At 36.3% G+C, this 62,053-nt stretch overlaps 10 protein-coding genes, 1 long non-coding RNA gene and 1 pseudogene across 11 annotated transcripts; 6 read left to right on the top strand and 6 right to left on the bottom strand.

Moving 5' to 3' along the window:
• On the top strand, positions 1,685-2,827 carry LOC109947631. The gene is made up of 3 exons (XR_002270408.1): positions 1,685-1,730; positions 2,043-2,163; positions 2,561-2,827. It is a non-coding gene; the product is annotated as an uncharacterized LOC109947631 (long non-coding RNA).
• LOC18784969 (elicitor-responsive protein 3) lies at positions 3,279-20,683 on the bottom strand. Its single transcript, XM_007220024.2, has 6 exons — positions 20,141-20,683; positions 5,336-5,389; positions 4,309-4,340; positions 4,043-4,169; positions 3,747-3,870; positions 3,279-3,628 (listed from the first exon to the last, which is right to left on the bottom strand). The coding sequence occupies exons 2-6, from the start codon at positions 5,362-5,364 to the stop codon at positions 3,485-3,487; spliced, it is 456 nt and encodes a 151-aa protein (XP_007220086.2). The 5' UTR covers positions 5,365-5,389; positions 20,141-20,683; the 3' UTR covers positions 3,279-3,484.
• LOC109947425 (peroxisomal (S)-2-hydroxy-acid oxidase GLO3-like) lies at positions 8,998-9,998 on the top strand. Its single transcript, XM_020557397.1, has 5 exons — positions 8,998-9,072; positions 9,146-9,176; positions 9,319-9,419; positions 9,613-9,717; positions 9,822-9,998. The coding sequence occupies exons 1-5, from the start codon at positions 8,998-9,000 to the stop codon at positions 9,996-9,998; spliced, it is 489 nt and encodes a 162-aa protein (XP_020412986.1).
• Positions 14,400-18,751, top strand: LOC109947209. Its single transcript, XM_020557026.1, has 5 exons — positions 14,400-14,689; positions 15,960-16,241; positions 17,406-17,507; positions 17,820-17,940; positions 18,336-18,751. The coding sequence occupies exons 2-5, from the start codon at positions 16,158-16,160 to the stop codon at positions 18,461-18,463; spliced, it is 435 nt and encodes a 144-aa protein (XP_020412615.1). The 5' UTR covers positions 14,400-14,689; positions 15,960-16,157; the 3' UTR covers positions 18,464-18,751.
• LOC18786047 (elicitor-responsive protein 3) lies at positions 18,895-20,860 on the bottom strand. Its single transcript, XM_007218313.2, has 5 exons — positions 20,690-20,860; positions 20,055-20,120; positions 19,789-19,915; positions 19,489-19,612; positions 18,895-19,350 (listed from the first exon to the last, which is right to left on the bottom strand). The coding sequence occupies exons 1-5, from the start codon at positions 20,754-20,756 to the stop codon at positions 19,207-19,209; spliced, it is 528 nt and encodes a 175-aa protein (XP_007218375.1). The 5' UTR covers positions 20,757-20,860; the 3' UTR covers positions 18,895-19,206.
• Positions 21,634-23,445, bottom strand: LOC109946235 (elicitor-responsive protein 3-like). The gene is made up of 5 exons (XM_020557025.1): positions 23,267-23,445; positions 22,649-22,714; positions 22,380-22,506; positions 22,100-22,223; positions 21,634-21,949 (listed from the first exon to the last, which is right to left on the bottom strand). The coding sequence occupies exons 1-5, from the start codon at positions 23,331-23,333 to the stop codon at positions 21,866-21,868; spliced, it is 468 nt and encodes a 155-aa protein (XP_020412614.1). The 5' UTR covers positions 23,334-23,445; the 3' UTR covers positions 21,634-21,865.
• On the bottom strand, positions 24,450-26,954 carry LOC18785128 (glycine-rich cell wall structural protein 2). The gene is made up of 5 exons (XM_007219436.2): positions 26,785-26,954; positions 25,822-25,887; positions 25,565-25,691; positions 25,108-25,225; positions 24,450-24,989 (listed from the first exon to the last, which is right to left on the bottom strand). The coding sequence occupies exons 1-5, from the start codon at positions 26,849-26,851 to the stop codon at positions 24,450-24,452; spliced, it is 918 nt and encodes a 305-aa protein (XP_007219498.2). The 5' UTR covers positions 26,852-26,954.
• LOC18786040 (C2 domain-containing protein At1g63220) lies at positions 29,283-31,384 on the bottom strand. The gene is made up of 5 exons (XM_007218490.2): positions 31,173-31,384; positions 30,307-30,372; positions 30,042-30,168; positions 29,777-29,900; positions 29,283-29,587 (listed from the first exon to the last, which is right to left on the bottom strand). Exons 1-5 carry the CDS (start codon positions 31,237-31,239, stop codon positions 29,516-29,518), a joined length of 456 nt encoding a protein of 151 aa, XP_007218552.1. The 5' UTR covers positions 31,240-31,384; the 3' UTR covers positions 29,283-29,515.
• LOC18786687 lies at positions 33,603-37,508 on the top strand. The gene is made up of 8 exons (XM_020557396.1): positions 33,603-33,715; positions 34,126-34,177; positions 34,539-34,596; positions 34,892-34,986; positions 35,073-35,176; positions 35,540-35,668; positions 36,212-36,870; positions 36,952-37,508. Exons 1-8 carry the CDS (start codon positions 33,603-33,605, stop codon positions 37,506-37,508), a joined length of 1,767 nt encoding a protein of 588 aa, XP_020412985.1.
• LOC18786913 lies at positions 39,072-41,343 on the top strand. The gene is made up of 3 exons (XM_007220076.2): positions 39,072-39,406; positions 39,925-40,071; positions 41,010-41,343. Exons 1-3 carry the CDS (start codon positions 39,158-39,160, stop codon positions 41,151-41,153), a joined length of 540 nt encoding a protein of 179 aa, XP_007220138.2. The 5' UTR covers positions 39,072-39,157; the 3' UTR covers positions 41,154-41,343.
• On the bottom strand, positions 42,367-45,909 carry LOC18787606 (annotated as a pseudogene).
• On the top strand, positions 54,796-57,756 carry LOC18784778 (40S ribosomal protein S10-2). The gene is made up of 4 exons (XM_007220911.2): positions 54,796-54,884; positions 55,005-55,281; positions 56,536-56,682; positions 57,616-57,756. The coding sequence occupies exons 2-3, from the start codon at positions 55,088-55,090 to the stop codon at positions 56,594-56,596; spliced, it is 255 nt and encodes an 84-aa protein (XP_007220973.2). The 5' UTR covers positions 54,796-54,884; positions 55,005-55,087; the 3' UTR covers positions 56,597-56,682; positions 57,616-57,756.

Raw genomic sequence — 62,053 nt, 5'->3', positions numbered from 1 at the left:
TCTACTGATGTGCTCACAAGATTTTTGTGTTCTACCTTATCTAGTGCTGTCTCACAAGGTTTATGTGTTCTTCCTTACCAACTGCCGTGCTCACAGGGTTTTTGTGTTCTGCCTTATCTATTGTCATGCTCACAGGGTTTCTGTGTTCTGCCTTATCTATTGTCGTGCTCATCGTGCTCATATGGTTTCTGTGTTCTGCCATACCTATTGCCGTGTTCACAGGGTTTGTGTTCTGCCTTACCTACTACCGTGCTCATAGGGGTTCTGTGTTCTACCTTCATGTGTTCTTCTATGTGCCCTATTTGTTAGGGTTTTTTAGTTGTTTAACTTGTGGTTTATGACAAGGCATTCTCTGTAGTTGTTCGATTGGACAATATCGAGTATGGTGTTCTATGACTTGCTTGTCAACTTGGGCGTACGAAATATCTTTACCCCAACTTGAGGGAGAGTGTTGGCGAGTCCTTACTTAGTTAGGATTTTAGTTCCTTATTTAGTTAGAATTTTAGTTACTTACTTACTATTATTTAGTCCTATATGTAATAGAGATTTATTTCCTATTGTAATTTAGATATATTTTCTATTTTATTTAGGGTCCATATTGGAGAAGAATAAAATATGAGCATAATTAAATATTTGCCATACTTTATTTGACATTGTAGTATACATCTCCAGAAGTGCTCTTAGGGGAGGAAAATTACACTACGGCTATGGACATCTGGAGCGTTGGATGTGTGTTTGGTGGGTTAGTTTTCTTGGTTATATTGTTTTTTGCTTTGTTAGTTCTTAGATTTCTTTCTTAGTTCTTAGATTGGAGTTCTGTTCTGGGGTTGTGAATTCATTAACGGTGCCGGGGTGGGTCAGTGGGTTAGTTGTCTTGCTTACTGACATTTTTGGGCTTTGTTTTGTATCCCAAGGCTGTTATCAAGTCTGTGATTAGGTAAGTAATGTTTTATTTTTATTTTTATGATTTCTTTATTTATTGTCTTATTGAATGTAAACTTGCCTTTCTGGATTGAAAAGGAATGTAGTAGTGTAGCTTTAGCCTTATATTTTCTTTTTCTTTTTTTACTAATATCACTCTTCAAGATAGCCTTAAGTGGAGTTTTAAGTAATGTATCCTGTAGTCACAGGAGGCTAGGCTTCCAAGTCACCAATTGTTGACAGTTAACGAACAGAAGCTTTCCCTTATTGTTTTGTAATAACTATAGGAAGATCTTTTTATCCATGTTAAAGGAATCTTTAGTCAGGCATTTTCCATAAGTATGCATAAATGTATGTCATCTTCTGCTCATGTGCTTGTTAATGTGTAAGCGCTTATGTACCTTGTGCCCAGTTCTTAACTTTGATGGTAAAAGATTAAATATTGTTTGTCAAGTTATTTGGGTTTTCCTTACAGTTTATGGATTGAATATTTGATATGGCATGTTTAGCCTAATCAGTACTTTTGACTATGGCATGTTTACCTGAGATCAAACGGCAGTATACAATTTGCCCGTTATTTGGCTTAAAAGATGAAAACTAATTCTACTTGGAAAGAAATACTATTTTTGTGAAAACTAAAAGATGAGTCTTAAATGTTTGTATTCATCCTGATGTTTCAACTGGTTTGGGAACTGAGTGATTTCTTGATTTAATGTTTGGCTGTTACAGTGCTACTGGTTTCCAAAGAGGCCAAGCTTTCAATATATGTGAACTATGCCAAAGAGGCCAAGCTTTCAATATATGCCCCGGTGAGTTTGATCTTTCTTGCTTTCCTTCTCTAATTTATTTAGATTCGTTGTCTTCTGCAAATTTTCATGTCTCTCATATATTTTACATATACATTGCTACCTTGAAAAGTTCCGTTTACTGTTAAAATATATTTTTAAAGGGAACCTCCTTCATATTACCACTCATAATACATCTGGAAAAGAGACTTGCTGGCTTGCTCTTCTTTTGGTATTTATGGATACCTTCCTCCAATTGAATTACATAATCCCTTTTATATGTAGAAGGCCCTGCTGTACTATCAGACATTGATTTACTTATACATCCTCCTGTAGGATTTTAATAGCAATAAGACTCGGAAGAAAGCTGGCTTCATACCAAGGAGGACCCGACCTAGCTCTGGAGCTAGAAGAAAGCTTTTGGGTCAGAGCTCTAGGCCACTGCCGTTGGATCAGGGTAAATATCTGAACTGGAAAATGTTTGAAACCTTTGTCTCTCATTTTAGTAAGTTTTTAAGAAATAGTTTATTTTGAATAGCATATTAATCATACATTGCTGTTTATAGTTGGGCAAGGACCCTTTAATTTGTTCTGAAGGTTTTGCATATATCGTAAAAATTGACTTGCAATCAAACTTGAAGATATCTGAGTTAAATATCACGTGATACAATAAGAAGAAAAAAAAATTGTTGGTGTTCACTTTTCTATAACTCGCATTATAATGATGCCTTTTGATTGCTGCAGAAGAAACTAAACTCTTTCAGTTAAAATGCATTGTTGTTGAACCATTTGTTCCTTGGTAGTGATTGTGTCGGATCTTACTTGTGTTTTATCAATTGCATCGTCTCCTCCAGGTGAGGATAGCGGTAGCTTGGAGGGAAGCACTGACCCAGTAGAGAGCACTGATACAGGCAAGAACATCGAAGCTGGCCTCCACGAAGCATTGGAAGACCCGATTAGGCAAGAAGCCTTCAACGAATAACTGTTTCTCTTTCTGACTCAAAACTCTGTTCATTTTTCATGGATTTTAACTTTTTAGTATAACTCTTTTGGCACCGTAATTTTTTTTTTTTTTTGGGAAGACTCCTTTGGCACTGTAATGCTATTTGCTGGTTTCTTAATGCATTTTCCAGTTTTGTTAATTCCCGAGTATTTTTGTGGTTTGGTTTGATTATTTTAACTCTTTTTTTTCATTGAAACCAAAAGAGAGGTCATTTTTTCAATCCAATCCAATCCAAGTTTTTGGATTATATTTTAAATGTGTCACAGCAATTCAATTGAGTAGTATAGTTTTAGGTTTTTCAACATCGAACTGAACAGATCCAATGATAATATGTAGAATAAAACTATTTTCTAATCATTAAATCATGTGTGTTTTTCAAAACTTATTTATTAAGAATTCTAGGTTGAGTATCAATACTGGATAGAAAAACAAGAAAGTCATTATCCAATATGAGGTTAAAGCAAATACAAAAGCAATCTACTTTTTATTTTTAGATTAGGTTGAACCAGATGATGCATTATCCTACTTAATAGATTGGGGATAATTATGAGGTAAAGCAAATTCAAAGCAATCAAAAACAGTAAACTTGACTGATTATTTCAATCCATCAAACAAGTTGAGGCACACAAAAGCACACCAAAAAGAAACCTACCACATGACTGAAGCTCCTCCTCTTTTCTCAAGCCAACACCAGGCAGCTAAATGAACATCATATGTTACACTGTAAATCACAAGGTCATTCCGGATAAGATCATTCTTCCGATCCAAATTAGCCCTACTCCTCCGCGTAAGATGATTGTTTCCATCCACCATAGCCCTCCTCTGAACCACCATATTCCCCAGATGGACCATCGTTTCTTCCATATCCCCCAGATGGACTGTCGTTTCTTCCATATTCCCCAGATGGACCATCATTTTGCTGCAACAACAAATGCAGTCAGAGTAAAGACACTAACAATGTAGGTGCAAATAGAACATAAAATAGAACATTGACTAAAAATTTAGTTCCAAAAAAGGAAAAAAAAAATTGAAAGCACCTGAGGCTCAGGAGTAAATCTGAGTCCAACTTTAATCTCTCCACGGTATTCCTTGTCCTGATTGACAACATTATATGCAGTTGGTGGAATGCTACCTTCAGTGAAAATGGGCTCTAATGAAATGCTGCATGCAGACATGAATAAGTTAGTCATACAAGTATAAATTACACTCTTTTCACCAGAGAATATATCACAGGTTGAACTGTTAAAACTCCAAACCTAGTTTCTGAGGGCTGCAAGGTACTTTCGAGTGACCGTATACAAATTAAAGGACCCAAAAAAAGAAAAATACTCACGTTGCTTCTCCAACAAAATCATCTGCGCTGAAATTATCCTTCTCCATTATTTTCAAATGAAGTTCGGAGACATCATCAGAGACTGTAAATACAAAGGTTTCATTCCATTCTGGTGCAGATCCTTGTCCTGCATGTACAATTTCTTTAACACAATTCATTGAAAACTGCAGGCATCAATTTAAGCCATTGTTCTTCCAAAAGTTACACAATTTTATTGCAGGGGAGATGTGCACAAAAGATGAAGATGGCTAGAAGTAGAAATGTACCTGAGACCACATTGCTTTTCTTCTCTTGGGTCCTTAGGGTATGTTTGGTACGCTGGACTAGCCAGGACAGTGTTAAATAACACTTTGAAACCAGCGTTTGGTGAAAGAGGGACTAAAATAAATGGGATTGTATAGTCCGTTGGTTAAAAAAACATCGGACTCGCTCGTTTAATATTGCGAGGATGAAATGCGGTTCACAAAATAGAGAGTGTGCTATTTTGAACGCACGAGTCCAACCAACGCAGCCTTCACTCTCATTCTCTTCCTCTCGAGCGACTGGAAGACCTCCATGGCGGTGACTTGGAGCTGGTAGCTGGTGGACTTGACGCCAAGAGACCAGAGCAAGTCAGCGAGCTCGAGCTGGGTGAGGCTGCCATCAGAGTCCATGTCGAATCGCATGAAGATGTTTTTCAGCTGCTTCTGCTGATTGGAGCCGTGCAGCCATCGTTCTGGTAATGGCCAAAGAAGAAGAAAGGGATTAGAACGGCCAAAGAAGAAGAAATGGATGAGATAAGATCCCAATTGTGTTCTGGACACTTGGGCCTTTTAAAAAAAATTAAAAAAAATTAATTTTGTGGTGTGGTCTGGTTTGTGAAAAGTTATGGTGTGGGGCTAATTGGCTTCTTTTTTAGGTTTTTCCCTTTGAAAATTTGGAAAGAAAGACAGACATCCAGTATGAAGATGGGAAAGGGCAAAGGTATAGGAAGATAATATAATTTTTTAAAAAAATAAATTTATAAATTCTAAATTATTTTTTTCACACATCAGCCCCAATTAAATATTTCTAATTAAATATAAATATTTTTCAAGTCAAAATTCTTAATTAAATTTAAATATTATAATAATGAATTTTTAGTCCGACACAGTCCCAAACATAGGTCTTCACTATTTTTACAATCCAGCTTCTTAGTCCGACGCAGCACCAAACGTAGGTCAGCACTTAATCCAGCTTAGTCCAATCCGAGCTAATCCAAGACAGTCCCAGGATTTAGTCCAGTCCATGACAGTCCGCCGTACCAAACGACCCCTTAGAGTCAAAAGGACATAGGGATCCATGTCAGCTGCTCATAAAGCATTCAACCTATGTCACACGTACATAATGTTCTCAGGTAGTTGATGTTGTTGGAGGAAAAGTTCCTGTTCTGCTTGATGGAGGAGTAAAGCGAGGAACAGGTGTGTTCAATCCTTGTAAGATATCTATATCTATACAAGCTGCCCTTCTGATATGAACCCTTAAACTGCTTGTATTGTTTTGGATTTTCTTATTGAAATACAGGCTAATGTTGCTGCAGGTTGGAAGGCCTGTAATCTATGGCCTTGCAGCAAACGGAGAACGCGGCATGAGACGGGTTATCGAAATGCTGAAAGATGAGTTTGAGCTCACTATGGCCCTCTGTGGCTGCCCTGGTGTTATGGATAATACCAGGAGCCATGTGAGGACAGAATGTGATAAACTCCACTCCATGCTTTAATTTGTTTTAGAAGCATCAAAATGAAATTATGCAGAGAGATGGATGAAATGAGAATGAGGCCATCAATTTATTTGGGAAACTGCTTCAATTAACAGCTATTGGAATTCAACTTGTTTTTTCTTCTCTCTCATATTGTAATTCAACTTCATTAAACGACAGGTTAAATTTATATTTACTATGGAAGTGATAGAATAACATGTGTTTACGTGTCACCGGAGAGAACCATCTTTCGGAAGTCAATTTCCTATGCAAGGTGCATAGCTTTGATCAGCCTTTCACACCGATACATTCAAGGTGCTAGGCGGGACGACACCGCCGCAATTTCATCCTAATCGTAAGGAGTAGCCGCCAGGGAGTAGGGCGCCGCCTAGGCCGCCTAGCGCCCGCCTAGCACCCGCCTAGGCCGCCTGGGCTGGTCTGGGCTGGCGTTTTGCCGTTGAGGAGTCGACGCTTAAGGTGGCACTGAGGCGCTGCATGAAGAAAGACCGAGAGAGAGAGAGATGAAGTTGAAACAGCGAGAGGGTGTAGGCTACGCTGGGAAGAAGAAGACATCTAACCTAATTTTTAATATTACTAACGGGTTGGGTTTTGTAAAATGGGCTTAACATTGTATTAAAATGGCCCTATATTAAAAAAAGTAAACTTTTTTTAGCAGTTTTTTTTTTAAAAAAAAAAAATCAAGGTTGCAGAAAATACAAAAGTAAAAGTCGTATAATATCAAGGTTCGAAAATGTTAAATTTATAAACCACCGTAATAATTACGGCTACTTGAATCTTATTGAATATTCAAATAATATTTACTGTCAAAGTATTTATATATATAATGCAGTTTGTACCATTCAGATGATATTATTTTACAAAGGACTGAACACGTTCCATTTAATAGGGCAACCTCATAGTAGTGGGAAAAATAAAAACAAAGAAAAGGTTTCAATGTCCATGCAAAGATTATATATGTTACCTCCATTCTGAAACTAGAACCTGCATGAAGAAGATCAATGGGTGCCACTATTGCGCTCAACTTTTCTTCAATGCTTAAATCTGAATATTCTTCGCCATCCATCAGTCCTAACAACTATACTTCTCCTGGATGGCTCTCATCAATTTCGGTGTTATACTATCACCATGTTATCTTTACATTTGTCATGGTTCATATAAGCCACCTTTTTAATTTTGGAATTTCCTGAATTGCACCCAGAATCATCATCACTACCATAGTCTGAAATATCGAGGATATTTCAGTTTTTTCGAATCACGGATATTTCGGAACATATCCATGTACATATCGTATAAATATTGACAATATCGACGATAATATCTGAAAATATCGATGTCGATAATTTCGCTCACATTTCAGCAATATTTTGTCAAAATATCGGTGTAATATCGCTAAAATATCGATGTAAAGGAAAAAAAAAAGTTTTTTTTTTAAAAAAAAAAAAGGGAAAAGGGGAGAAAAAAGCACAAAGGGGATATGAACCCCTCCCATTTTACTCCTTCAACACCTTAAACACCATATCACTTATGTTTTTGTGATAATATGCTAAAATATTTATATTTATATGGGTGGTATGTTAACAATTACATGCAAAACTATTTTGGGGATTTATCATTTGATGACTACTCTTCACAATACACTTACTCTACACATAGAAATGATGAAGATAGTGAAAAATTTAAACCGCGTAGGAACTCTATATGGTACTAAGTCATTCATGTATCTTACCATGCAATGTATAAAGTGTAAAATATTATAGTAAATCATTATATATAAATGATTACGGTGTATTTAATCTTTTTTCATTAATTATTACATATTTTTTACACTCATAGTGTTTGCCCGCTTGCTGTGTAATCAACTTAAATTAGTTAAATTCATCATACAATGCATTTCCTTCTAATTTTTTGTGATAAACTCATAGAAAATTGACTAAATAAACATTCTCCAAAGTTTCAATAAAAATTTCCAAGTTTTTCTCACAATTTCCGTGGTTTTTATTCAATTTTTATCGATATCGATAATATCCCGATATTTCCATCGAAATTTCCATATTTTTGGACTACCGATATTTCCGATATCATCGATATTTTAGACCTTGATCACTACTACATGTACCACTGTCACCAAGGTCATCATCAACTGCTCCAGAGTCTTCGGTATCTGATTGGGATTCCTCAACTTTCTTTTCAGAAGAATTAAATGCACACGATATGTGGATGATGAAATCTTTTTAAATAATGTAATATCACTTGAAATAGTTGAACCAATTAAAGACTCTCGTTCCTCTATTCCAGTGGAAAGGTTCAATTCAGAAATCTGTAAAACAAAAACAAGGTCCATCAGTAATTCAAGTGTAATATCACATGAGAGATTATGATAACAATATTTTCAAGAAAATTACCTGCAATGACTTCGCCAACTCAGAAACTTTCAACCCATGAATTCCTTGCTCTAGCAGAACTCTAAACAATTCACCCTTCAATGTATCAGGACGTAAACCATACTTCACCATAAGGCTCATTTCCTAGATAACAGAAGATTCAATTTGAAAAACCAAATTTCCCATTTATAGAGAGGTTTATGCAACAACAGATAAAGCTTATTAATTGTAGAACATAAATAAAACCACCATAAGAAAGTAAATAAAGGCTCCTGCGCATGGCTACAGATCTTTTTACTCTAAGGCTATTTTATTTTATTTTATTTTATTATTTCTGTTTTTGGGATTACACTATGAAGATGCATGATTTATACAGACTTTACTCAGTTGTAAGTTTGTAACTTTCTGCAGAGATTGAGGCTATAAGACATCCATTAAAGTGAAGTTTTATACTCATTTCTGTGCCTGTGTGCTACCTGGTTTCTTTGTTGAATTATAAGTTCTTAAGCTGACTTATTAGTTAGTTAAAACAGTTTTTCGTTTCCTTTAATTTTACAAGCCAAGTGTAAAGATCCTATTGAATGTCTAAATGAATAGCTGAGATCACCTTGTGATGTAAGGGATCCAGCTTCTGTGCCTAATGGTTATATTCCCTCACTCCAAGTGTGTGAGGCTGAGAGACTGAATAGAAATGAAAATTCCTCTGCTACACGTATAGCAGAGCAGTTTTTGCCAATCTTTCTCTTCTCGTTCCTTCTCTCCTTCGTCACTCTCCATTCACAAACTCAAAACACTAACATTCTTTTCTTCTTAAATTTTTAGTTATTGCATCGCGTATGGACATAGAGTGGTTGAAATCTATTACAAACTTGCCAATTCTGATCAAGGGAGTACTCACTCATGAAGTTATGGTAAGATGAACTGATCAAGGCTCCAAATAATCGTATCTTTATCTTTACGTCTTGTAAGTATTAACTCATAAAGGGAAAGATCAATTTGTGTAAAAAGGAAAAAGGTCTCGTAAATGTTAACTTCTCCCGGTATTCAAGGCATGATGATCAGTCAAAATAATCGACTCGGTGAAATACATTTTATTGACACTTGAAGTCAAATTTGGCATTAGCCCTTCTGAATAGGTGTTCTTTCTACCATTTCAGCAAGAAAGGCTGTGGAAGTAGGTGTTGCTGGGATTGTTGTCTCCAACCATGGAGGCCGCCAACTAGATTATACTCCCACCACCATTTCTGTCCTGGAAGAGGTAGAATTCTATTTCTAATTCATTGTTTTCTGGTGTAACCTGTACTGTAAGCACAAACATGGCCTAACTTACGCATGGCTAAGCATGGATAAAACCGAAATAGGATCTCGAGGAAAAAGGAGTCTTTAAAAGAAACTCTCCCATTGGAAAAGTTGTAAGAATGTTCAATCATATATATCTATAATGTTCTCAGGTAGTTGATGCTGTTGGAGGAAAAGTTCCTGTTCTGCTTAATGGAGGAGTAAGGCGAGGAACAGATGTGTTCAAGGCATTAGCCTTGGGTGCACAAGCTGTCCTTGTAAGATATCTATATCTACACAAGCTGCCCTTCTGATATGAACCCTTACACTGCTTGTATTGTTTTGGATTTTCTTATTGAAATACAGGCTAACGTTGCTGCAGGTTGGAAGGCCTGTAATCTATGGCCTTGCAGCAAACGGAGAACGCGGCGTGAGACGGGTTATCGAAATGCTGAAAGATGAGTTTGAGCTCACTATGGCCCTCTGTGGCTTCCCTGGTGTTATGGATGTTACCAGGAGCCATGTGAGAAACTCCACTCCATGCTTTAATTTGTTTTAGAAGCATCAACATGAAATTATGCAGAGAGATGAATGAAATGAGAATGAGGCCATCAATTATTTGGGAAACTTCTTCAATTAACAGCTATTGGAATTCAACTTGTTTTTTCTTCTCTCTCATATTGTAATTCAACTTCATTAAACGACAGGTTAAATTTATATTTACTATGGAAGTGATAGCATAACACGTGTTTACGTGTCACCGGAGAGAATCTTTCGGAAGTCAATTTCCTATGCAAGGTGCATAGCTTTGATCAGCCTTTCACACCGATACATTCAAGGTGCTAGGCGGGACGACACCGCCGCAATTTCATCCTAATCGTAAGGAGTAGCCGCCAGGGAGTAGGGCGCCCCCTAGGCCGCCTAGGCCGCCTAGCCCCGCCTAGGCCGCCTAGCGCCCGCCTAGGCCGCCTAGCGCCCGCCTAGCACCCGCCTAGGCCGCCTGGGCTGGTCTGGGCTGGCGTTTTGCCGTTGAGGCGTCGACGCTTAAGGTGGCACTGAGGCGCTGCATGAAGAAAGACCGAGAGAGAGAGAGAGAGATGAAGTTGAAACAGCGAGAGGGTGTAGGCTACGCTGGGAAGAAGAAGACATCTAACCTAATTTTTAATATTACTAACGGGTTGGGTTTTGTAAAATGGGCTTAAACATTGTATTAAAATGGCCCTATACTAAAAAAAAAGTAACTTTTTTTAGCAGTTTTTTTATTAAAAAAAAAAAAAAAATCAAGGATGCAGAAAATACAAAAGTAAAAGTCGTATAATATCAAGGTTCGAAAATGTTAAACTTATAAACCACCGTAATAATTACGGCTACTTGAATCTCATTGAATATTCAAATAATATTTACTGTCAAAGTATTTTTATATATAATGTAGTTTACACAATTCAGATGATATTATCTTACAAAGGACTGAATATGTTCCATTTAATAGGGCAACCTCATAGTAGTGGGAAAAATAAAAACAAAGAAAAGGTTTTAATGTCCATGCAAAGATTCTATATGTTACCTCCATTCTGAAACTAGAACCTGCATGAAGAAGATCAATGGGTGCCACTATTGCGCTCAACTTTTCTTCAATGCTTAAATTTAAATATTCTTCGCCTTCCATCAGTGCTAACAACTATACTTCTCCTGGATGGCTCTCATCAATTTCGGTGTTATACTATCACCATGTTATCTTTAAGTTTGCCATGGTACATATAAGTCAGCTTTTTAATTTTGGAATTTCCTGAATTGCACCCATAATCATCATCACTGCTACATGTACCACTGTCACCGAGGTCATCATCAACTGCTCCAGAGTCTTCGGTATCTGATTGGGATTCCTCCACTTTCTTTTCAGAAGAATTAATACGCACACGATATGTGGATGATGAAATCTTTTCAAATAATGTAATATCACTTGAAAGAGAACCAATTAAAGACTCTAGTTACTTTATTCCAATGGAGGTTCAATTCAGAAACCTGCAAAACAAAAACAAAGTCCAGCACTAATTCAAGTGTAATATCACATGAGAGATTATGATAACAATATTTTCAAGAAAATTATCTGCAATGACTTCGCCAACTCAGAAACTTTCAACCCATATGAATTCCTTGCTCTAGCAGAACTCCAAACAATTCAACCTTTAAAGTACCAGGACGTAAACCATACTTCACCATAAGGCTCATTTCCTAGATAACAGAAGATTCAATTGGAAAAACCAAATTTCACATTTATAGATAGGTTTATGCAACAATAGATAAAGCTTATTAATTGTAGAACGTAAATAAAACCACAATAAAGGCTCTTGCGCATGTCTAGTCATTAAAGCAAATAAACATATGCTCAACAGATGTTATTTAGGAATGCACGATAATGCCAACAAACAAAACTGAAGAAACTATTTCCTTTAACATTCAATCACTACATGTTATATGTAAAACCTAAAATTTCTGATTTGGTCCTTAAGTATGGAAAATGAACCTATCCAACTGGGGCTTTGCCTTAAGGTAGAAACAGATTATTCGGGGTAATGACAGATCTTAAATGACTATTGCCAATAAGGCTTTGAATGCTCAAGGTTTTGGGTGATGAACACATATTATTGGGCATCTATAGCACTTAACTTGCAGAATACAGATGTGTTGATAATTAAATACATTTACTAGAAAGGAAATGGAGCTTAGAAAAATCAATTGCAACCATGGGAGTTGAATTAGAAGACCTTGCTAAGGGCATCCCTTCGCCTTGCACCTTGCTTTGAACCAAAACCAGCGGCAACCAGTACTTGACACAGTATTTCTGTCCATGTTAAAGGGTTTAGCGATCTCTTCCAGAATTCCAGAGTGGGTTCTTGATTTTCAACCTGCCAAATCATTTGATAAAGATGTTTAGTTGTTGAGTACTGCCATTCAAATTTTTCATAAAAATATGAAAGAACAATTGATTTAAGAGATGAGCAAAAAAGTCTCCATTGTTTGACAACAATAAGCATCTCTAATCAACTATACCACAAAAAGCCAGTGGATCTTCTAAAAGTGCATATGGATGGACTACTAATAGTCTGATTATGATTTTGTTCAGAAAATTTCTTGTCGCCTAAGCGTATCTATCAGATATTTTGGAATGGACACCTTTCTGCGGTCACACCAAACTTTTGATTATTAGTTGATATCCTCTTTCCTATATTCTTTAAATTTATCTGATGTCATATTGCTACTTTCAGTGGTATTTAACTTCCCTGTAATGAAACATGGCAACAGTCTTATAGATTGCATTACTATTTATAAAAAACAATAAATAAAAAATCGGGTATAGCTGACCGTGTATACTATTTATACAATAAAATTAGAGGACCCCCCTTTCCATTAGGTGCCACGTGTCAAAAACAGTATAGCCGAGCGGCTATACTATTTTTTAAAAATAAAGAAAAACAGGGTTGTAAAAAAAAACCCCTATGCGATTAGGTGCGCACATGTAAAAAAAAAAAAATGTAAACAAAATTTTAAAAAATGGCGTATAGCCGCACGGATATACTATTTTTAAAACAAATAAAAAAGGGCGTATAGCTGAGCGGCTATACTATTGATACATAAACAAAAACTCTTGAGATATAGCCGTGCGGCTATACTATTTTTACCAAAAAATTAGGAAAAAATCGGGTATACTATTTTTAAAAGGAAAAATAAGAAAAACCGAAGGCGGCTATACTATTTATACATGTAAAAATGGAGGAGCCCAGTGCGATTAGGTGCCCGCGTGTAAAAACGGTATAGCCGTACGGCTATACTATTTTCACAAAACAAATCAGAATAAGGGTTATAACCGATCGGCTATACGATTTATATATATAAAAAATGAGTCCAATTTTTCTGTTACCCAATCCCATGTGCCTCCCTATTTCCTTCTTATATTTTTGACATGTGTTCCATGACTTAACAGAAATTTAACACTGTTTATTTCAATATAATAAAATTTATTTAAAAAAAGAAACCCCATTTCCTCGCCTCATCTATTTCATTCAGCAAAAAGGGAGCATTGTCTTTGTTCTTTCTCCTCCAAACCCCAAGTTCATCAGATCCGCCATGGGTTTGTTTATGCCTCCATAGGATGATGGGACACCCAATTTATATCTAATCTCCACCACCACGCCCATTCATCAGACTCGCCACCTCACCGGGTGCATTTGCTTCAAGACACCCTCAAACACACATAGAGAAAGTGCTTCCATATTAAAGATTTGGCTCAAGGAAACATCACTCGAGCACTGCAAAGACCAAGAATTGATCAATCAGAAAAACCCACAAGGTAAAGCTTGGAAATTTCATATGGCTCAAGGAAACATCACTCGAGTGTTGAAATATTGTTAACAGTTTTAAATTTATGTTTGTCATATGACACATGTCAAAAGATATATGGGAGGAAACAGGGTTAGGCGCTAGCGTGTCAAAATAAATCTAGCCGCATGGCTATACTATTTTTTAAAAAAAATTTAAAAAAACCAAGTATAGCCACCTGTCTATACTATTACGTAAGCACAAAATTTTCAAAATATTAGTGTGTATATTGCAATATTTTCTTAACCCTTTATATCAGAATTACTAATCAACGATGGTTAGAACATAATCCAAACTCAAATTGACAAGGTAAAGGTTACAATCATACACACTAACTAGTTATTAGTCTAGTTATTATTCGTGTAAAGAATTGAATACTTTCACATTTAATACTTGTATTATATATGTGTTGTATGTATACAGTCTCGATCTTTTGGACCACAGGAGTCCAAGAAATTGTGGTCACCCACCATTGAATATTAATCCAATAATTCAAAAAAATTTATTAAAAGAAGTGCAAGAGTGAGTGAACCGTTAAATTTGCATATTATTAAATAAACAGGAAATTTGCCACTGGTGTGGGAGTTGAGTCCCAAATACGAGCGTATACGACACTTTTCTTTCTACGACGATCGTTCTATTAAAATGCCAATGCAACAGACACCATCGTTTCCTGGCTTTAATTTTCCACCGAGCCAAACAGGAAATAGCCCTTTACTTTATTTTCCGGGAAAATCGTCTTCGGCCGGAAAGTCTTTTACTCGGTTTCGTAAAACGACGCCGCGGGACTGGCATCACAGCAAAGCTACGGAGCAATCTCTCTGAGCTCGCAGTACATGATGATGATGAAGAAGCAGGAGAAGAAATTCGAAGGTAGAACTGAACGCTTTGCTTTAAAATCAGGCAGAGTCAGAATATGAAGTTATTTACCTTTGTTGTTGTTGCTTGTTTCTGTTTGGTTGCTGAGAAATGGTGAGCGACGGTTCCTAATTGTTTGAGAAAGGAAAAAAAATAGAGTTTTTAGTTCAATAAAGGAAATAGTTTAAATTTTTAAACATTCTCCGCTTGTGGCTCCAAAATGTAAATTTTTTGGGAAGAATATTATTTTCTAATTTGGTGTTTATTGTAAGATATTGCATTGTTTTCATTCTGTTAGATTGTATGATTGTATATTTTTTGTCAAGTTGGGTCTATTTGTTGCCACTTATGGTAGAGTTATATTAATCCAATTGGGGGAAAATGGTATTGATCTTAGGCTTTTTAACATCCAGTATTTAGTTCTTAATTCTTATCTTCTTTATGATGCCATGTTCAACTCATTTTTATTTCTTGGGACAAGGAATTTTATTTTGTGTGTGTATGTTGTGGAAATTCAAATCAATACAGCAATTATGAAAGTGATTGTATATTTTGGATTGGTTTTATATAATATTGGGCTGTTAAGAGTGACAGTAATTACTATTCAGAACTTCATAAATGTTAAAGGATTTTGTATCTCATTCAATAGGTTACTAGCTAGCTTGAAAGCAAAGAGATGGGAAGGTCTGAATTCAAGTGTGTGTAAGGAATGCTATTAAACAAGTGTGTGTAAGAACTCAAATGTGTTCTGACATTGATGGATTCTATTGTTGTTGTGTATCATTAAGCTACTCATATGTTATCCCTATTGTTTTCATTATATGCTTGTTTGGTGTTGCAGCACATAGTTCTTGAAATTTTAAAATCAAATGTCAAAAAGGCAAAACACGTGACAGTTTCAAAGTTATAATTATTGGTTTACCTTGAGGGAGAATAGGAAAATAGAGATTAAGAACTTTAGATTCCCTGGAACTAATTTCCTTGTTCTTGATTATAAAGGGGAACATTGAGGATCTAATCAAGATGATCTTGATCTCTGATCTTATCCCAAAAGTTAAAAATTAAAAATTAAAATTGAAGATTAGCTCTGAAATGCTAAGGCGATTTGTTTTTGTTAATACTTTGCTTTTATCTGGCATTCATCCTGCCTTTGAGCGTTTCTATTGTCTTGTTAATGGTGCGCTGTTTTCTTGTTTTCTTGATACATGAATGTGCGCTGTCCGGTTTGTCATTTCCAGTTGTTCTTTTATATTCGTAGGGAAGAATTAATTCTCTTTATTTGCAGTTACGTTTTGGCTCCTTGACAGAACACACTGGTGGATGGAAACACGTGGACTTGGAGGCATCTTTTCCTTTTCTAGAATTATCCCTTTAATGCCTCGTTTGCATCGAAGTTTTAGGGTTAAAAGGACCCTCAAGCAGGGTGGAGGTAGAAGGGAGAGATTTTTTAGACCATTGTTGAAGGAGATAATCATTCTCAACCATGGGAGATAAGCCTTCCGACACTCCAATTCCTGATGGGTGGAAGTTCAAGAGTGAGGTCCGAAAGGACGGATCCACATCCTCGGTAAATACACACATGATTCCCAGGCTCTGTTCTTTATCTATTGATTTTCTTGTTCTGTTCTAGTTCTGAAGTGTTTTAATCAATATTCTCTACACATGCATGATTTGCATTACTGCTGTAATGGGTTTCAGTTTTGATGGTAGATTGCCTTAGCTGATGTAATTCTCATTTTGCACATTATTCATATCAACTCCGAGTAGTTGAAATCTCATTTATTTTATATTTAACCGAAATCTCATTTATTTCATTACTTAACACAAATCTCATTAATTTCTCTAATAATGATCTTATTGTGTTTTATCAGTGGAAAATTGATGTAATCTCATGTATTAGAATCAAAGTTTTCACCTGCATAAGCTTAATCAATTGGGAAGTGGATATTATCTTTGGTGTTAGATTGACTTAGTTGATTTGGTTTTAAATCTATTGTGCAATAATTTATCCTTCTAATTGAAACATCCATGTTGGATTGCTTCTTGAATGTTCGGTGGCACTGTGTTTGATTGTATTCTTATTGAATGTAAACTTGCCTTTCTGGATTGAAAAGGAATGTAATAGTGCAGCTTTAGCCTTATATTTTCTGTTTTTTTTTTTATTAATCACTCTTCAAGGTAGCCGTAAGTGGAGTTTTAAGTAATGTATCCTGTAGTGTAGTCACAGGAGGCTAGGCTTCCAAGTCACCAATTGTTGACAGTTAATGAACAGAAGCTTTTCCTTATTGTTTTATAACAAATATAGGAAGATCTTTTTATCCATGTTAAAGGAATCTTTAGTCCGGCATTTTCCATAAGTATGCATAAATGTATGTCATCTTCTGCTCATGTGCTTGCTAATGCGTGAGCGCTTTATACCTTTTGATGGTAAAAGATTAAATATTGTTTGTCAAGTTATTTGGGTTTTCCTTACCAGTTTATGGATTGAATATTTGATATGGCATGTTTAGCCTAATCAGTACTTTTGACTATGGCATGTTTACCTGAGATCAAACAGCAGTATACAGTTTGCCCATTACTTGGCTTAAAAGATGAAAACTAATTCTATTTGGAAAGAAATACTATTTTTGTGAAAACTAAAATGATGAGTCTTAAATGTTTGTATTCATCCTGATGTTTCAACTGGTTTGGGAACTGAGTGATTTCTTGATTTAATGTTTGGCTGTTACAGTGCTACTGGTGTCCAGCAACTGGACAGCACTTTTTCACTTACGAAGATCTTATGCGATATGTGAACTATGCCAAGGAGGCCAAGCTTTCAATATATGCCCCAGTGAGTTTGATCTTTCTTGCTTTCCTTCTCTAATTTATTTAGATTCGTTGTCTTCTGCAATTTTTCATGTCTCTCATATATTTTACATATACATTGCTACCTTGAAAAGTTCCATTTACTGTTAAAATATATTTGGAAAGGGAACCTCCTTCATATTACCACTCATAATACATCTGGAAAAGAGACTTGCTGGCTTTCTCTTCTTTTGTTATTTATGGATACCTTTCTCCAATTGAATTACATAATCCCTTTTATATGTAGAAGGCCCTGCTATACTATCAGACATTGATTTACTCATACATCCTCTTGTAGGATTTTAATAGCAATAAGACTCGGAAGAAAGCTGGCTTCATACCAAGGAGGACCCGACCTAGCTCTGGAGCTAGAAGAAAGCTTTTGGGTCAGAGCTCTAGGCCACTGCCTTTGGATCAGGGTAAATATCTGAACTGGAAAATGTTTGAAACCTTTGTCTCTCACTTTAGTAAGTTTTTAAGAAATAGTTTATTTTGAATAGCATATTAATCATACACTGCTGTTTATAGTTGGGCAAGGACCCTTTAATTTGTTCTGAAGGTTTTGCATATATCGTAAAAATTGACTTGCAATCAAACTTGAAGATACCTGAGTTAAATATCACGTGATACATTAAGAAAAAAACTATGTTGGTTTTCACTTTTATATAACTAGCATTATAATGGTGCCCTTTGATTGCTGCAGAAGAAACAAAACTCTTTCAGTTAAAATGCATTGTTGTTGAACCGTTGGTTCCCTTGGTAGTGATTGTGTTGGTTCTTACTTGTGTTTTATCAATTGCATCGTCTCGTCCAGGTGAGGATAGCAGTAGCTTGGAGGGAAGCACTGACCCAGTAGAGAGCACTGATACGGGCACGAACATCGAAGCTCGCCTCCATGAAGCATTGGAAGACCCGATTAGGCAAGAAGCCTTCAATGAATAACTGTTTCTCTTTCTGATTCAAAACTCTATTGTTCATTTTTCATGGGTTTTAACTTTTTGGTATAACTCTTTTAGCACCGTAATTTTTTTTTTTTTTTTTGGAAGACTCCTTTGGCACTGTAATGCTATTTGCTGGTTTCTTAATGCATTTTCCAGTTTTGTTAATTCCCGAGTATTTTTTTTTTGTTTGGTTTGATTATTTTAACTCTTTTGTTTTTTTTCATTGAAACCAAAAGAGAGGTCATTTTTTCAATCCAATCCAATCCAAGTGTTTGGATTAGATTTTAAATGTGTCACAGCAATTCAATTGAGTAGTACAGTTTAGGTTCTTCAACATTGAACTGAACTGATCCAATGATAATATGTAGAATAAAACTTATTTATTAAAATTCTAGGTTGAGTATCAATACTGGATAGCAAACAATAAAATCAAGAGGTAAAGCAAACCAACATGGTTTTATTTTTAGATTAGATTGAACCAGATGATTCATTACCCTACTTTATAGATTGGGGATAATTATGAGGTAAAGCAAATACAAAGCAATCAGAAACAGTAAACTTGACTGATTATTTCAAGCAATCAAACAAGTTGAGGCACACAAAAGCACACCAAAAAGAAACCTCTGACATGACTGAAGCTCCTCTTTTCTCAAGCCAACACCAGGCAGCTAAATGAACATCATACATTACACTGTAAATCACAAGGTCATTCCGGGTAAGATTATTCTTCCGATCCAAATTAGCCTACTCCTCAGCGTAAGATGATTGTTTCCATCCACCATAGCCCTCCTCGGAACCACCATATTCCCCAGATGGACCGTCGTTTCTTCCATATCCCCCAGATGGACCGTCGTTTCTTCCATATTCCCCAGATGCACCCTCGTTTTGCTGCAACAACGAATGCAGTCAGAGTAAAGACACTAACAATGTAGCAAATAGAACATAAAATAGAACACAACAATCATAAACTAGAACATTGACTACAAATTTAAAGTTCCAAAAGAGGAAAAAAAAAATTGAGAGCACCTCAGGCTCAGGAGTGAATCTGAGTCCAACTTTAATCTCTCCACGGTATTCTTTGTCCTGATTTACAACATTATATGCAGTTGGTGGAATGCTACCTTCAGTGAAAATGGGCTCTAATGAAATGCTGCAAACAGCCATGGATAAGTTAGGCATGAAAGTATAAATTACACTCTTTTCACCAGAGAATATATCACTGGTTGAACTGTTAGAACTCAAAACCTAGTTTCTGAGGGCTGCAAATTACTTTCGAGTGAGTAACCATATACAAATTAAAGGATCCGAAAAAAGAAAAATACTCACGTTGCTTCTCCAACAAAATCGTCTGCGCTGAAATTATCCTTTTCCATTATTTTCAAATGAAGTTCGGAGACATCATCAGAGACTGTAAATACAAAGGTTTCATTCCATTCTGGTGCAGATCCTTGCCCTGCATGTACAATTTTTTTAACACAATTCATTGAAAACTGCAGGCACCAATTTAAGCCATTGTCCTTCCAAAAGTTACACAATTTTATTGCAGGGGAGATGTGCACAAAAGATGAAGATGGCTAGAAGTAGAAATGTACCTGAGACCACATTGCTTTTCTTCTCTTGGGTCCTTAGAGTCAAAAGGACATAGGGATCCATGTCAGCTGCTCATAAAGCATTCAACCCATGTCACACATACATAATTAGCAAATTCAGAAACTTAAAGCAGAAAGATTAAAAAGTAGAACAGATTTATATCAAATTCTTTGTGGATCCAAATATCAATTCTGTTGCCCCAAAAAACAATTTCCTGATTCAACTTAGCATAGTCATAAGTAAATCCAAGCACCCCCATTGTCAGAAGTAGATAGATCCTTTGTCCTTAACTTAAACTTACTATGGATCTATGCAAAAGTGACTCAGAACTTTCATGGATTCTTTTGTTTTTGGTTAGTTAGTGCATCAAAGATTCAACTTTTGACCCACATAATCATACATATTTATAGACACATGAGAAAACAGGGTCATCAAGCCTAGAAAAATCAGGCAAAAGCATTGACTCAGATAAGACAAAGCTAGCAAGGAGTTTAGATCCACAAAAGGGTGAAGCAGGAAGCAACCCATAAATTATTTCTCTTGTATAAATGTTTCTACAAATCATACAGTAAATGATCGGCTGGGAGATCGAAGATCCTTAACACAGGCACAGAGGGAGAGAGAGAGAGAGAGTTACCGAGAAAATCATTGTTGTCGAGGCCTTTGGCATCAACAAGAAGAACTTCAAGCGTTCCCAGAGGCATGTTTGGATCGGATGAAAATTGAAATCCACAGAAAAGAGAGAGAACAGTTAACAAGTTGCAGTTTTCTGAGCTGAAACGACTTATGAAGAAGAAATCATTTGCCTGTCAACTATTTAAATAGCTTTCTTAGCATAGCGGTTACTGGTTACTAGTTACCGGTTACCAGTTACCAAGCATGTCTGAAGCTGAACAGGGATTGACGTGTTCAGTTGGTTTCCATAATGTGGCATGTTATATGAGCCTAGTCACAACATTCTGATCACATCATATATGAGCCTAGCCAACCAAGACGTAGCCACCACTTTGTTAGAAAAGATTTTGAGTTCAAATTTATACGAACAAGAGTTTAATTGCGTGCGCCTAAGATGAATATATGGAACTTAGAAGATGTAATCTTTAAACGGGGCCATACAGTAAAGAGTATTTATAATTACACCATTGACAAGAATTCAAGTACCGTCTTCACGCTTCTTTGAACAAAAAAAACATATAAAAATGTGATCGTTGAATACTTGAAAAAATGAAAAGATTGATCCCACAACTTGAGGAGCTTTATGGAGTAATGAGGTTTCCCTGGGTTTGATGGAAACTTTTTTCAATTGAATTTTATTGTTGGCTTTGATTGTTGAACTGAATTTGAAGGAAATAGGCTGGCCATTTTGACCCAGTGGTAACATGCATAACAAATTATTATATAATGGATGATTTGGTGTATGCTAATTAAAAACTTGTTTGTTAAGAATTGTGTTGAGTAAACCAAAAACACTCAAAAGCACACGCCAGGTGTTTACATTGGATTGAATTTGGGTAGGAACAAACCGACATTAGTGTGATTATGCTCCTAATCATGGAGATTAAGTGTAATGAGGAGAGAGGGTAAAAGCAGAGATGAAAGCAATCACCATTACTAAAACTGACAGGTTATTTCAGTCTAATTAATATAAAAAACAAGTTGAGGCACAAAAGCACACCAAAAGGAAACTTCCCACATGACTGAAGCTCCTTCTCTTTTCTCAAGCCAACACCAGGCAGCTAAATGAACATCATACATTACACTGTAAATCACAAGGTTATTCCTGGTAAGATGGTTCTTCCAATCCAAACTAGCCCTACTCCTCTGCGTAAGACGATTGTTTCCATCCACCGTAGCCCTCCTCGGAACCACCATATTCCCCAGATGGACCGTCGTTTTGCTGCAATAACAAATGCAGTCAGAGTAAAGACACTAACAATGTAGTTGCAAAAAAGTGCTTTAGCAGTGATGTTCAACACAACAATCATAAAATAAAATATTGACTAAAAACTTAAAGTTTCGAAAAAGGAAAAAGAAAAATCAAAAGCACCTCAGGCTCAGGAGTGAATCTGAGTCCAACTTTAATCTCTCCACGGTATTCCTTGTCCTGATTGACAACATTGTATGCAGTTGGTGGAATGCCGCCTTCAGTGAACACTGGCTCTAATGAAATACTGCATGCAGCCATGGATAAGTTAGACATGAAACTACAAATTAACTCTTTTCACGGAGAATATATCACAGATTATTTAACTGTCAAAACTCAAAACTCATTTTCTGAGGGATGCAAATTGCTTTCGAGTGACCGAAAAAATGAAAAAAATACTCACGTTGCTTCTCCAACAAAATCATCTGCGCTGAAATTATCCTTATCCATTATTTTCAAATGAAGTTCAGAGACATCATCAGAGACTGTAAATACAAAGGTTTCATTCCATTCTGGTGCAGATCCTTGCCCTGCATGTACAATTTTGTTCTTAACACAATTCATTGAAAACTGCAGGCACCAATTTAAGCCATTGTTCTTCCAAAAGTTACACAATTTTATTGCAGGGGAGATGTGCACAAATGATGAAGATGGCTAGAGGTAGAAATGTACCTGAGACCACATTGCTTTTCTTCTCTTGGGTCCTTAGAGTCAAAAGGACATAGGGATCCATGTCAGCTGCTCATAAAACATTCAACCCATGTCACACATACATAATTAGCAAATTCAGAAACTTAAAGCAGCAAGATTAAAAAGTATAACAGATTTATATCAAATTCTTTGTGGATCCAAATATGTCGACCCAAAAAAAGTATCAATAAAAATCCTGATTTAGTTTAGCATAGTTATAAGTAAACTCAAGCACCCACATGTCAAAAGTAGATAGATCTTTTCTCCTTAACTTAAATTTGCTGTGGATCTATGCAAAAGTGAATGAGAACTTTCATTGATTCTTTTGTTTTTGGTTAGTGCATCAAAGATTCAACTTTTTACCCACACACATACACATGTATATACACACACACATGAGAAAACAGGGTCATCAAGCTTATAAAAGTCAAGCAAAAGCATTCGTTCAGATATAAGACAAAGCTAGCAAAGAATGGAGATCCATAGAAGCAACCCAAAAATTATTTCTCTTGTTTATGTGTTTCTACAAATAATACAGAAAATGATCAGCTGGCAGATCGAAGATCCTTAACACAGACACAGAGGGAGAGAGATAGTTACCCAGAAAATCATTGTTGTCAAGGCCTTTGGCATCAACAAGAAGAACTTCAAGCGTTCCCAGAGGCATGTTTGGATCGGTTGAAAATTGAAATCCAAAGCAGGAGAGAGAGGGAAGAGGGAGGAGTCTACAAGTGAAGTTGCAGTTTTCTGAGCTGGAAACGACTTATGAACTCATTTGCCTGTCAGCTATTTAAATAGCTTTCTTAGCAGTTACTGTCAGCTATTTAAATAGCTTTCTTAGCAGTTACTAGTTACTAGTTACAGTTACCAGTTGACTTGTTCAGTTCTGTTTCCGTAATGTGGCATGTTATTTTCAACTCTTAATCCTCTCAACGTTAAATTAATTTTAGCTCTTTAGATCTTAATTACACTCACAACATTCTGTAATCTCTTTCGCATCTTATATGTGGCAAGTCAACAACATGTAGTCACACCACTTTATTGGAAAAGATTTCAAGTTCAAATTCTATGAAAAAAAAATATACATATGTAATTCGAAAGAAAGACGTAATCTTTGAGTGGTGCTTTATAGTTCATGCGGTAAGAGCACTTACATTTACGACAAGAATCCAACTATTGTATTTACGATTTTTTAAATAAAAAGAGCATACATAAATTTGACTTTGGAATAATTACAAAAAGAAAAAAAAGAAAGAAGAAGAGGAAAAGATCGATTCCAAAAGTAGAGGAGTTTCTTCAATTGAATTTTAATGTTGGCTTTGATTGTTAAACTGAAGTTGAAGGAAATAGGCAGGCCATTTTGACCCAATGGTAACATGCATAACAAGTTATTAATATTATGGATGATTAAATGGGTGCTGAAAACTTGTTTGTTAAGAATTGTGTTGAGTAAGGAATAAACACTCAAAAAGCACATGCCAGGTGTTTACATTGAATCGAATTTGGGTAGCAACAAACCGAAACTGGTGTGATTAGATGCTCCTAATCATGGAAATTAGGTATAATGAGGAGGGAGGGTGAAAGCAAAGATGAAAGCAATCACCATTAGTAAAGTTGACTGGTTATTTCAGTCTAATAAAAAAACAAGTTGAGCCACAGAAAGTAGAACCAAAAAGGAACCCTTCAACATGACTAGCAAAGCTCTTTATTCTTTTTACCCAAGTTAATACCATGCAGCTAATTAAGTCATCAATAATACATTATTACACTCTTAATCACAAGTTCATCCTCGGTGAGAAGATTCGTTCCATCCGCCATAGCTTTCCTCGGCTTCCGATGATTCTTTCCGTCCACCACCACCACCATAGCCCCTGCCACGTCCACTACCATAGCCGCTGCTGCCACCATCACCATAGCCATCACCCCCACCACTACCATAGCTGCTGCCACCACCACCATAGCCGCTGCCGCCACCACCACCACCATAGCTGCCGCCGCCACCGCTGCCGCCACCACCATAGCCACCATCACCACCACCACCGTAACCACCGTCACCACCACCACCATAGCCGCCACCCCGTCCACCACCATAGACTCCACCGCCACCATAGTCGTCGCTACCGCCACCACCATAGCCGCTTCCACGTCCACCACCATAGCCACCACTGCCACCACCACCATAACCATCGCCACCACCACCACCATAGGCGCCGCCGCCCCCACCACCACCACCATAGCTTTCCTCTCCTTTATGTGATGATCCTTTCCTTCCACCATAGCTCTCCGAGCCACCACCGTAGTCTCCAGAACCATGGCTGCCTCCCTGCGATAAACAAAACACATTTATGAAAAGGTTAAAGCTATGAAAAGATTGAAAGCAAATTACCAAAAAGTGGAGCAAAGGAGCAGTGAGCTTTTGATTGATGAGTAACAATATCTACCTCAGGAGTGAAAGTGAGGCCAACTTTAATCTCTCCGTGATATTCCTTTTCTTGATTGACAACATTGTATGGAGTTGGTGGAAGGTTTCCTTCAATGAAAACAGCCTCTAAAGGAACGCTGCATGCGACCATATAAGATAAGTTAGAGTAGCTATTAAGTATTAGAATGCGAGCACCTAACTCAAAATCAATCGTCAATAAGTTGAGAGATCCGTGACTGAATGAGTCATCTGTTAATAACCCGTACACAAATTTTGTAACGAGTAAATACACATTTGTTACTATGAATTTTTTGGCACTAATCTAGGTTGTTTGATAAATAAAACCATATAGACCAGTTCAGTTGGGTCACTTCATCTAATAGCTTAAGTTTTGAAGAACCAAACAGGGCTCGCCTAGCTGCAGACTTTTATGAGAAACCTTATACAAATTAAAGGACAAAAAGAAAAGAACTCACGTTGCTTCCCCAACAAAATCATCTGCACTGAAGCTATCTTTGTCCATTATTTTCAAACGAAGTTCATCAACCTCGTCGGAGACGTTGAATGAAAAGGTTTCATTCCATTCTGGCTCAGATCCTTGCCCTGCATTGCATGTACAACATTTTCAATTACAACACAATTGGTTGAAAACCAATTTAACCCAAAATTAAGTTGAAACAAATGCATGGAATTATAAATAAGAAAGATATGGCTAGCTAAAAAGAAACTGTACCTGAGAGGATAGTGCTTTTCTTGTCTTGGGTCCTTACAGTCAAAATGACATAGGGATCCATGTCAGCTGCCCATGAAAAGCATTCAATTCAACCCATGATGCAGATATATATAATCAAACATCATATTATATCAAACTATTTACAGGCAATGCCTAACCCCACCAAACACATATATAATATATGATTGTTTACACTGCTCACAAAATGTGACAGTGACATAAAAAGGCCTAGCTGTAATTGAAAATTGAGAAAAATAAAAAAAGGGAAATCAGCTAACTAGAAGAAGAGTACTTAAAACAATCATAAAGAAGTTAAAAAAACTGATGATGTCAGTAGATGATCATGTCCTTTATTATTCACACAAACTTCAAATTATGGGTTGGTTATGTTTTTATACATGTTCAAAGGGTTGAAAAAGGGGAAGAAGCGTCACCGCCCCTGTCTGGATCAATTACAAGATAATTGAAGCCAAATACCGACATATATATATATATATATCAAAAAAGAAAATTAAACCAATTAGATGACATAAACAATATAGTGATGAGGAAAAACAGGACCAGGGAAGAAAAAAATAGATAGATACTTTATAAATGACTTGAAATTACTACCGATCAATGAAGAGGGATTGTTTTGCTGGTACTGATCAATCAAAGATCCAACATTTTACAATCACAAACATACATGTATGCATGAGAAAACATGTTCATGAAAACCCAGAAAAAAAAAAAAAATCATGTAGCTAGGGATTAAGAAATATATACACAAAGCAAATTAAGAATTCAGATTTGAGATCGAGCAGAAAGCAACAATGCAATGCAACCCAGAAATCATTTCTCATGTGTCAATTAATATAAGAACAATATTGGCGTTCATAGATTAAATTAATAATCTTATTGATCCAATATTGTTCATATAAAACACAGAGAGAGAGAGAGAGAGAGATGTATATATAGAGTTACCGAGAAAATCATTGTTGTGGAGGCCTTTGGCACTGACAAGAAGGACTTCGAGCGTTCCATGAGGCATGTTTGGATTGGAAGAAACTATGAACAAAACACAGAGAGAGAGAGAGAGAGAGAGAGAGAGAGAGAGAAGATACAAAGTCTAGGACGTTTTTTATTGCATATAAAGACTAATTAAGAGACGACAGGTTCCTGATGTTGGGTTCAATAATACGACATGTCATCGTTTTCAACTCTTAGTCCCGCCATAAAACGTGGAGAGAAGACGCGTATCCGTTTCTCATATATTATTCTGGCATGTACAGAGCACGATCAAAATCTGTTAATTAAGGAAAACAACTAATTGCTATAAATTTTTACTTTTTACCTTTTTAGAAAATGCCAGATAATTTGTTGCTAATTGCACATTTGTTACATTTTGGCACATCTTTGGTTTCATTTACAAAACCGAGGGTATTTTATAAAAAAACAGCAAAACCGAGTATAGCCGGCCGGCTATACTATTTACACGTAAAAAAGAAATTGGGTGCCCACATGTCAAAAACAGTATTGCAGCGAGGCTATATTTTTTTAATTATATATAAATTGAGTATAGCCATGGCTATACTTTTTTTTTTTTTTTTTTTAAAAATTTGGTTATCGCCACTCGGCTATACTTTTATACATATTAAAAAGAGAACCCGCCTAGTTCAGTATAGCCGAGCGCCTATATTTTTATAAATAAAAAAATACTGGGTATAGCCCGGCGCCGATACTTTTTAAAAAAACAGAAAAATCGGGCATAGTCGTTCGGCTATACTATTTTTAATATATATATATATATATATAACCGAGTATAGCCGCGCGGCTATACTATTTTTAAAAAAAACCTCTAGTGCGACTTGGCGTGCACGTGTTAAAAAGGGTATAGCCGTGCGGCTATACTATTTTTTAAAACAAGTATAGCCATGCGGCTATACTATACCAGTAAAAGGAAGAGACCCCTATTGCGATTAGTCGCCCACGTCTCAAAATACGTTTCGGCTGGAAAATCTTTTACTCGGTTTCATAAAACGACGTCGCGGAACTGGCATCACAGCAAAGCTACGGAGCAATGATGATGAAGAAGCAGGAGAAGAAATTCGAAGGTAGAACTGAACGCTTTGCTTTAATATCAGGCAGAGTGAGAATATGAACCCATTTCCTTTTGTTGTTGTTGGTTGTTTCTGTTTGGTTGCTGAGAAATGGTGAAACAATAAAGGAAACAAGGCTAGGGTTTTGAACAAAATACCCATTTTCATACAGGAGAGCTATTGCGAAGCTATGAATTGGGTTTTGAGCTACAAGTGAGGCTAGGGTTTTTTTTATTTTTTATGGCAATGGTGTAAAAAAGGCCGAGACTTTCGGACAAAACTGTAAAACAATAAATACAAATATTTGAGGTTTCGAAGAGATAGAGATGGGTTTTTGATAAACAAATGGAGAGAATTGAGAAGGCGAAGAAGAACGGAAGAAGGCTTTCTCTCGGGCTTTTGAGAGACTTTGACTCTGAATCTTCGCTGATGACGACGATGATGCCTCTGTTGCTTCCTATATTAATAGTAAATTATTATAAAATTATTTTCTGTATTTTCCTATTTTAGTTCCGATTTTGCCCTTCTTTCTTCTTCTTTGATTTTAATAGAATGCTGAAAAATGGCAACTTTAGTGGGGGTAGATTGGGGGCGGCAATGCCATTTTCTTTTAAAAAGAATAAAAAAAACTGTATAGCCGCCCGGCTATACTATTTTTTAAAAAAACAGAAAACGCTGGGTATAGCCGGGCGGCTATACTATTCATACACATAAAAAAGGACCCCCTTGTTATTAGTGTGGCTATACTATTTTTAAACAAAAATTTAAAAATCAAGTATAGCAGCGGCTATACTAATTGCATTTTGGCACATTTGGTTTCATTTACAAATTTGTTGAGAACGTGATTGACTATAATCAAAGAAAAGTGCCAACGGATAACCCACCGAAATTTAATCGACAATAATTAAGACCGTAATAACATAAATTTGCAGTAAGTGAGCTCTCCACTTTGGACTTGTACGTGGGTCGCGATGAAGCCCAACACACAAACAACTAAAACAGGTCTTCGAATACAAAATCTTTAACCAACACTGATGATCAAATTTCTTTTTATGAAAATATCTTGCCATGAGATTTGAATTTAGAACTTTCTTTAACAAGTTTTTGCTGATTATGTTAACCCCTTGTTAAATGAAAGTTTCAATACATATGTTACCCTTATGTTGAAAAGACAGCTAAGGAAGGAGAACCAACTGAAATTAAAACCATCAAATTGGATTTTCTCTCTCTTACCAAGTAATATCCAACTATTTTCATCCTTCCTTTCATCCTTCCTTCCTCGCTAATCTTTTTAATCACGTAATCTTAGTTTGAAAGTGCATTTGGTGGGGCAAGCAACTTGATCTTTTAAAAAATAAAAATCATTGTTGGGGGAGCCTTAAATAAGGTCGCATGAGTATACGCCTGAATTTTAGAGTGCAAATAACATCTCCTATGTGAAAACAAGTAAATTTAACTGAATATTTGAGTCCACTAAATAGGTTGAGGAACAAAAATATCAGTCTAAACACTGGATTACACGGAAAGGGAAACTCAAACAGGACTGATGCTCTTTATTCCAATGCCAAGCAGCTAAATGAGCATCATACATTGCATTGTAAAACACAAGGCCATTCCTAGAAAGATGATTCTTTCCATCCACCATAGTTCTCCTCAGCAGCATAGTCTCTGGAACGAAAGTTGCTTCTCTGCAACAACAGATTTATAGATCGATTGATTCACAGCCACTAAAAATGTAGTGTAACATTGTGTTAATTGTGATGTTCAACACAGCCACCAACAACCACACAATAGAGTGCTGACTCCTGACTACAATAACTCTAATCCAATCAAGAATAAAAGTTCTGTTAAAGTTCGATAGGTAAAATATAAAATACCTCAGGCTCGGGAGTGAACGTGAGTCCAATTTTGATCTCTCCGTGATAATCTTGGTTCTTGTTGACAACATCGTACATAGTTGGTGGAAGGCTTCCTTCAGCGAACAATGGCTCTAAAGGAATGCTGCATGACGCCATAGATAAATCACACATCTAATTAGAACACATTTTACTTAATTTAACCAGAGAGAACACTAGAACAACGTCGAAATAACTTTTACGTGACTCTATACAAATGAAATCACAAAGACAAATTAGTACTCACGTTGCTTCCCCAACGAAGTCGTCTGCAGTAAAGGTATCTTTGTCCATTATTTTCAAACGAAGCTCCGAAACATCCTCCGAGACTGTGAACAAAAAGCTTTCATTCCATTCTGCTTCATTTCCTTGCCCTGCATGTACAATGTTTCTAATAACAAAGTTCATTCAAAACTGCACGCACGCAACTTAACACATATAGCTCACCCAAAAGTTAAAACAATTGGATGGGAATGTGCACAAACAATGAAATATGGCTAGAACACTGTTACCTTTGGCCACATTGCTTTTCTTCTCCTGGGTCTTCACAGTGAAAACGACATAGGGATCAATTTTAGCTGCCACAAAGCAGTCAACCCATGACATACATGAGCATATTCAGAAATCTAATGCAGATAAATTTTAAAAGTGAATATCGTGTTTATAATGAACTGTATCAATAGACGAAGCGCAGCTTACAGAATCTTGATCACAGTTAAACTGGCTTTTTTGAAAATGTATTATATTCATCCCAACAAGAAGAAGAAAAAAAAAAGAAAAAGTAAGACTCTTCTTGACTCTGCCAAACACCTACATATGTTTTTTATATTTATCTCAGAATTAATAATGAGGAAATGATGATCAGATGGACTGCTATATGCCATAAAGATCATGTCTTTTTTTCAAAAATAAAATTGATACCAACAGTGGCCGGATATTAACTAAACCCAAAACACCCACATATCAAAAAACAAAAACAAAAATGAATTAGACATAAAGATCAGATGGGTCGAGGAAAAACACCAGTGAAAAGTAAGATCTTTTCTACATCACTTAAAAGTGGATCAATGGAAAGGGTTTAAGCAAAATTCATCGATTTCTTTACTTTTGAGGGTACTCATCAAAGATTCAACTTGATTTTTACACCCACAAAATGCAGAAACGAAAAAACATGGTCATCATCAAACCTTGAAATTGACAACATTGAGCTCAGCTGATATAAGAAGCAAAGAATTCAGATCTACAGATGGTAAATCAGAAAACAACCAAGCAACCCAAAATTCATATTTCATGACATACATAAAATTACCAACAGAAATTAATGTGAAGAATTCAAGATTCATAACATATAATTACAGGGGAAGAGAGAGAAAGTTACAGAGAAAATCAGTTTTCTTGAGGCCTCTGGCTTCAACGAGAACGACTTCAAGCGTTCCCAGAGGCATGTTTGGTTTGGAATTTGGACGAAATTCAATTCACAGGAAGAGTCTGAGGCAGAAGAAGGGGAAAAGATGGTGTGAGTGATTTAACCAGAGCAGTGCACGACTGGTGCAGTTTTGTAAGAAGTTGATGCGACAATTAGACGACGAATTTCTGACTTGTTATATTAAATAGTAAGTATTTTCTTACCACTTTTACCAAAAGGCCCCCCCGCAGAGTTGAAGTTGACGGGGCTTGTAATTGTAGATTTCTACTCTTACGACATGTCACTTTCATTTCTCCCCTTTATGTCAATTTGAGTTTGGTGATGATTTGGTTGGAACTGCATTACAAATCAATCTTTACGTGTGGCGACAACACTGATGAATCATTATCACTTTGGTTCACCTACTCTCTATATATCTATTTCTTTTTGTTATTCATGACATGTATCTAACTCAAATTATTCCATATCCTGCCATGTAAGATATACTGTAAAAAGCTTTAATATATATATAACATTTTGAGTCATAATAAAGAAAGGATCATAGAGACTTAGGTCAAATATGAACCTTGCAGTATCATTGTGTGAATCTTAATATACCTATGTGTGAATTTTACCTTATTATATTTGAATGAATTTTTGAGCATGTCACGAGACATTAAGGTATTATCGTGTGACCTATCTAAATACTTGACATAGAACTACCACACCAAAAATATATATATATCACTATTTTTTAATGAATTAAAATCCTTTTATAGGGTAGGAGAGTACTTCAAAACAAGCAGCTACTTGGTGATTAAAACCTATTTATATTTGAAGCAAAACTTGCCACCAAACTAATTAGGGTTGTTCCAACATAACCCTTCCAAATATTATATCCTAGATACATACCTAACTACTCTTAAGCCTTTACTTAAATCTCAAATTTAAAACAAGATGCCATGTAAGATTTTTCCTAGTATTATTAACTAAATTACTATACATGACATTTACCTTCATATTTATTTTCAATCATGTCATTAACTGCCTTAATTATAATTAATTCTTCCTATTAATAGCATATGAAACACCTCATTTCTTTTGGTTGGCACTACTCCCTCTAACCTATCGACAATTTCTTTAAAAAATTGTATAAAAACAAAAAACCCCCTAAATTACTTATCCAATAAATAATGTACTTATAAAAATAATACAAATATCGCATTTTTTAAATAGAAAATATAGGTACATTATTTAGAAAAAAAAAATGTAAGTACATTATTTAGAGAAAAAAAAGTGGACACATTAATTAGAGAAAAAAAAGGTACATTGTTTTTTATAGAAGAAGTAATAAGTACGTTATTTTTTTTCAACATAAAATTGTATGTACTCTATTATATTTATAAAACAATAATATAATAGATCATTAACCACTTATACTTCATAAATAAATAAATAAACATTTTTGTACTAAATAAACTGATTAGGTATGTTAAATCTGAATTTATTGTTAAATTTAAAAAAGGTTTCCAAATTAATTCCTATATTAATATAAAAAAATGCAATAATGATTTAGTTGGAGGTATTTTAGGGATAAAAAAAGTACAATAAATTAGATTTTTGGACTTGATTAGATAACTTGCGCTTGATTACTAAACTAATTAACATGTTGATTCAGATTCACATTTGGGCTTGAGTTAAGAAGCCATGAAAATTTGGACCGTCAGATTTTGGCCCAATAGACAAAAATTTTGAGAACCGACTTGTAGGAGTTTCCTTTAAAGTCCACCACTTGAATTGAAGGCCTTTTACAAAGAGTTCATGGAACAATCATGGAAAGTTTTAAACATGTCATAAATTACAGTGCTGTTTGGATTGGACTCTACTCTCTGTGATCCTACCCTCTCACCTTCTCTCACTTTCCCGCGAATTTTCTCTCTCTAACTCTGTCTCTCTCTCTGAAAAACCGAAGCTTTCACGTCAACCATCAATGGCTTTCTCCAAACCCATCACCCCCTCTGATCCCACCCAACTCATATTTAATTGTTTTTTCCCCCATTTTTAGCATTGCTTTTAGCCGTTACAGTGCTTTCACAGATCATGAGAGCGTTTTCATAAAAACAAACTCTTTTTGGGTTCTTTCAGAACTTAACGTTTCCGTTGATTTTGCTTTTGATCCTTTGTTTTCTTCACTGTGTCCCAATGTTTGAGCCTTGACTCTTAAATACTAAAAGTCAGTGTCTTTCAAATCCTTTATTGTATTTATTTATTTTTCCTGTAATTCTATCAGGTGGGTTTGGGTTTATTATATGAGTGGGACTTGCAGTTCGTGCTTGGAATTGAAAGCTTCATTAAAGAAGTTGGTATCCAATAGAATTTGGGTTTTGAGAGAGAAGAAAAATCATGGTACAAGTTAAAGAATTTGATGGTAATCTGAAAGAGGAGGGTCTGGTTTCTCTGAGCCCTTCAGTATCTGGTAGCACTTGCGATAATGCAGTTCTCAATCTAGCCTCTTTGCAAGGGTTTGTACTTTCTTTTCATCTTTGCATTGTGCATAAGTGAACTCTAGCTATGTTTGTAAACTTTGTATTATAATAATCCTTTTTTCAGATAATAGTGTGGTTGTGAATTCTCATAGTTCAGTGGTGCAAATTGTATGCCTTTCTGTTTCCGAGAATTCTTGAGGGAAATAAAATGATGTTGATTTTAATTTTGGGTTTTTCGTTACGATGAGGAACTCAGCCTGTCCAAGCTGAATAGATGTATGTTCCTTTATTATTGCTATCTTCTTGTGGAGCATAAAAAGCTGCTGAAAACAATTATGCATTACCATTTTTGTTTTGTTATAGAATTTATGAATTTTGAATCCTTATGTTATGACATGGCATGACCTAGAAGTTATTAACTATGTGTGCATATTTAGGAGAATGGCTGGTCCTATAAGACGATCAACAAAGGGCGGCTGGACAGAGGAGGAGGTCAGTAGAGGATGTTGTATGGTTTATTTGAATAGTTACGAGTGCTATTTGTAGCTTCTTAGAAAGATAAGTGAATAGGAAATATAAAGATGGCCCTTTTGTGTTTATTGGTAGTTGTACCATTCAGTTCTGAGTGATTTAAGCTGAGTACAGAAAGTTTGTACATGTAGGACTTCTAGCTTTGTGTGTGTTGGGGAAAGAAGATGTCATGTATTCTAATAATTGTTACATTTTGGTGCTTATTTTGGTTTGTGCTTGAGAAACTTTAGGTTATGTTAGCATAGTTAATTTTTGATTGCTTGACATTCAAGTTTTTCTATATCAAATAATGAATGTATGCCTCTTGATGTCTTGTTTACAGGATGAAATTTTAGCCCATGCTGTCCAAAAGTTCAATGGCAGAAACTGGAAAAAGATTGGTGTGTATCTGCATATGACTTTATTCTTTTTCATATCTTTATGAGTTTTGTTTTGGTTTTTTTAGCTTCAATTGCTTTTCATTAAATTTTGAGAACTAAAAGACTTCTTAGATCCTGTGAAACAAAGCTCCATCACTTTTTTCTTAAGTTGGTTTTGTTTGAGCTTTGGAGGAAGATGTATAGGCTACCAATATTAAATTTATAATGACCTCGCTCTCCCTCTAGATGTACGTGTGTATATCACTCTCCATCTCTCTTCAAACGTTGGTTTGACAAACTTGAAGATTCTTTGCAGCTGAATGTGTTCCTGACAGAACAGATGTTCAGTGCCTTCATCGCTGGCAGAAAGTTCTCAATCCTGATCTTGTTAAAGGATTTTGGTCCAAGGAGGTGAATTAATATTGCATTAATTCTCTTTAAACTTCTAACGATGCTCGTAATATATGGTTGTGACTTATTTTTGTTGGAACTTCCAGGAAGATGATCTAATAATTGAGCTGGTCGCGAAGCAGGGCAACAAGAAATGGTCTGAAATAGCAAAGTCCTTGCCAGGTCGCATAGGCAAGCAATGTCGAGAGAGGTACTCGATGACTTGTTGAACTTCAGACAATACATATTACTAGTCCCTTCTCTGTTCTTATTTATATTTGTATCGGCAAGCAATGTTGAGAGAGACTTATTGAACTTCAGTGAATACAACTAGTGAGAGAGACTTATTGAACTTCAGTGAATACAACTAGTCCCTTATCTTTCCTCTTTTATAATTTTTTTTTTTTGGTGGTTAATTAATCGCTGATTTGTCAGTCATTTACTTTTTAGGTTAATTCACTGATGTGATGTGTCTTTGAAGGAAACCCCTTTTTCATTTCGTTTCTTCTGCAAACTCCAGAAAGACTACATGTATTATGTATAGACTGAAGCTTGCGATTGATTTTTGGTTCAGGTGGCACAACCATTTAAATCCAGATATAAAAAGAACTGCATGGACCAAAGCAGAGGAACTGACTCTCATTGAGGCCCATAAGGTTTATGGGAACAAGTGGGCTGAAATAGCAAAGTTTCTTAACGGAAGGTAGAAGATTTTACTTAGCGGATTATAACTAAGGAAAGTTTCACTTTTCTTTATCAAAATGAGAAATTAAACAGCTGATAAATTATTCCCTTAGATGGAAAGGTGTTTTGATATTCTCTTTTATAGATATTTTCCTGGTAATTCTAATTGGCCAATCACATACATGTTAAGTTTGGTGCACGTGCCCTGCGATTTTCTGAGAATCATTACTAATTGCTTTGTAGGGTGTTCCTCCATAGATGCAGTATTTACTGTTTGGAGAGAGCATGTCCTCGTGCAGTTTACTAGCTTTTACAGTTGTTTGTTTCATTATGTGCTTGCAAATCTAATGGTGAGTTGACATGTTGATGAATGCAGTCAATTATGTATTCTCATACTTGGTAAACACATGATATGTCAGACCTGATAACTTTAAGAGGAAACTGGCGTCGTTATATTCAGTTTGGAATATCTTTCTGTTAACTAGTTGAAGTAGATAGAGTAATAGAGAGTAATTCAGTTTTTCTCCTTTTGGGCTATGAAGGAACTTCTTTTGATGTGCAGGAGCGAAAATTCAATTAAAAACCATTGGAACTCCTCAGTGAAGAAGAAGTTAGAACTCCGTTCGTCTCATACTTCTGATATGGGCACTCAAAATATAAAAGCAGAATGCAGAAAGCGTGAGGTGGTAAAGCAAGGCCTTGATCAGAAAGCTAACATGGAAAGAAATGTGGAAACCTGTTCACTGGACCTGAATCTGGTTCTCGGAACTGCAAATAGAAGGGAAAGCCAAATGCAATCTTCTGACAAAAGAAATTGCTGGTGGGCCGCTGCAAACAAAATGATGAAAACACCACCTAGAACCGTATTTTACGACAGAGCTGCAGCTGCATGTGGTCTAAATATTGAACAATGCCAAGAAACTTCTAGTAACTGTGGCAGACTGAGGGACTCTCATAATGTGACTGCTAATAATCGTTACAACAACATTTGCAATACTGCTCCTGATTATCTGGGTTTCCCATTTTCACATACGCGGAACCATAAACCCAGTGATCCTATCTATTTGTTGCCTTCCAGACCACTTCCTAGACCACCACAAGCCTCTTTAAATGCTGGCTTAGGTGTTCCTGGTTGTAAGAGAACAGCTGGTTATTTTATCAACAAACCAGTTCTCCCAGTTACTGCTCAGGGATTGTATGAATCCTCTAGTGGACCTCAAGGTAATGTATGTTAGATTAATTATATGGGAGGATGTATTTAAGATTAAAGGTCAATCTAACAATTTCATTGTGTTAATGAAGCTTATGAGAAAAAGATGGATGGTGGAGCTCCTGTGAATTCAAAGAATTCAAGCCATGGTGGCTTGTGCTACAGGCCATTCCAACTCGAGGATGTGGAATTTTATTTGGAAAATGGTGAATTCCCAAGTACAGATAGTTACATCCAGACAGAATGTAGTTCAGTTTCTTTTTGCACTCCAACAAGTCACGATACAAGAATTTTTGTTGATTGTAACAGTCCAGATTCCACATTGAGAAGTGCAGCGAGGACGTTTGAGAAATCTCCATCTATCATAAGAAAACGACGGCATTCAGTTTCCAGAAAAAGTGTCAATGCAGCAAATCATGGTGACAGTGTTTGCTCAAAAGAAATTAGCAATAACTTCAGAAACAGCCCCCACTTGCTAGGTCTAAGTCCATGTGGTAAAACTAATTCCAGTAGCATGGTTCATTCTCCTCCAAGGTCTCAGAAGTTTGGGGATTCTGCTGTCATGAAGTCTGTAGAAAAACGCTTGGAACATGCATTTGATGTTGAATGGGATTCGGCCAGCGCCGTTTCTAGGACCTTATCTCCATGAAGAGTGTCTTATCAGAATATTTTGTGCTCCATCATCAGACAGCCTTTAACTTCATGATATGTTCAGTGAGTATCACTTCTGCCAACTGTTTACATGGTACATGCTTTCAAACGTCTTAAACAAATTAAAAGAAATTGTATTTTTCAGCACTACTAAAGCTAGTTTCCTTGGGCGTGTAGGAATATGTCATGTTGGATTCTGAATGGGGTAAAATTGCAAAGAGCAGTCGTTTAGCATATGCATGCAATTTTCTAGGGAGTGATGCTGTTTATTAGATAGGTAGGTTCTGTTTTCTTGTTTGTAAGGAGGCATTGCTTAGATCTTAATTGTTACAGAAAACAGTAAAAAGTAGATTACGATACGATACGGAACATGCCAGTTGATCCAGGAAGTTGCAGAGTGTCAATTTGTCTTTTAAGGACAGCAATTAACTCATCTTTAGCTTCATTTGGTTTCAAGGAGAGGTAGATGAGGAGATGACATTAAAACCCTTTTGCTAGCTCCTTGTTCTTTTTCCTTCTATAGCTTTTCATTGGTATAAATTGCGAATGTGATTGAATTTGAGTATCTGCACATTTGAGATAAATAGGACATCATCTTTCTGAATCATAGGGAAACTCATCCAAAGATGAGAAGAGAAGAAAAAAATTTACAAAATAAATTTATGGGTTTGCAGTATCAAGTAGGGCTGTTTTTCTTCACATGCTGCTTTGCAGTTGTATGAACTTCTATGCATCGAAATTGCAAGACTATTTAACTCTATTTTTATCTTTGATCTTTAAATTTGCTTTATCCTTTTCCTTTCTGCCCTAACCTCCTCATTTTCTGTGTCTTGCAGATCAATCATCATTTTGCAGCCAACTATTTGACAGCACAAGTGCCCCTTCCACAATGGAGGACTTGAATTATAAATATGCCACATTCTCTTTCAATGACTGACGTTAAAAATATGTGCATAGTGGCCACTAGTTCAAGGTTTTTGGGGACGTGAAGCTACTTAGCCCAGTAAAAAATGCTGATATTTTTATTATCTGTCAACATAATGCATTTTTCTTTTGTTTCACTTTGGTAATTGTTCAACTTGGCTTAAAGTTATGGACGGGGGCTGGTTCATGTGTGCAAAGAGTGAAGTTGAGCTTGATATCTTTCACTTTTTGCAAATTTGTAGACCTCAACATAACATATACACGAAGTTTAAAGCTTTTGTGGCCTTTTGCTTCATACAAAATTTGATTCTGAAAAAGTTCTTGGAATTACCCGAGTAGTGAGTGAGAGTAGGAAAATGAGCTACGACTAGAATCAATAAATTTTGCCTAATATAACAAAAAATAAAACAAAATTGGGTTTGAAATAAATACATATGCTTATTCTAACATTGTGGAACTCCCAACCCAAAAAGAAGGTTTTATATTCTTGTTCAAGAAAGGAAAAACATAAGACTCAAACTTTAACTGTATGTACGGTATGTACGGATACGAGTATTCTACCATTAAAATTGTAAGACCAAAAAAAAAAATATATATATATATATATATATATTTTATCAACTACAGATTCTAATTAGAAATTTGGTTAGAGATATTTAGCGGGTGACACATACGTACGGCATAGACGCCTTTGATTTTGAGACGTTAAGGAAGAAGACAAAGATGGCCAAACCCTCCATTGATATCTCGGAGAGCTTCGCTTCCACAGCTAAAATTTCAGGGGACATTTCTCAGAAAGACGTAAACAATGTGCTGCAATTTCTCATAGGCGTGGGGGTCTCAGGCCATGTCCCAGATCAATTCGATGCTAAAAAAGATTCCTACTCTGACCTCGTTCGTGACCTCCTCGAGCCCCTACACATCTCACGCGGCCATGTCACCTGCCTCGTCTCTGTGAAACCTGCTGTTATTGTAATCTATCTTTCCCTGCTTCTTCTCTCAGCTCTTTGTTTTCTCAATTTGTGCTTTTCATTTCTTCTGTTTGGTTGCTGAGAAAAATTAGAAATGGGTAGTTTCTGCCCCAAAAGTGGGAAATTTTGAGGAAGGGAATAGGACACTTTTTGGGTTGGCTTCAATTGAATTCAATTTTGATCGTTTCTTAATCTGGGTTTGACTAAACGGAGCTGTATGTATGCCTGCTTGGCTTAGTCCCATTGTATTAGTTTGTCTGGTTGAGACTTTCATCTTATGCAAGGCAAAGCAAGATGCTTTTTTGGACCCAATTTCAGAAGTTATTAACTTTGTTAACAAATTACCACCCATTTGCTCACTGATGTTCAACTTGTATTTGAATTGACCTCTGTTCCAATTGTTCTTTTATTTCTGATAAAAGAAAAGGCTGGTGAACTTCAGGTTAATTTTCTTTTTGTTTTTGTTCATTGTCTTGGAAATCTAACAAATGTAATGATGTTTTGTTCATGAATCTGCAGAATTTCTTTGCAGGATTTCATGGAGGAGCTGTTGCTGCTGTTGCTGAGGCTGTGTCCATAGCTTGTGCTAGAACAGTCATGGCTAAGGATAAGGAAATTTTTCTAGGGGAACTAAGCATCTCTTACCTCGCCAGCGCAAAAAAGAATGTGAGTCCTTCAGAATTAGACTTGTCTCCTTTAACTGTTGTTTTATCAAGTTTGATGCAAATGAAAACAAATATATTGAATGAAATGGTATCAATCCCCATAAACTGTACTAAAGATTGTTTAGATGTCTTCTTTGGACATTGAATAGTATTCTAAGGCATTCTGAACGATATTGAATGACTAAAGAAAAAACTAAGGATTTAGGATTTTGTTGGCACTTAAAATTTGTAATTTGTGGACTGTGATTGTACCTTCCACTTTAGGTGATGGCACTTATGAGGGATTTGTACCTCTCTGTGCTCAAGGGTCTGCTTTTCTTGCCTCTTGCACACAAGATGTACACTTCATGTACTTGTGTCATTCCTCTTTTTGTTAATAAACTTTATTACTAATCAAAAAAGTGATAGCTCGCTTTTCTTTGAAACCATTTTCTTAAGATGCCAGTATGGAATTGCTTTACCACAGAATTTGGTACAAACTGAAATTGGCCAAAATATGTAACATACAGGCTGAGCTAAGTTTCTGAACGTTGCGGTATATTTGAAGCCTTATTATCCTCGAGTGAATTAGGCTGGTAGTAGTTTTGAACCCCAAAAGCTCTTTTTTACACAATAATGGCCCTTGCATCTTTTATTACAATGCTTTCAGACTTTGACAAATATGTCCAGAAATTAAACAGACATTCAATTTGTCATTAAATATCGGTTAGGAATTTTTCATGTAGTGTCCGGACTGAAGCTTCATAATAAGGTGGGATAAGCTAAATGGCAACTCAGCATCGACCATGACATCAGAAGAGAAATATTTATACTTTTCCCATTTTTTTAATCCGAATGATTTCGAGTATTACATAGTTTACGCTCTTGATTGTATATAATTTGCATGTTTCACATTTTTCATTTCATTTTTTTTTTAAAACTTTGCAATGGGACTTACAGGCAGAGGTGATAGTTGATGCATCTGTTGTGCGAAGTGGAAGAAATCTGAGTGTGATAGCGCTAGAGTTCAAGCTCAAGAAAACTGGGGACTTGATTTACACAGCTCGTGCCACCTTCTATCACATGCCTGCTGCCAAATTATAGATTTGGACCTTAAATATTTCTGTATTTAGGTCCACCCCCAATTCGTACCTGTACGGGTCCGTTCTATGGCACATCTTATTATCATTTTTTGTGACTGCCACTCACTGGCTCGATATATTATGACCATATGTATAGCCACTTTGAAATAAGATCCTTCAATAAGAATTGTGCATCTCATCTCATCTCGTCATATCTGGTTTAACAACTGAAAAACAGGTCCTTATTCAATGACCTTATTAGAAAATAGTTCCTAAAGTTGGATTCCAACCCGCTCCAATAGTTCCTATAAGTTCGTCTCAAAAGATGGTATTTATGTTTCATCTGGGCAACACTATAAGGGTAACCCAGTCCAAATATGAAGTTCGCTTATCATAGTTGCCAACTAGTTTTGGAAAATATTGTTGTTGATCGGTTGCCCATTGAAATCTCCTCATCCATCAAATCAATAACAATAACAACATCATCGTCATCAGAAGTTCCTTGACATTTTTAACATCTAGACAACAAAGCATAACATAACAAATTAATTACGTATGTTGGAATTTTAATGAAAATAAATACGGAAGGAGTAATTGTGGCTGGCAACTTAAAACTCATTGCTCAAACATGCATTTAGCAAGGAAAACGACATATCACACACACTTGTCGGTGGTGACATGATTTCCATTTTGTTCTCTATGAGACGAGAGAAATGTTGATACACTTTTAATTCTAGTGCAGAGCAAGCCATCAATTCAATCATAGATTTCTTACCTTTGATGAAAGCTCAGTGAGATCTGATCATCTGAGAGTGGGAAGAGGATATGAGCGGGACTGAGGCAGTGAGATCGAGAAAGGATGGAGGAGGGCGGAGAGAGTTGAGAGGATGGATGTTGTTGGCACGTAAAAGTTTGGGTCGTAAATTCTGAATGATTTCTGTTACTGCATGGTTTACAAAGTTTATTGTACGTAGTTTACATTACATTAGCCACATTATTTATCTATTTATTTTATTTTTCTCGTCTTTGCAACAAAACTCGCTTATAGGCAGGGGTGACAGTTGATGGTTCAAGTTCAAACTCACGAAAACTAGGAAGTTGGCTTACACTGCTTGTGCTAACCTTCTATCACATGCCCGTTGCCAAAGTATGAATCTGGAGATTAAGAACTTTTCTATAACACAATTATGACAGAATATAGGAAATGAGGTACCCAAGTAGAACCCCTAAACTTGTTGCCAGCGAAATAACTTACACTCAATCAAACCATTGGAGAGAAGCAAAGATGCAGGGATATTACACTCAAATGCATGCATTGGAGACTTCGATAAGTTTTTCCCTTAAAAAAAAATTACAAGGACAAGAAGAATCCGTTCAATTAATCAATTGGAGTTGAAATTGTCTCTCTATCAGTGCCGTGTGAAGGGTTAGAACCACGCTTCAATCCTATACAGCAGCAACCGCCGTGCAGCTCAAGGCTTCACAACTTTGCATCAATTCTAGTCGAGTTTCATCTAACAGCAGCAATATGATACCGGAAAGTAAAATTGCCATATGAGCAGTATGCAAGTAATATCCTGATCATCTGAAGACTAAATGTGTGGTTCGACGTGTGAGGTTTCATCCTGACCTCATTTTCCCCAATCAAATTAAATAGTTGCTTATACGGCTGGACAAGGACCCGCAGCCAGCACACAGAGACTTAGGGGATTATGTAATTCTCTACAGGGAGAGAAAAGCATCTGATAAAAATCCCTAACATCTGGGATCAGAATAACATAGTCAATTGATGTGACACTCACCATCCTTCAGGGTTAAGAAAATATGGCATTAACAAAGGCCTCCGCATCAAAGGGTTGGAGGTCTTCTACACCTTCACCAACACCCACAAACTTTACAGGGATGCCAAGTTCATTTACCACACTGACCTAAAATAAAATAAGATACAATCTTAGGATTAGTGAATTATTTGAAAAGAAAAGAAGACAATATGAGAATTAAGTCTTGGAATAGCAGAAGCTATGCCAATATATCAACTCATGAATAAATTGAAAATGATATGGGACAGAAGACTTGAACCTACCACGCAGCCACCTCTAGCAGAGCCATCAAGTTTTGTCAATATCAAACCAGTTATCCCAACAATCTGTCACAATATTTATAATGTCAACTTGTCAAGAATCAACACACTTAACAAATCTATTGTGGAGAAACAAATTGCACAAAGAAATAGAATCAATCAATAATCTATGTTCTGACAAAAGTAGAATAATCCAGGAGGTGAAGGATAAGAATATTACCTCATTGAATTCTCTTGCTTGCGGAAGCATGTTTAAACCCATCGTCCCATCCAGAACTTGTAGGATCTCCTGCATATTTTTAAAAGAAAAATATTAGGCACACATACAAAACATGGTCTCACAAGACAAAATGTAAGAAATTGGAAGAGTTACTAAATATCTCAACTATCATGATCAAAGAGAGAGAGACCTAAAGATTTTAAGCTCCTCTTTGCAATCTTCAATGATCATATGAAGATATGGTAGTGGCAGGCATGAATAGACTAATTTACAAATCAAAGAATTGAAAGAACCAGGTGCCATTGTGTCACAAATAGCATAAAATAGAGTATTTGAAATATGGAAGTATAGATTTAATGCACAGAAGTAATGAAGATACATGAGAAGATAACAGTGAAGCATGTAGGATGTACCATGCACATAAGTTCCCAACTTTCTACTCTCTAAAGATATGATCCTTTCATAAAGTATACAGTCAAATATCACCACTAACCAAATGGCTTGAGAGCATAGTCTACTCAGAATTATTCTGTTCAATGGGGAAGTGTGCATTCCCACGCCTAGATTGTCGAATTTGATAATAGAAAGATCACAAAAAGTGTCCAACAGCTTACATTAGGAGCGCCAGGAATGACTTTGCTCACAGCTTTCTTACATGCAATCAACTCTTCCATCAAGCTGTAATTAGTGTGCAGACCTAAAATTATAAACAAAAGGTCCAACTGCAATTAATCAGCTAAGCTCACAATGTTAACAGCTAAGCCTGGAAGGTTTTCCAACAAACTTACGTCCAGAGGTGTCACATAAGACAATATCATAACCTTGTTCTTTCCCTCTTTTCACAGCCTGAGAAATAACTATTCAGAAAGCACTTTAAGACTATATGTCAGTAGTTATACCATGTCAATTAAATTCTTATAGACAAAACAAAACTAGAAAAGGAAAGCAAATATGAGTTCATCCATCTCTTCCATTAAGTTCTCTACCTGATGCTGCTTTAGCCTTCTCTTTTTCAGCCACAACAATCTCACACCCCATCCTCTCAGCACATATCTCCAGCTGGTCACAGGCAGCTGCTCGAAATGTATCCCCTGCTGCCATCTATACCTAGCACAATTTCAAACCACAATGCAATTTAGACCAGAAAAGCCATGAAATAGATACACTTTTCTTGGATGTAACCAGTCCTCATAATCCAGTGCTGCACTGACAACGAACAGAAGACAAATTCTCACCTTGGCCCCTTCCTTCTTCAATCTGTAAGCCAGCTTTCCTGCATTAGGATAGTTTATCAGATCATCATCAGATTTACGGGTCCTCAACCATTATACCACAGCATGACAATAGTTAAAAAGTATATTTTTAAAAAAAATACTGTAATGCTGGATTTATATAATGGAAATGTCACTATGAATTTTGTTTAAAATTCCCTTAAACTTGAAGTTCAGTTCATTTACAGTAAACTTCCGCCAAAAATGCATGCTGTCAGATTAAATGGGTTGGATATCAAAAGGTCTCTTAACAAGAGATGTTGTCTTCCCACCTCCATTAACGCCAACAATCATAACCACAGCTGGTTTCCTGATAACACAACAAAAATTCCAACATTGAACATAATATCAAAAAGAAATTGACAAAAATTCTAAAACTCGGAAAAGAGCAGTACCTGTATCCAAGTTGAAGTTCAGTTTTGCTCCCTTTTGTAGTTAACAAGTCCAGCACACTCTTCTTCAATGCTTCCTACAAACAACCCAATTCAGATAGCGCCACATTAAATTTCATAATCAACTAACGAGCACTCAATTTTATTGATCAGAAAATTCAGGACCCTCCACTCAAGTTTGTTTTATTTACCTAATTATGTAATATGGGGCAAAGTTGGGTAATTTTTGGAGCCTAAAATCATAAAAATTTAAATAAAAAAAACTAAGGTTCAAATGCTGCCAATGTTGCTATGAACATAAAAGGCTTTTCAATTGTTAACATTACCTTTATTTCGCTTCCAGATTTCAGCTTCCCAGCAACTGTGTCCTCCCTCAAACTTTCCACAATCTTAGTTGTGATTTTTGGACCAAAATCCGATACCAGCAGAGCCTGAAACCGAAAACAACAGAAATAATCAGATTTTCCACGAAAGCATTTCTTTTTTCTCGAGAAACAAACAAGGAGAGAAGAAAAACCTCTTCGAGTTCGTCGAGGACTCGATCAGTGTCAGCGAGATTCCAGTAGAGCAAGAGCTCGTCGATGACAGCGAGATTATCGCGAGTCTTGGAGAATCCCGAGAAGAGCTTCCCTACGTCGCTCTTGGCCTTCTCCTTGATAAGCCTTCCGAGCCGGGTGAAGAACCCGGTCTGGCCCGCCCGGCATTCGAACCGAGAAAGTTCGGGTCGGGGTTACAAGGAGGCGGTGGTTTTGAGGTGATGAAGGTTTGAAGAGGAGTGAGAGCCGATGGAGAGACGAAGGCAAAGGCGAAGCCATTCCTTTTCAGATATGAGATAATGCGGAAAGGTGCAGCGGGTCATCTTATGTGTTGGCTTGGCGCCTTAGACGACGACGTCGTATTCAACTCTCAGTTCACCATAAACGAAGTTACAGCATGTTTGGTATTCTTTTTAAGAGTAATGCTATTTGGACACACAATATTGATCACCTTAACTGACCACCTTATGTGGCAACTGATGTGTCATGTCATGTCAATTAATGAATGCTACCATGAGGCCACTCACTAGGAATGCTAGGGTTTTTTAATTTGTTTTTTAATTGACATGGCGACATTCATTAATTGACATGGCATAACACATCAGTTGCCACATAAGGTGGTCAGTTAAGGTGGTCAATGTTGTGTGTCTAAATAACATTACTCTCTTTTTAAATAGTATCGTTCACCGAAAGACCAAAGATGAGGACCTGTAAAGACCAACTTCACCTCAGCCGTAGGATAAATCCAACAACTCAAAATCTTTAACAAATTAAATAGACTCAAATTATACCCGTTTGAAATACCCACCCGTTTTTATTTCTGACCCGTTTGAAATACTCACTTGTGACTTGTAATCCAACTAGCACATTACGAGCCATCACCATCAGTGAATTCTACCCCAAAACAAAAAACCAAAAAAAACCAACTCAACTTGTGGACAATGCTTCTCCGGTCAACTCGTGCAGCTCCCGGCATTTTTGTACAGTGTGAAACCAAAGCCGAAGTTGCTGTCCAATTTCCGAGGCTTTTTTCTGTGCCAAAACTTCCGAGCCTTGGTGTACAAGTAAAAGTAAAAGACCTGGGTGCCAAAACTAGTGGGAAAAAGGCCTCCAAATTGGTTCGACCAAAGCAGAGCGTGTTAATGGCTAGTTAGTTTGGAATTACTGTCACTTTTTTAAAAAGTAGCTTCTGCTGTATTTTAAAAATAATTAGTTGTAAAGTAAAGCAGTCCCATATTTGATAACCAAATGTTGTTATTATAAAAAATTGTGTCAAAATTGTTTGGTAAATTTTAATATAAAATTGTTGTCACTGTGAATAATAACTAAAATATACATAATATTAAAAATGTTATGTACACTAATCATGTGGTGGTGGTGGTGATGATAAATGTGGAGATAGAGATGGAGATGGAGGAGGAGGAGGTGGTGGGGGTGGTTGTGGAGGTGGGGATGGAGATGGAGGTGGAGTTGATGGTGGTGGAGGTGATGATGGTGATGGCAGCGGTGATGAAGGTGGAGGTGATAATGGTGGTGGCAGACGATATAATTTTAAAAATTAATCATGGTATTATGGAAATTTAAAAAATTCATTAAAGACTCATTTCTAATTCTTTTGAAAGTAACTTTGAAAAGTAACATAGAGGCTACTTTTAAAAATTGCTGTCAAAAGGTCATTGTTTTTAACGTTCAATATCTCATTTGTTACACTTACACACGACTGTTTAACATGGACTATACTTAGAGACTGTCTTGACTTGGTCTAAGTTTATCTTGCATTTGGTGTGTATGCTTAGACTATGACTATATTTTTTTATTTTTCAAAGTATAAATATTATACATAATATATATATACACAGATATATACATATGTTATAGACATTATATAAATATATAATAAATATGTATATATGTATATTATAATATATTAAATAAATAAATATACATATATTATATACATATAATATATATATGTATATAATATATAGTGTATATATGGGTATATTATAATATATAATATATGGATATGTTATAATATTACTATACGTGTTTGTGTACATTTATTTATATATGTATATATATAATATATGGATATGTTATAATATTAATATACGTGTTTGTGTACATATATATATATATATATATATATATACAAAGTCTCCTTCTATTGAGAGATCCCTCAAATTATTTGAGAGATGCCCTTTAGGGTACCATAAATTTTTTTTTTTCCAATGATCCAAACCATCTATTTTTAGGTCTTCATTCATAGATCATCTTCACACAAAATTAGACAAATTGGAAACCATTTCGACATTCAATTGTGTCCTACAAAATCAATGAACACGGTACTTCATATATTATGTGTATATATGTATATTATAATATAATATATATACATCTTATATATTGGTGAGCATGAAACTAGTTAATCCTCCTATTCCACATGGGTTTATTAGTTCCCTCCTAAGGATGTATTTTTGGTAGTCCTAGTATTAGCAATCTCATTTAAGACTATAATTAGATGAAACAAACATGAAATTAAATTTAGTCCAACTAATCTAAGTAAAGTTTGTGTAACAAACAACCCCTTAGAGTATCAACCCATGAAACAAATTTGCATGAGAGATTCAATTTTAAAGCTGGCTGATAAAGACAAGTTTAGTGTGCCGTATGAGGAGGAAGCTGCTCCTAATATATTAGAAAGAAAAAAAAACATTACATACATTAACAAAGAAAATGTAGTTTTCAAAGTTTAGTCCAAATTTTTTAAAAAAATTTTGGTTGAAATGTTCTGAAAAAAAAAAAAAAAATAACACAACACAATGAAAAAAAAAATTTCACATAAACCAAATTACATTATAAATAGAGCCCTCCCAGTGTAAAGCCCTCCTTTTGGTGAAAGGCCTTGGAATATTTCCTTTTTTTTTTTTTTTTTTTTGGTGAAAGGCCTTGGAATATTTCATTAAAGCTCTAAATGGTCTCTATCCACCATTTTTAGAGTCCCAAAAGTCCTTGAATATGGCTTGAACTGCACGTCGCACTATTGATCTTTTGGAGTTAAGCATAAAAGATGAGTGCAAAAAAAAGCATAAAAGATATGACAAGAGAATTTTGTCATTTGTAGCAACTACAAGGATGTTTCTGCAAATTAGCTGATGGTGCTACAAATTTTGTCTTTTTGTCGTCTTTGTAATTTGTAGCAACTACAGGATGTTGATGTAAATTACCTTTTGTCCTGTTTTGTAATTTGCAGCAACTAAAGGTATGTTGCTGCTATGACCAAAAAAATAAAATATATATGGTGTGTAGTTGCTAAACTCCTCTTCATTTTAATTGAGTGGCAGAATAGTAATTTTGCACGTCGCCATGGGTTAACAAGTAAGGGTGGGGTCAATAGCCAACGACCCTGAATCTATATATATAAAGCAAAAGGCAGAGAATGGTGAAACATTCAAAATATCAGAAAATGCCATTGGTTAATCTAAACATTAAGCATTAAAATTATTAATTAAATGAGGATAATATGGTAAATGTAACATCCCACATCAACCAACAGAGAGGGGGTGATGTGCCTTATATGTACATGCCCGCCTCCATCTAGCACGAGTCCTTTTGGGAGCTCACTAGCTTCGGAGTCATGGGAACTCCGAAGTTAAGCAAGTTGGGGCTAGAGCAATCCTAGGATGGGTGACCCACTAGAAAGTTGCTCATGAGTTCCCAGAAACAAAACTGTGAGGACAGAGAAGGGGGCTCAAAGCGGACAAAAAAAAAAATGCCTTTCGCAAGCGTGAAAGCGCGTGCAGAGAGGCTAGTGTTAAATATGAATGTTTTTTAATTAAAAAAAAGGGTATATATCTAAAATATATTTGAGTCAAGTCTTATAAGGGTAGTTAGGTCTTTTTCTTATTTAGGGCATCTTTATATGCCTATATATTATAAACATATCGCAGCTTTGTTTTATTAATTTGATTTGTGAATATATTGGCATTCTTTGCGTCTGCTTGAATTGTTCATAGTACGTTTTTGTTTGTCACTCGTTACAGCTCTTCATGCAGCTGAATGACGTAACTTCCGGGAAGTTAAAACCCCTTCCTACCCAACAACAAAAACCCCCCTTCACCCACCACCAGTGTGCTTAAGTTATGGTCAAATGTAATGGCAGCATTATTTACAGTCACTCTATATAAGAAGTCAATAGTGTGTATATATATAGCTTTTATTGAGAGATTCCTCAAATTAACTTATTTAAGGGACACCTTTGTCATGCCCACTCCACATTGTATTTCACTAATCAAAACCGTCTATATTTTAGATAATCATTACAAAAAATCACCTGAATCCGATATCATATGACCACTCAATTGTGTTATTGAAATTTTAGTACTTTCTTGAAGCACCGTCTTCATTGATTTTGTGGGATACAATTGGATGTCCAAACGGTTTTCAATTTGTCTAATTTTTTGTGAGGATGATATATGAATGTAGACTTAAAAAATAGATGGTTTGGATCATTGAAAAAAAATTTATAAGGTACCCTAAAGGTCGTCCCTTAAATAAAATTATTTGAGGAATCTTTCAATGGAAAGAGTATATGTAGTAATGCTTTAGTTCGGGACATCCGTAAATTTTCTAGTATACGAATTTGGGTTCAGGGCACTTTCCTTGCATCTAATTATTTATTATAGATTCAATGCTTACATTTGTGTTAAACAAAACAGTGAAAGTCCAAAGGTCCAAACAATAGCACAATCCGTTTAAACAACGCCTAAAACCACAGCTGAAAATAGATCTTCGTATCTTTGTGCAACACCAACATACCATCTAAGAATCAAAGACTGAATAAACTCACAACAATCATCTGAACAATTCTAAATGCCCATTTCATAATGGAATTTTCACTTTTTTGAGAACCCAATTACTAGTAAAAACATCAAAATTTGACTACAAGCTAAAATGTATAGATGAATTGCCTACATATTGATTTATCCACAAGATAGCCACTAATAACGGGATAATCGAAATTATAAGAACACTCGTAGAATATTTTCCTGATCTAATATGGTTTAGCCTCAGCAAAGACCAATATTTATTACTCCCTTTTGCTATTGAATTTTGGCATGAAAATCTTTTCTGCATTGTGTGTGGTAAATTAATTGCTTCTACACTACTGGAATCCAGGGGGACCATCTTGCATCTGGTAGCAAAGTTGGCTCCTCTTCCCCAACTCTCATCTGTATCCAGTGCAGCTCTACAAATGCAGAGAGAGTTGTAGTGTTAAAGGTGTTTTTATCTGGGAAAAAAATAATAATAAAGTAATGCTGCTACATATTTGACAACAGTGTTTTTATCCCTTTAAGTAATGTGATATTGAGGTGGGTGTGGGGTGTGGGGTGTGGAGTGTGAGGTTGATGAGTTATTTATTTATTTATTTTCTGTTATGTGTATATTTAAGGGTAATTTAGGAAGATAGTAGGGTTTTCTAAGAAATTATGAAAATTTGAATTAGAAGTTGGGATGAATTTAGAATATGGAGTGAACAAAGAGAAGTGCGCGGTTTAAACAGAAAAACTCTGGAAAGAAAGGTAGGATTGAGAACACGCACCAGGACGCAGGGGTTAAGGGGAAGTGCAGCATACCCGTTTGTACTGTAAGTTTGTTTTTTCTCTTCAGCCGTTCAGATAATTTGAATGGCTGGGATTCATTCACGTGTAATTTTGGGCCGACATGTGTTAACAAGTAAGGGTAGGAATTAGTTTTGTAGTTGCCGATAGTAGGAAATCGTAATTTTGTACCGAAGGAAATTTTTGGCACTTTCGCGGAATTGTTGGTCCACGGCCCCACCCCACCCGGTGCCTATTGATCACGGAGAAAAGTTAAAAACAACAAAGCATTGGCACAATGGCACTTGACCAAAAAGAAAACCGGAAAGCATTGGCTTGCCCAAAAAGAAAAACCGAAAAGCATTGGCGCAATGGCGCTTGACCAAGAAGAAAAACCCGAAAGCATTCCAGAAATCCTACGTGGGTGCCATGTCATCACCGTGCCAGGTCATTGGGACATGTCCCATCGGTGTTCGCAACTTGGAGCCATGGTAATGTTAAATAGCGCCCTAAGCTTTGAATCTTGCCACACCCACCCAAAGAAAAATTTATCCGCCCCATTCCAAGCCAAACATGGCAAGGAATTAGTTTTCTTATGTGAGGATGATTAATTTTCAGTTCGTGAATCGTCAACAGTTGTTGATCAACTACTTTCCAGCACAACAAACCAACCCTATGATCCACCATCGCATTTTTGGCTTCACCATTCCCACAGCCATGACGCTGGTTCAGGTGAGATTTCCAGACCAACCTCTCTTCCACACCAACCCTATACTCATGCTGCTTATGCTGTCTAGTGTCATTACCTATTCCTTGGCCTTCAGCCTCGAGCTGCTCCTCAGGGACACTCCCCATGCTGACGTACTGAGCCCTCGCAAATGGTCCATTGCGTCTGGCTCACTCTCACTCGCTTCACTCTTGAGCCTTCTCTTGTCCCCACCCTCCTCCTGGCCCTGGCTGCCTCTCCTTTTGTGCTTCTTGCTGCTCACCCTGCTGGTTTTTGCCCCCAAACTGGTGGCTCTTGTGCCTCAACTCCCTTCTCTGTTTCGCCGCCGCCAAGATTGCCGCGTGGGGAGGCCAACAACACTATTACCACTCTAAGCAAAAAGCGTGGGTCCCGCTATATATTAAAATAATAGAGAACAGCAGCAGCATGATTCTCTTACTTTGCACCCTCTTGCATCTTTGGTCTCTAGTTGTTGGCAGTTAATGCAGCAGCTTGAGAATTGCATCCTCCATCATATTTTTAGGGAGAAAAACAGTGTTGCAGATCGATTGGCTGCTTGGAGTTATAACTTAGATCTTGGTATCTGTGTTTTTCATGAGGCTCCAAGTTGGGTTGTGACTTCTTTGGTGGATGATTTGTTAAGGCCCGCTTGATTTGTTTTAGTTAGTTTGTTTTGTTTGTTTGGGGTTTTCCCACCAGTTCACCAAAAAAAAAAAAATAGAGAAGAAAAATAAGATAGACCGTTTATTGTTAATGTATTTCCTGGGCAATTTTCTATTGCCCTATATTTATGTAATGAAAGTCAAGGGTGTTTTGTTTTTCCTGGGCAACCGTTTATTCTTAGTTTTTTTTTTCTCGTGGTCGAATGATTTATTTGTTTCTTGGTATTGTCACCAAAGTGAATGTTTTTGTTTTGTTTTTGTTTTTGAAGAATTATACAAAGTGAGTGTTTCCTAAAGGCACAATTTCATTCCATTTAAACAAGCCCAAATGACCCATCAATATTTAGAGGCAACCGCAACAAAGGCCCATTTATTTATTGGCAAACTCAGCAGAAAGGAAAAGGACAAAATCGACTTTCCTCAAGTATTGTATCAAAAGTTTCAGGAACATTCAGAACCCCACCCCCAAAAAAAAAACTTTCAGGAACATGTCCCCTAATTCTGGTCACTCTTCTTATACCCACAAGGTGCTTCCCTTCAATTTATCTTCTATTTTTGGGTCCAATTTTTTATTTTTGAACCAGGGATTCAAAGATAGGATGTCTCGAATTTGAATCTGGGATTTGTAACGTTGAGGCATTCTTCAGATATTTCTGTATTCTCGAGAGGTTTGAAGCTGGGTTTGCAGGCTTGGTGTTCTTGAAATGTTCTGCCATTCAGGGTTCTTTAGTGTAAGAATATTGGGATTCAAACTAGTTTCTTTACTTTTTAAGGCATTTCACTTCCAATCTAATAGGGATTACATACTGAGAAAACCCTATTGGAGGCAAGGGTCCATTCCTGTTTCATATCATGGTTTCTATTCTACATTGTGTTTATATTTATCTCTACTAATTCAGTTTACTTGTGATATACCTAACAAGTTAACATAAGCAAATAGCTAACCACATATGAGCGCTGGCTCTTCGATTTTGTTTTTAACATTTATGCAGCCATGATTAAGACTTTAAGCCAAACAATTATATCTAATGCTTGTTGTTGATGATAATGATTTTTCATTTCATTTGTCTAAAATTTCATGTAAATGGTGCATGAAGTCATTGTAACATGATTCTGGCAATGCAGGGAAATAACTAAATGACACTCCGCGGATGCTAACTGATATTGGTGACGTTCCTGTTCAAATGGAGTCGAAGATGACAGACTCATGAATGTCGTAAGTGAGTCCGTACGTCAAGCTTGTTATGGAACAGGTAGGTTATTATTTCTAGAAGCTTCCAATTGAAAAAACTAGTGCAAGTATCGATCTTAGGCCACATATTTCTTCTCTTCTCATCTCTTCTTAAAACCCCTACCCGGCAGGCAACATATTTCTTCTCTTCCTCGACGCCACCGCACATCTGGCTCTCCATCTCTGCCGCCGCCGAACCATTCCAATTAGGTGCTTTTAAGTAAAAGGTATTGATTTTCTACTTGCCCTCTTTTGGGTTTTTCTGTTATGAATACTCTAAGTGATTTTTATGTGAAAGTCTCTTCTTTTGTCTTTAGAAGCTGATAAGGGTTCCTAACATGTCACTGCACCTGACACTAGTTTATTTGTAAAACCCCTGCTATTTTGTGTTAATCTCTGGTCTGGGAACTTAATGATAATGCTTTGTTTAGGAAAGCCACTATCCCCAAGCATATAATATACCTCTGTTATGGGTAATAATTAATGAAGCTTTTTTTTGTTTTGTTTGACAATGGAAAAATCAGAGCGATTATTTGCTCTTCAATTTGCCCAGAATAAAATTTGTATTTGATGTTAGGTTTTACCTGCTGTTCTAGTTTTTTATTTATTTATTTTTTTTCATTTTTGTTCTGTCTAATGTGCAGGAAATGGCTTCTGATGATGATCGAACCCCAGTAAAGGCTGTGGCGAAAGGCGCAGATATAAAGAAGAAGAAGAAAAAGCATAGAGATACAGACAATGATTTGGACAAAGACTTCATTAAGCCCCAGAGCTCGACTCCCTCCATGGACACCTCTTAGTGGCCTATCCTTCTCAAAAACTATGACCGCCTCAATGTTTGAACTGGACACTACACCCCTCTTCCCTCCGGCTATTCGTCCCTTAAGCGCCCGCTCGCCGAGTACAACCGATATGGTGTTCTCAATCTTGAAAATCCCACCAACCCCTCTTTGCGCGAGGTTGTCGCTTGGATTACACGCATCCTTCGATAGGGAAAACTGGCCACCGTGGTACTCTGGATCCTAAGGTTACAGGTAATCTCATTGTCTGCATTGACCGAGCCACGCGACTTGTCAAGTCCCAGAAGGGTGCAGGGAAATTTGGTTATTCATTTCCATTTTTTTGTTAAAATTTATTGAAATTAATTTTAACAGAGGGAGTTTGCTATGCAAAGAAGGACGATAACTTGGCAAAGCACCCAGAAATCAATGTGCCAAATCTGCAGGTGATTAAGCTGATGCAGAGCTTCAAATCCAAGGAGTATTTGAGAGAAACTTTCGCTTGGATGCACTACTACTGGTACCTGACCAATGATGGTATTGAGTTTTTGAGGAACTACCTCAACCTTCCATCTGAGATTGTCCCTGCAACTTTGAAGAAGCAGGGCAAGCCTCCTGGTTGCCCCTTGGGCCCATCTGTTGACTGCCCACGGTAATTGATTTGTTTCATCGTCTTTATTGGTTATTGGATCAATTGATTTTTGTAACTGGGATTGTTTCTTTGAGTGTGTTGCAAACTGGGTTTGATTATTTGAATAACTTATGGTAGCGACTTGTAACTGTGGCCTTATTTGAAGGAGTTCTGTGGTTCTTTGTTCTAATTGTAAATGGCTATTCAAATAGGTGGTTTGTGTTATTTGGTTTAGCTGATAAGTTGGTATGCACATGTAATTTGTACAGGAACTCATTAATTTGGTAAACCGCGTCTACAATCATTTTGTTTATGGAGTTATGAAAGAAACTGCAAGACGGTTTGAAATTAGATTGGATTGAATACTGTAATTGATTGAAATGTGGTTTGGTTGATGGAATGATTGAAAAGTTTGTTAGAAATGTTATATCTATTTTCTAGGTCTCCCTTCAAACATGTCATTCATACAAAAAATTGATTAGTCATTTAACTTAACGATCCAAGCCCTGGATATAACATTGAGCAGGTATTTGAATGTGGTATATTTTGTTCCATTGAAACAGTAGAGGTTGAAATTGAGCTTCATGCTTTCTTTCTTTTTTTTTTTCTTTTTTTTCTGTGGAATCCTGTTAAGATGTTATCATAAAGATGCAACAATCTAAGCAAGAAGAGAGATTTAACATGCAAGGTCTGAAAAATGATAATTCTAATATCTGAACTTATATGATTCAGCATTTTCTTCTACTAGAGTAGTTCAGTCAAATCTTATTGAAGGTGAAATGAATTTCCTCTTCCTTTTTGCCTAAGGTGGCCTCTAGTTTTAGAAAAAGGGTTGAGTTGCCATATATTTCACATGAAGAAGTCTTTGCCTACTGTTGATAGATCTTATTAAAATTGAAGAAATCTGATTTGGAGTTGCAGCTTGGTTGCTGAGAAAGTTGCTTGATTTGAGAGGGTTTTATATAACCAATCCAAAATTTATAATTGGCTTAGGCCCATTGTATTAGTTTGTCTGGTTGAGACTTTCATCTTATGCAACGCAAAGCAAGATGCTTTTTTAGATCCAATTTCAAAAAGTTATGAACTTTGTTAACAAATTCCCACCCATTTGCTCACTGATGTTCAACTTGTATGTGAATTGACCTATGTTCTAATTGTTCTTTTATTTCTGACAAAAGAAAAGGCTGGTGAACTTCAGGTTAATTTTCTTTTTGTTTTTGTTCATTGTCTTGGAAATCTAACAAATGTAATGATGTTTTGTTCATGAATCTGCAGAATTTCTTTGCAGGATTTCATGGGGGAGCTGTTGCTGCTGTTGCTGAGGCTGTGTCCATAGCTTGTGCTAGAACAGTCGTGGCTAAGGATAAGGAGATTTTTCTAGAGGAACTAAGCATCTCTTACCTCGCCAGCGCAAAAAAGAATGTGAGTCCTTCAGAATTAGACTTGTCTCCTTTAACTGTTGTTTTATCAAGTTTGATGCAAATGGAAACAAAGATATTGAATGAAATGATATCAATCCCCATAAACTGTACTAAAGATTGTTTAGCTGCCTTCTTTGGACATTGAATGGTATTCTAAGGCATTTTGAACAATATTGAATGACTGAAGAAAAAACTCAGGATTTAGGATTTTGTTGGCACTTAAAATTTGTAATTTGTGGACTGTGATTGTACCTTCCATTGTAGGTGATGGCACTTATGAGGGATTTGTACCTCTCTGTGCGCAAAGGTCTGCTTTTCTTGCCTCTTGCACACAAGATGTATACTTCATGTACTTGGGTCGTTTCCTCTTTTTGTTAATAAACTTTATTACTAATCAAAAAAGAGATTGCTCGCTTTTCTTTGAAACCATTGTCTTAAGATGCCAGTATGGAATTGCTTTACCACAGAATTTGATACAAACTGAAATTGGCCAAAATATGTAACGTACAGGCTGAGCTAAGTTTCTGAACGTTGCAGTATATTTGAAGCCTTATTATCCTCGAGTGAATTAGGATGGTAGTAGTTTTGAACTTCAAAAGCTCGTTTTTACACAATATTGGCCCTTGCGTCTTTGTTACAATGCTTTCAGACTTTGACAAATATGTCCAGAAATTAAACAGATATTCAATTTGTCATTAAATATCGGTTAGGAAATTTTCATGTAGTGTCCGGACTGAAGTTTCATAATAAGGTGGGATAAGCTAAATGGCAACTCGGCATCGACCATGACATCAGAAGAGAAATATTTATACTTTTCCCATTGTTTTAATCCGAATGATTTCGAGTATTACATAGTTTACACTCTTGATTGTATATAATTTGCATGGTTCACATTATTCATTTCTTTTTTTTCACTTTGCAATGGGACTTACAGGCAGAGGTGATAGTTGATGCATGTGTTGTGCGAAGTGGAAGAAATCTGAGTGTTATAGCGCTAGAGTTCAAGCTCAAGAAAACTGGGGACTTGATTTACACAGCTCGTGCCACCTTCTATCACATGCCTGCTGCCAAATTATAGATTTGGACCTTAAATATTTCTGTATTTAGGTCCACCCCAAATTCGTACCTGTACGGCTCCATTCTATGGCACATCTTATTATCATTTTTTGTGACTGCCACTCACTGGCTCGATATATTAGAACAATATGTATAGTCACTTTGAAATAAGATCCTTCAATAAGAATTGTGCATCTCATCTCATCTCGTCATATCTGGTTTAACAACTGAAAAACAGGTCCTTATTCAATGACCTTATTAGAAAATAGTTCCTAAAGTTGGATTCCAACCCGCTCCACTAGTATGAGTCAAAATTTTCTTGAAGTCTCTATAAGTTCGTCTCAAAAGATGGTATTTATTTTTTAGCTGGGCAACACTATAAGGTAACCAGTCCTAGTATGAAGTTCGCTTATCATAGTTTGCCAACTAGTTTTGAAAATATTGTTGTTGATCGGTTGCCCTTTGAAATCTCCTCATCCATCGAATCGATTAAAAAAAGAGAGATTCACTATTATATCCAATATAGGGGCCTAAATTATAAAAATACCCTATATAAAATGGACTTTAGAAACACACTCAAAATTCATTTACAACATTACAAAAAGGCTTTAACTTCTTATAAATTACAAAACTACCATTAATTTCTTAAAACAAGTCCAACCCCAAAATCTCATAAAAATACCCAAAGCACTTGGGTATCAAAGTAATTTAATATTCAATATTAAATTCAATAAGGCCAACTGTCATTTTTGGAGTTTTTTTGGATTTGTTTATAGAAATTCAATGGGGTAGGGTTTTTTTATAATATTAATGCTAAGAATGGATATATCACTAAATATCTTTTTAAAAAAATCATTATTTTCAGGCCGTGGCCCATCTTTTCCCTTCTCATCAACTTCCACAACATCATCTTCATCATAAAAAAGTTCCTAGGCCTTTTCAACATCCAGACAACAGAGCATAACATAACAAATTAATTATATATGTTGGAATTTTAATGAAAATAAATAATGGAGGAGTAATTGTGGCTGGCAACTTAAAACTCATTGCTCAAACCTGCATTTAGCAAGGAAAACGACACATCATACTTGTCGGTGGTGACATGATTTCCACTGTGTTCTCTATGAGACGAGAGAAATGTTGATACACTTTTAATTCAAGTGCAGAGCAAGCCATCAATTCAATCATAGATTTCTTACCTTTGATGAAAGCCCGGTGATATCTGATCATCTGAGAGTGAGAAGAGGATATGAGCAAGACTGAGGCAGTGAGGTCGAGAGAGGATGGAGGAGGGCGGAGAGAGTTCACAGAGCGAGAGAGAGTTGAGAGAATGGATGTTGGCACTTAAAAGTTTGGGTTGTAAATTCTGAATGCTTTCTGTTACTGCATGGTTTACAAACTTTATTTCATATAGTTTCATTACATTGGCCACATTATTTATCTTTTTATTTTATTTTTCTCGTCTTTGCAACAAAACTCGCTTATAGGCAGGGGTGATAATTGATGGTTCTGCAGTGAGGAGTGGAAGAAATCTCACTGCGATAGCAACTGAGTTCAAATTCAAGCTCACGAAAACTGGGAAGTTGCCTTACACTGCTTGTGCTAACCTTCTATCACATGCCCGTTGCCAAATTATGAATCTGGCGATTAAGAACTTTTCTATACCACAAAGATTTGTTATAGAATATAGGAAATGGAGAACCCAAGTAGAAACCCTAAACTTGTTGCCAGCGAAATAACTTACACTCAATCAAACCATTGGAGAGAAGCAAAGATACATGGATATTACACTCAATATCGAACCAGTTATCCCAACAATCTGTCACAATATTTATAATGTAAAGAATCAACACACTAACAAATTTATTGTGGAGAAACAAATTGCACAAAGATATAGAATCAATCAATAATCTATGTTCTGACTAAAGTAGAATAATCCAGGAGGTGAAGGATAAGAACATTACCTCATTGAATTCTCTTGCTTGCGGAAGCATGTTTAAACCCGTCGTCCCATCCAGAACTTGTAGGATCACCTGCATATTTTTAAAAGAAAAATATTACACATGTACAAAACATGGTCTCACAAGACAAAATGTAAGAATTTAGATGAGTTACTAAATATCTCAACTAACACGATCAAAGAGAGAGAGACCTAAAGATTTTAAGCTCCTCTTTGCAATCTTCAATGATCATATGAATATATGGTAGTGGCAGGCATGAATAGACTGATTTACAAATCAAAGAATTGAAAGAACCAGGTGCCATCGTGTCACGAATAGCATAAAATGGAGTAGTTGAAATATGGAAGTATGGATTTAATGCACAGAAGTAATGAAGATACATGAGAAGATAACAGTGAAGCATGTGGCACATAAGTTCCCAACTTTCTACTCTCTAAAGATATGATCCTCTCATAAAGTATACAGTCAAATATCACCACTAACCAAAAGGCTTGAGAGCATGACATTATTAGAGAACATAGTCTACTCAGAATTATTCTGTTCAATGGGAAGTGTGCATTGAGACCACGCCAAAACTTCCGACCCTTGATGTACAAGTACAAAGTAAAAGATGTTCATATTCAAATACTAAATATTCTCAAATAATAAACCACAAAAAAAATTCTATGATTTTTGTGTTTTGCAAACCTACAGGGAAAAGAACTAAAAAAAGAATGGTGTTTGTGTGCTGCCAAATGTCTACAGTGAAAAGAATCGAAAAATATATATTTGCTTGTGCTTTGCCAAGCACCTACAGCAAAAGGAATAGCAAAGATGATGCATGACATAGGTTAGAAAGGTTATTAAAAATATAAAATACAGAGAGAAAAAAAATTTGATAGAATTAAAGACATCATTAAATAAATGTTTAGCATATAGTAGCATTTAATTATAGGGAGTCACTAGGAGTTCTTTCTCTCTCCTCAGATTTAGAAGCTCCTATAAGTCTCCCTATTTTAAGAGTTGGACAGGGGGTATGTTTGGAGGTGGGTTTTTTCAATTCCTCCTTAAATTTTAGCTAAGGAGGTGGTTTAGGGAGTCCATTACTAATGCTCTTAGAAGATGCTTCGTGTCACAAGTTGGGTTTGCAAAATCTTTTATTTGGTTTCCTCGGTCACGTGTAACTAACGTGTTCTTTAATTTAGAAGGGGTTAAACTGTTCTTCAGTGTCATTCAATCTGAACCTTTCCTTTTTTAAATGAACAAAAAATTTTATGGTTGATATTCTACTTGCGTCCAATTAAAAGGCACTTGTATATGTCTACGCTGCCAGGAAGACATATCAGAATAGCATCAACCTCATGTTTTTTCGAATGTTATTTATTCATTTGAAAATATATGTAGTCTGCTATAAGATAGCTAGTTGTGGGATTTCGACATAAAAAAAGCCTATGCTTGAAATCCACACTTTTGACATCCAAGATTCCTTAACGAGTAGGCACTCGGCAGACGAGTAGGCACTCGGCAGACGGCTAGAAAAATAGAAAAATGCTATGACCGAAAAAGTTAAAAAGGTAGCATTAGGGAACATAGAGAAAAAGAGAAGAAAAATAGAAAAATGCTATGACCGAAAAAGTTAAAAAGGTAGCATTAGGGACCTAAAAAGTTAAAAAGGTGGCATTATGGAACATAGAGAAAAAGAGAAGAAAAATAGAAAAATGCTATGACCGAAAAAGTTAAAAAGATCGCAGGGAACATAGAGAGAAAGAACATAGAGAAAAATAGAAAAATGCTATGACCGAAAATGTTAAGAAGGTAGCATTAGGGAACATAGACAAAAATAGAAAATTGCTATGACCGATAGAAAAATAAAAAATGCTATGCGGGTCATGTCCACTCAACCGCAACATTGTCCTGAATAAATACCGCCTGCGCTTTGAATCTTGCCACGCTTCACCCAAAGAAAAATTTCTCCGCCCCACTCCAAGCCAAACATGGCAAGGAATCAGTTTTCTTATGTGAGGATGATTAATTTCCAGTTCGTGAATCATCAGCAGTTGTTGATCAACTACTTTCCAGCACAACAAACCAACCCTATGAATATGATCCACCATTGCATCTTTGCCTTCACCATTCCCACTGCCATGACGCTGGTCCAGGTGCGATTTTCAGACCAACTTCTCTTCCAAACCAACCCTATACTCATGCAGCTTATGTTGTGTAGCGTCATTGCTTATTCCTTGGCCTTCAGCCTCGAGCTGCTCCTCAGGGGCACTCCCCATGCTGACGTTGTGCGCCCTCGCAATTGGTCCATTGCGTCTGGCTCGCTCTCCGTCGCTTCACTCTTGAGCCTTCTCTTGTCTCCAACCTCCTCCT

The sequence above is a fragment of the Prunus persica genome, chromosome G2 (genome assembly GCF_000346465.2).
Source record: "Prunus persica cultivar Lovell chromosome G2, Prunus_persica_NCBIv2, whole genome shotgun sequence".
Taxonomy (NCBI): Eukaryota; Viridiplantae; Streptophyta; class Magnoliopsida; order Rosales; family Rosaceae; genus Prunus; species Prunus persica.
The sequence above is the reverse complement of the archived record's forward strand: the minus strand, read 5'-3'. Positions and strand labels throughout refer to the sequence as shown.

What these genes read in the sequence shown, in the direction of transcription:
- LOC18784969 (XM_007220024.2), bottom strand. Translation starts at nt 5,364, where the DNA reads ATGGATCCCTATGTCCTTTTGACTCTAAG. An exon ending in GATTTTGTTGGAGAAGCAAC is followed by an intron (nt 3,871 to 4,042) that starts GTGAGTATTTTT and finishes GTCTGCATGCAG; the next exon opens with CATTTCATTAGAGCCCATTT. An exon ending in GATTTACTCCTGAGCCTCAG is followed by an intron (nt 3,629 to 3,746) that starts GTGCTTTCAATT and finishes TTGTTGTTGCAG; the next exon opens with CAAAATGATGGTCCATCTGG.
- LOC109947425 (XM_020557397.1), top strand. Translation starts at nt 8,998, where the DNA reads ATGGACATAGAGTGGTTGAAATCTATTACAAACTTGCCAATTCTGATC. An exon ending in TACTCACTCATGAAGTTATG is followed by an intron (nt 9,073 to 9,145) that starts GTAAGATGAACT and finishes TAACTCATAAAG; the next exon opens with GGAAAGATCAATTTGTGTAA. An exon ending in TTTGTGTAAAAAGGAAAAAG is followed by an intron (nt 9,177 to 9,318) that starts GTCTCGTAAATG and finishes CTACCATTTCAG; the next exon opens with CAAGAAAGGCTGTGGAAGTA.
- LOC109947209 (XM_020557026.1), top strand. Translation starts at nt 16,158, where the DNA reads ATGGGAGATAAGCCTTCCGACACTCCAATTCCTGATGGGTGGAAGTTC. An exon ending in AGGACGGATCCACATCCTCG is followed by an intron (nt 16,242 to 17,405) that starts GTAAATACACAC and finishes TGGCTGTTACAG; the next exon opens with TGCTACTGGTGTCCAGCAAC. An exon ending in AGCTTTCAATATATGCCCCA is followed by an intron (nt 17,508 to 17,819) that starts GTGAGTTTGATC and finishes ATCCTCTTGTAG; the next exon opens with GATTTTAATAGCAATAAGAC.
- LOC18786047 (XM_007218313.2), bottom strand. Translation starts at nt 20,756, where the DNA reads ATGCCTCTGGGAACGCTTGAAGTTCTTCTTGTTGATGCCAAAGGCCTC. An exon ending in GAAAAGCAATGTGGTCTCAG is followed by an intron (nt 19,916 to 20,054) that starts GTACATTTCTAC and finishes TTGTACATGCAG; the next exon opens with GGCAAGGATCTGCACCAGAA. An exon ending in GATTCACTCCTGAGCCTGAG is followed by an intron (nt 19,351 to 19,488) that starts GTGCTCTCAATT and finishes TCGTTGTTGCAG; the next exon opens with CAAAACGAGGGTGCATCTGG.
- LOC109946235 (XM_020557025.1), bottom strand. Translation starts at nt 23,333, where the DNA reads ATGCCTCTGGGAACGCTTGAAGTTCTTCTTGTTGATGCCAAAGGCCTT. An exon ending in GATTTTGTTGGAGAAGCAAC is followed by an intron (nt 22,224 to 22,379) that starts GTGAGTATTTTT and finishes GGCTGCATGCAG; the next exon opens with TATTTCATTAGAGCCAGTGT. An exon ending in GATTCACTCCTGAGCCTGAG is followed by an intron (nt 21,950 to 22,099) that starts GTGCTTTTGATT and finishes TTGTTATTGCAG; the next exon opens with CAAAACGACGGTCCATCTGG.
- LOC18785128 (XM_007219436.2), bottom strand. Translation starts at nt 26,851, where the DNA reads ATGCCTCATGGAACGCTCGAAGTCCTTCTTGTCAGTGCCAAAGGCCTC. An exon ending in GATTTTGTTGGGGAAGCAAC is followed by an intron (nt 25,226 to 25,564) that starts GTGAGTTCTTTT and finishes GGTCGCATGCAG; the next exon opens with CGTTCCTTTAGAGGCTGTTT. An exon ending in GCCTCACTTTCACTCCTGAG is followed by an intron (nt 24,990 to 25,107) that starts GTAGATATTGTT and finishes TGTTTATCGCAG; the next exon opens with GGAGGCAGCCATGGTTCTGG.
- LOC18786040 (XM_007218490.2), bottom strand. Translation starts at nt 31,239, where the DNA reads ATGCCTCTGGGAACGCTTGAAGTCGTTCTCGTTGAAGCCAGAGGCCTC. An exon ending in CAAGAAAACTGATTTTCTCT is followed by an intron (nt 30,373 to 31,172) that starts GTAACTTTCTCT and finishes GCTTTGTGGCAG; the next exon opens with CTAAAATTGATCCCTATGTC. An exon ending in GACTTCGTTGGGGAAGCAAC is followed by an intron (nt 29,901 to 30,041) that starts GTGAGTACTAAT and finishes GGCGTCATGCAG; the next exon opens with CATTCCTTTAGAGCCATTGT.
- LOC18786687 (XM_020557396.1), top strand. Translation starts at nt 33,603, where the DNA reads ATGGTACAAGTTAAAGAATTTGATGGTAATCTGAAAGAGGAGGGTCTG. An exon ending in CAGAAACTGGAAAAAGATTG is followed by an intron (nt 34,597 to 34,891) that starts GTGTGTATCTGC and finishes GATTCTTTGCAG; the next exon opens with CTGAATGTGTTCCTGACAGA. An exon ending in GGCAAGCAATGTCGAGAGAG is followed by an intron (nt 35,177 to 35,539) that starts GTACTCGATGAC and finishes TTTTTGGTTCAG; the next exon opens with GTGGCACAACCATTTAAATC.
- LOC18786913 (XM_007220076.2), top strand. Translation starts at nt 39,158, where the DNA reads ATGGCCAAACCCTCCATTGATATCTCGGAGAGCTTCGCTTCCACAGCT. An exon ending in CTGTGAAACCTGCTGTTATT is followed by an intron (nt 39,407 to 39,924) that starts GTAATCTATCTT and finishes ATGAATCTGCAG; the next exon opens with AATTTCTTTGCAGGATTTCA. An exon ending in TCGCCAGCGCAAAAAAGAAT is followed by an intron (nt 40,072 to 41,009) that starts GTGAGTCCTTCA and finishes TGGGACTTACAG; the next exon opens with GCAGAGGTGATAGTTGATGC.
- LOC18784778 (XM_007220911.2), top strand. Translation starts at nt 55,088, where the DNA reads ATGCAGAGCTTCAAATCCAAGGAGTATTTGAGAGAAACTTTCGCTTGG. An exon ending in CCATCTGTTGACTGCCCACG is followed by an intron (nt 55,282 to 56,535) that starts GTAATTGATTTG and finishes ATGAATCTGCAG; the next exon opens with AATTTCTTTGCAGGATTTCA.